Source organism: Fundulus heteroclitus, chromosome 7, assembly GCF_011125445.2.
Source record: "Fundulus heteroclitus isolate FHET01 chromosome 7, MU-UCD_Fhet_4.1, whole genome shotgun sequence".
NCBI lineage: Eukaryota > Metazoa > Chordata > Actinopteri > Cyprinodontiformes > Fundulidae > Fundulus > Fundulus heteroclitus.
Genome location: NC_046367.1, coordinates 4,042,142 through 4,114,230, shown reverse-complemented (window position 1 = coordinate 4,114,230; position 72,089 = coordinate 4,042,142). Strand labels below are relative to the sequence as shown.

At 42.6% G+C, this 72,089-nt stretch overlaps 3 protein-coding genes and 2 long non-coding RNA genes across 5 annotated transcripts; all 5 read right to left on the bottom strand.

Moving 5' to 3' along the window:
• Nucleotides 1-1,130: 1,130 nt before the first annotated feature.
• On the bottom strand, nucleotides 1,131-2,236 carry LOC105919648 (trace amine-associated receptor 13c-like). Its single transcript, XM_021312016.1, has 2 exons — nucleotides 2,064-2,236; nucleotides 1,131-1,941 (listed from the first exon to the last, which is right to left on the bottom strand). The coding sequence occupies exons 1-2, from the start codon at nucleotides 2,234-2,236 to the stop codon at nucleotides 1,131-1,133; spliced, it is 984 nt and encodes a 327-aa protein (XP_021167691.1).
• A 2,410-nt stretch (nucleotides 2,237-4,646) lies between these two features.
• Nucleotides 4,647-7,508, bottom strand: LOC110367162. The gene is made up of 3 exons (XR_002427268.2): nucleotides 7,455-7,508; nucleotides 6,546-6,678; nucleotides 4,647-4,674 (listed from the first exon to the last, which is right to left on the bottom strand). It is a non-coding gene; the product is annotated as an uncharacterized LOC110367162 (long non-coding RNA).
• A 6,552-nt stretch (nucleotides 7,509-14,060) lies between these two features.
• Nucleotides 14,061-15,052, bottom strand: LOC105919656 (trace amine-associated receptor 13c-like). Its single transcript, XM_036138679.1, has one exon. The coding sequence runs from the start codon at nucleotides 14,892-14,894 to the stop codon at nucleotides 14,061-14,063; it is 834 nt and encodes a 277-aa protein (XP_035994572.1). The 5' UTR covers nucleotides 14,895-15,052.
• Nucleotides 15,053-29,395: 14,343 nt separating this feature from the next.
• On the bottom strand, nucleotides 29,396-30,235 carry LOC105919649 (trace amine-associated receptor 13c-like; the record flags this gene model as incomplete). The annotated part of the gene is made up of 1 exon (XM_021312013.2): nucleotides 29,396-30,235. A coding segment is annotated over one exon (840 nt), but the record flags the coding sequence as incomplete, so codon positions are not given.
• An 18,670-nt stretch (nucleotides 30,236-48,905) lies between these two features.
• On the bottom strand, nucleotides 48,906-52,784 carry LOC118563652. Its single transcript, XR_004931324.1, has 4 exons — nucleotides 51,798-52,784; nucleotides 50,750-50,831; nucleotides 50,348-50,445; nucleotides 48,906-49,609 (listed from the first exon to the last, which is right to left on the bottom strand). It is a non-coding gene; the product is annotated as an uncharacterized LOC118563652 (long non-coding RNA).
• Nucleotides 52,785-72,089: the final 19,305 nt, after the last annotated feature.

Below are 72,089 nucleotides of genomic sequence, written 5' to 3'. Positions count from 1 at the left end.
AATCATTGTGACGCAGTCAAGTAACATCGATGTATTCATGTTCCTTGTTCGTTTCCCTTTGCTGGCTGTGCATACACACTTGTAGTGTTTATGTATGCAGTTAGCTTTGGTGTTAGCCATTCATTGTAGCTCTGCTGCTCTGCCCGTATAATTTGAAAATGGCTGAGAGTCACAAGAAGCAAGCCGCATACAAGATTATGATAGGAAGAAGAAGGCCTCAGTGGAAAAAAATAAGACCAGAGTACATTTGGGAGATTTTTTCCACGCAATCCCCCTGACGAGTAGGTAAGATGGTCTTGCACATGCGCAGTTATTCAAAGAGGGACTTATCTACACTTTTACTAAACTCGCTGCTCCTACCTTTAACACTGTAGGTTCCAATCTAGTAGAACCTAACCACATCTTCAACCTAGCATGTATTGCCAAATAAAAAAATGTCAACCTCCATAAGTTAAAAATGTAACAAAGGATATACGTAACTATGAGTTTTTACATATCAGACTCATTTCTTATTTAAGTTTATAAGAAAATTACAACATTTTTAGGCCAATATATCCAACTAATCATGGATCCCTTTAACATTTAATAATAGCTTTTTTCAGGCCACTCTTTCATAAAGCCTACCTCTAAGTATGTTACGGCTCTTATAGACAGACACTCCAATCTTTTTGTAATGCACTCAAATTCCTTTCAGGTTACCTTTGGTCTCTGTGCTGCCTCTCTTATATATGCCCTCCTGGCTCAGTATGTGAATTCTGGTGGGCAGCTATCTCTTGACAGGTCTGTTACTGTACCACATGCTTTCCATTGAAGAGGATGGATCTCATCATAATTTGTTGCACACAAATGTTATAGGGGCTTCATACCAAAGGGACTGGATACATATGCACATACCAATTTTCAGTTTTTTACTTTTTAAACTTTTTTATTTATGTTTTTTATTTATTTTTTATGTTTTTCTTATTCTGCTAGGATGATGCTATGATCTGTAACAAGACAGGAAAATATCATTACATCCCTATAACAATTAGGACAACAAAGTTCAATCAGACGCAATGTTTTGACTATTAAAGGATGTATTTACATCCAGAAGTGGCTCTTTATAAACTATGAAGAAAACTGAACTTTCTTTAAACTATGATGGTGTTGCACGAGTCTGGCTTCAGAATCTGCAGTGTAAGAATTAGTTTAACAGCTTTCCTAAACCAGGGGTAAAATATTGCATAGATCAGTGGGTTCAGGGTGGAATTAAAATAAAAAAGAATAAACGTCACAGATGAAGTACTGACTGCTGCATTTTCTGTAATTTGTGTAATACAGAAATATGGACAGGTGCATATGAGAAACACAACTAAAACTACACCCAGTGTTAATGCTGCCTTAATTTCAGATTTCTTAGCTGTGACTTTCACAGAATCCTGAAATGAGATAGCTGCAACATGAGACTGCATGGCTTGAGCCTGAGAAACGACCACTATAAACACTCTCATGTACAGAATGCTGATAATAGTGACAGGGAAAATAAAACACGATAAAAGGTCAAACACTCCCTCAATATAATCTAGAAAAACTAGACACTCTCCTGAGCAGGAATTATACCTGCCTGGGTGTTGTAGGTTGTCCCTCAGTAAAACACAATGATAGAGAATTGAGCACATCCAAAACACAGAAACACACATCTTTGCTCGTTCTGCAGTGACTTTGCTGGAGTAATACAGGGGATAACAAATGGCAATGTAACGATCAACAGAAATAAGCACCATTGTTCCTGTTGAGACAGAAGTGATAACATAGTCCAGATTAACATACAGTACACAAATAATATCCCCAAGATACCAGCAGCCATCTATCAGAACTATTTGAAATAAAATGAGGAATCCCACCATGCAATCTGAGACAGCCAGAGAGAGCAGGAGGATATTGGTGGGGCTATGGAGCTTCCTAAAGAAATGATAAAACAACAGCATCTTATTAGTGGTTGTAAGGTTTACCAAACAAGCTGTTCCAAAAACATTTTTTACAAATTGTTTGTGTATTTTTCAAAAGAGGAAAAAACTGTTTACTTGAAGTGGCAGATGGAGATGATGACCAGTAGGTTAAGAAATACAGTAAGTAAAGAGATGGAAGAAAATGTTAAGTGAATAACGAGGGATACAGATGAAGGCAGCATAGTCTTTCTGCAGGATGAATTAGGCAGGAGTGGGAAGCAAAGTTCAGCGTCTTCAACAGTTTTCATAATTAGATAGAGAAGGTGAACAGAAGCTGTTCAGTTTGCTTTAATGCCTCATTCTCTTTGCCATACAACTGTCCTATATATATAACACTCCTCCCTGTGTTTATGTAGAGGCGGGGCATAATAAGTTGGCGCACACCTGTGGTGTTTTGGTCACCAAAGAAGATGACTCTTGTAATGAAGCTATTATTATTATTAATATTATGAATAATACTAATAATACTTGAGTTTTATACTATACAAATTATTGGTGTGTACTGTGTGTATTGCTTCTATGTAGCTATATATACACTTATTCATGTCAGGATCCCCAGGGATGTCACTGTCTACACTAGCTCTCTGGGGATCCTGCAATATAGATATTTTGTGATGCTTATCCTAAGATCCTTGTGTTTGTCTTTGGTTTAGTTTTCTGTTTAGCATTTATGTTTATTATAAATTCTGGTAGTTGTTAGTTTCAGTTTCTGTCTGGTTGTTCATTATTATTCTAGCAGTCATATTAGATCCTTATTTTATGCTTGCCTTTCCTTAGTTTAGTTTCTTTTGAGTTAGCTTTTTTATTTTTGTAGTTCTGTTAGAGCTGTTCCTTATTAATTTAATTATGTTTCCCCCCATCCCTCCTGTAATGCCATGTTATGACGTGACAGACTCCAGCTCCCAGCATGCAATATGGTCAACAGACACCAGCTCAACAGCATGCAACATGGTCAACGTGACCACCAGCCCTGGCAACGAGATAACGTTGCTATGATATGACATAAAAAGCGCCTGGCGCACTCAACTCATCCTTCTTCGCTGGCACCACGCTAACTGGGAAGACATACAGCTGTTTTCCCCCGTGGGATTCCCCCAGGTGGCACGTGTTCGATTTCTCGCACGGCCGAGAGCTTCTGAATCAAACTTATCCCTGTTTTCCTATGCAGGAGGTCGACTTTAAAAGGACTTTGAATTAATTTTGATCCTACTGGAAGCCACTTTCTCCCAGTGATCGTCACAAGCTCCCCTTTTTTTTTGGCCAAACAAAAGGCAGACAGAGCCCAGAGACTTCGGGGTTCCCCCTTTTCTTGCTGCCTGACGGACCTGAAATCGCCGAAGCGCTGCAGAAGTCACGATTCGGAGCCGGGATATCCCCTGAGACACCACAAGTAAATGGGACTTCCCCCTTTTTATTTCTCTTTTTCACCCATAAGGTGAGATATTTTGTGCCTGGGCAGAACCTATTAAGAATTAGTTTAATGCTTAATTACTCCAAGACGGAGTTTGCTTTTTACTGTGCTGGATATTTCTGATGTGTGTGCATGCATTTCATAAAAGATTTTGGCTGTGTTGTTTTTGGTTTGACTATAAGCAGACTCCGCCAAGAGTAAGGCGACCAGATTTCTGAAATCAAATCTGGGGACATTTCTTACTCATGGATTACAATCAATACATCTCATCAAGATGAAATTAGGAAATGGGGACAGTAATGGTTTCATTTACAGACATTAACAAATTTATTAATATTTAAACAACAAAAATGATGTGTAAAAGCCTCTCCACACTTTTAGTATATCCTAAGTGTCATGTTTGGTAGGAGTCTGACCCACACGCAGAACACAGATAGAAGGCAGGTAGTTTGGGCGATATTTATTTACACAGCTTGACAGATCATATGAAACGTGGCAGAGCTTGAGGAGGCCTCGGACGGACCCGAACGGGATCGGATCTGCGAGACGGAGAAGAAGAGATTTTAACTGAGAAACGGAGCAGGAAAGTAAGAGGGGAAAGTGATGCTTACCACCAGGTTCGTAAGACCTATCCGGGGGGAGCGGAGCGTGAAGAGGAACCCAGTGGTGGGATTACACTACCGGCAGATGACTGAGCGACAGGAGGGCGGCTGATGGCGGAGGGGAGCTAGAGCAGCCACCGAGGGAGGGAACGAGGGATGTTGTCTGCCAGAAGTTTCAGGTAACGGTTTTCAGGGTAGTGGTAGTGGCCTGAACGAGGACACACTCTGAGTGGAATCAGAGGCTGGCACCTGGAGCACAAAAAGGAGCAATAAGAAGCAAAAAATGAGAGGCTGTCATCTGACAGTGGCCACAGAAGCATACCACGGGAGGTACGTTAACACACTGGCGACTTCTGGCTTTCAGATCGCTCCCTTTAACTCCCAGCCCTCAGCGCTGCAACGAGCTGCAGGTGTGAGGCACGCCCACCTGTCAGCTGCAAGTCATCTGTGGAAGGAGAGGGGAAAACACAACAAAAAAAAGGACAGATCTGCTTACCGCACCGCTGAGCCCTGACACTAAGATTAATAAAATTAATACATTGATAGTGTTATTAATAGAAAACTAGAACCGTGTCTCTGGGTTGGGGCAAAGTGGTGGGGGTGGGAGTGGAGGGGTCAAGGGTGGTTAGCAGGGCTTTCCAATTTTGTGGGGCCCAAAGAGCTCTGACGCCTCCTAAGGGGAGAGTGACATGAGGAAAAGAAAAACCAGTAAATACAAACATTTAGCCTGTGGCTGTCTGTGGAGACAGTGTTCCCCCACCTTTTAAAAAAGTGCAATAAATACTTATTCTGTTCACATCTACATACCCATGAGCAATAGGTTTTTCTGTATTAACATCAAAAAGAAGTAGCGGTCAAGCCCGCAGGTAAAGGATGATATATGTTTCTTACTGTCAACTGGCCGCATCAGAGGCCTGTGCATCTCAAAGAAGCAGATTAATTTATTTCAGTAATGGGTTATAAGCACAGCTCCACTACTGCCTGAACTTCAGCAGCTCCCTTTTTTCCTGATTAATCCAGGTGTGTCTGGCTGGTTACTGAGGTCAGACACACCTGGATTAATCACTCTGTCCAGTACTGAAAGGCAGGAAGCAAAGGAGCTGCTGAGGTTCAGGAAGATGTGGAGCTGTGCATAGAGCCTGGGAATCGTAGATAGAATTCTAAACAATAATAACTGAGTTCCCATCTTTACTAAATGAGGAGACGGTGGTAATGACGTTCCAGCACTTTTATTGAGAAACAGAGCAGAGATCACATAGATAGAAAGTAATCGCACCCCACGGTTCCACTGCAGTCTGCATTTGCCCTGTCTCTGCCTTTCTCGCTTTTCGGCTCCCCCTAATACTGCACAGTGGCCTTGGCTTGAGACATAACAAAGACAGTCTATCCTAGGCAAACACCATGCTGCACAGTATCTACGCAGCATTCAGCCTTGCACTCAGCAACAGTGGATCTTATACACAGACATCTTGTCTCCAGGCCTCCTCTGTCTGAGTGGTGTGAGGCCATAATGACTTTAGAATAATAATTCATATAACATATAGCTACCATTTGAGTTTGAATAATCTATTATTAAGATTATAATGGCAAATTAAAATTATTAATAATACTCATAATCAAACAGGTTTCTGGCATAACACTCCTTTCCTTCAGCTTAATTGTATCCCTCAGTTCACCTGTTTCTAATTACCCCCCCCCCCCCCCCTGTTGCTTTCCTTCGCCTCTCCTCCTTTAAATTCAGCCCACTTTGTCAAGACCCCTAAAGCCTATCTCTTCAATCGAGTAACGGATACAGGAATCATTTTGTGATGAGCAGATTGTTGGAATGAAGGACATATGACTCACTTGACTTAAAAATAGTAAACCAAAGTGGGCCCGTAATAACTCATTTATTTTATCCATTATGAATTTGCTGTATTTTGGCAAATACAGTACTACAAGATTCCATACTTAAGGTGACTTTATTATTTTAAATATGTCCACCATAACCATTACCCAGTAATGCTCATCCCTTTATTCTCAACTGCAGAATATTTCTTAGATGTTGGAAACTTGTTGCTGTGCTCCTCCTGTCATTTTACACAAGGAAACGCCCCAGGGGACCCCAAAAGCATCCTAAATGTAATAACAGTGATCAAGTATGCTGGTAAAGATTCTCAGTCATCCAGGTCATGGTCATGGTCATGGTCATGGAGTCGTTACTGGTCCATTCTGCTGGTTTAATGGCTTTAACGACCGCCCATTACTAAGGGGTGGACCTGTTTCGATGGAATTTGCATGTTATCTAAGGCCTTTGTTGGGCAATGGTATAAAGCTTGTTACTCCACATTACTCCAGACTTTTTGAATTGAGAAAGATTCCGTGAGAGGAAGCGAAACGTCTTCAACTACGGAAAACAAGTCCAGTTGCTTTGTTTTTTCCTTTTTTGGAATAACAGTGATCAGCAAATGCTGCAACAAGAAATGCATCAAATGAACGCAGAATGGTACATTGCACAGGAGGTCAGATCTGTATCAAATGTTGCACGCTTTCTCCAATGCCTACCTAAGCCAATGCAGGTCACACAAGGCACCAAGTCAGTGCTGTGTCTGGCCAGACGAGCTGGCACTAGTGGTCCTTCAATTGTGCCGCCAGTGAATGAAGAGGAGGAGAGCGCACGAGTGACCACCAGTACAACCTGCGAAAATCCAAAGCCCCAGATAGGAATATTGTTTCAAAGAACAGAAAGTAGAGACCTGGTAAATGTCACAGTGATCATGTTTTACATTCATCTTTTTTTTCTCATGTCGCTGTTACAATTCTATCTGGTTTGTTTCCAAATATGCCACAATATTTAATCATGGTGTTTATCATCTCTCTTCAGTTGTATAAATTATTTCAATAAAATGCACACTTCAAATGGCTCATGAGTAGAGGCTTTAAATCAGATTGCCCTGTGTCTGCATGCCTGATGCATCAGGCTAGCCCATATATGGCCAGACTTTAGTGTCCTCCATAGTCAGCGGAGCATCTTCCAACCTGTGGCAGTGGGCAATGCTGTGAAACATGTAGCAGACAACTATGACCTGCTAAACCATTTCTGGGCTATGTACGAGCGCAACTCCAGGCAATGAAACCGACTTGTCAGCACTGCGTAGGTGCTCACTACAATGTTCATGGTTCTGATGTGCGCCACATTGTAGTGTTGTTCTGCCCGAGTGGCTGTGTTGAACTCAAGTGTAAGAAGGAAAAAGGGTGCAAACGGTGGCCCCGAAGTGCAAACTGCAACTACAAATTTTAAAGCACTACTGCATATTGAAAAATACAACTACATTAAGAAAAACACAACAACATTATGAAAAACACAACATTGAACCGGTTATGAAGCATTAATCGTTGAAGCGGCAGATTTTTCTCACAGATGATGTCCACATAGCTATTTATTGCTTCTGATAATTCTTTTCGGTCTCCTACCCGCATCTCTCGTTTTTTGCGTTCGCAAAATCCATGGTATCAAAACGATCTCGCTAGGCGGACTCTCCCAGTGACGTCACATCTTGAGTCGCAAACATGGAAGCCGGCACCCACTATACTGTCTGAGTACTAAATCGATAACGTTGTTTTGCTTTCACAGCTTTTTTACAAGATGCCTCGTCGTGTGTCGCTATGTACTGTTCCCATGAAGATGGAAGATTGCATGAGTGAACAAAAGACACACTTAGAGCCCGTTTGTGGATCATCATTTTAAAGACGGCTGCCTCTGTGCTCCGGGGAGGGAGTCTTTGGCTCTTCACAACCGCTATTCTTCTTCTTCTTTAGATTTTAATGGCAGCTTGCATCCATTATTGTTGCACTACTGCCATCTTTTGGATACTAATATCTATTCTTCAAATTCTCTGATTCCAGTATTTTTTTTAAACCGAAAAATCTTCTTTTTCCCCTCAATACTATTTAGCTTATAAACCACATTCTCAAATTTAAATTCTTATTAAAATCTAATTCTGTTTTTAATAATCTTTGATTTACATATCTTATACAATTAATAAAACATGTGCTATTGTTTCTACATCATGACACCATCTACAAAAACCAGTAAGATGTTTCCCCATTTTACAAAGAGTTCCATTTAAAAAATACTGTGACTGGTTCTTATTCTATTTAGAATGATCTCCTTCCTCCTGTTTATTCCTCTAATCCTTACTACATCAACTGTATTTTGTATCCTATATAAGTGCCTTCCATTTATTTCATTATCCCACCTACTTTTCCAGAACTTCTTGCTTTCTCTCCAAACTATACTTTTGCCTTCAGATTTGGATAACTTTACTAGCGTATCAATATATTATTTTTTAATAGCCTCCTTAGCCAACCTATCTGCTCTTTCATTACCCAAAATACCTACATGAGCAGGAGTCCAAAATAATTTTACATTTTTATTTTGTTCACATATTCTATGATGAACAGCCATAACCTCATAATATATTTTGATGATTATTTGTACATCCTTTTTTGAATACTCAACAATGCAGATATTCACTACAAATTATTATTTTATTTATATTAGTATCTTCCACCCATCCTCAAGCTAATGATATAGCACATAATTCTACTGCATATATACTGAGATAATTAGATGTTCTTTTTGAAATTATCTTTAAGTCAGAATTCACCACTGCTATACTAGTTGCTTCAATCTTTGTCTTTTAATTTTCATGTATCTATATCTACATGTGTGTTGTCTTTTACTTTCCTGTATCTGCTTATTCACTTGTGTGTAAAAGGCACTTTTTGACTTTTAAACCGGAAGTAATTCTGATTATCGCTTATTCAAAGGAGGGAAGCCACACAAACTTACTGAAATTTAGTTATTAGTGTTGAGCATATCCAGTAGTGATGGGTAGATGAGGCGTCATTAAGTGTTTCGACACGTTACAAAACTGCATTGATACTGTGTCACTGAATACTGACACCTGTTGGACCTTAAAAATCCATACAGGCAACCTAGTTGACAGTTAACTGACACTGATTTGATGACCTAGTATACACAATATATAATTTAAGTCATTGTTGCATTGTATTATTTCATATTTTCATTTAAATGTAAAATATCAGATTCTTTTTAGATACAGTCAAATAATGTGAACCTGTATCATAACATAATAACCTCTTAGTAAACATGTTGTGAATGAGGATGCTTGTGGACTAGCATTTTTTTACAATTTTTTTTTACAAATTTTTATTAAAAATAAAAAAAAGTTGTTCCAACGTTTTGAAATTGAAATTGTTACACTTTTTTGATATCACATCTCCAGTTGTAGAAAACAGCCGCTCACACGGCACAGATGGTGCTGGAGTGCAGATAAATTGTAATGACAGGCGGAAGAGGTCTGGATAGACTGTCTTTTGGTTTTTCCAGTATATCATAGGATCCTGGGACCTAGCAATATTGCACTCTGACAGGTTTCTGTGCACCTCCTGGATGGCTTCAGCTGTGGACTTTTGGTCTGCCTGCCCACTTCGATGTCAAGATGTTGCCATCGAAGTGGCAAACAACAAACAAATTATTTTCAGCAGTGCGACTTTGTGAAAAGTATAGCACACCCATTCCAAAAAATTAAAAAAACAAAAACAACTGGACTTTGTTTCCGAAGTTTGAAGACGTTTCGCAGCAATTTATATGAAAAACATTTCTCAGGATTGATTAAACCAGGCCTGTCCAACGTGTGGTGCGGGGGGCATTTGTGGCCCTTGTACTGATATTGGGTGCTGATGAAAACTTTTTTTTTTTAATTAGGGCAAAAATTATTACAGAAAAAGTTTAAATCTTTGAAAATATTAAGTACAACAGAAAGTATTTTATTTAATAACCACACTTTTCACATTCTCTTTAATTACATAATAAATATGACCCAAATCAAATGTAACCACTGACTTTTTAGAGGAATGGAAGCCAAAACAGGAGAAACTGGGGGCCAAAATCCTGGGGGACATTTTGGCAGCCACTGGTGTCCCCTGAACCCCACCACCACCACCACCAGCAACCTGGATCAAAACACCTCCCCTGGGAACTACCGCACCCCCTTCCTTTTATGCTATGGCTCGGTCCCCCTCTGAACAGAGCCGAGGAGGAGGCACACCACCAGGCCCCATCCTGTGTCTAATATTTCCACTAACCCATATCTAATAGTTTTAAGCAACATAACTTCAAACTAATCACCTGATACTCTCATTTCTCCTTTCGCTAATGCCGATTATATATGGAGGACCAAGTCTTCCATAATTAAAAATAAATACAGAAATAAATAAATGCTCAATAAATAAATATGCATACAATTATGTGCCACCAAAAACATAATAAACAAATAAATGTAGGTAGAAAATACATTATACAGTGAGACAAAATGTATATATCTCCTTTAATTAGCCACTTTATTTATTAATTACTTATTTTTTAAGTATTTATTTATGTGCATGTTATAATATTTTTGTCTGTTTTATTCTTTCTTTGTATTTTTTTGCCCTATTTATTTCTCCGATGCTATTTATTTCTGCCTGTCCTTTTTACATTTCTGTTTGTCTTTTTTACATTTCTGTCTGTCCTTTTTACATTTCTGTTTCTCGTTTTTACATTTCTGTCTGTCCTTTTTACATTTCTGTTTGCCGTTTTTACATTTCTGTCTGTCCTTTTTACATTTCTGTTTCTCGTTTTTACATTTCTGTCTGTCCTTTTTACATTTCTGTTTCTCGTTTTTACATTTCTGTCTCTCGTTTTTACATTTCTGCCTGTCCTTTTTACATTTCTGTATGCATTTCTGCCTCATTATGCAAATGAGGAGGGGCTGTGTCTTAAGGGCTCAACTTCTTCCCATTGGTTGGTTAGCATTTTACTGCATCGGTCAATCTACATGGCTTATCCCCGCACTAAAGAATTGTTTAGTAATGTCAAACTCAGCAGGCAGACGTTCAGTGTCCGACCTCTTACGGGAAGCTGCTAATAGACTGGAAGAATTAGAACGCTGTACATTTGGGATCTGAAATGTTTTTCGGTGGTTTCAGATTCGGCTTTCCAGATCAATAACTCATCGGCGGATGATTTATTCTACAAAACAGACACCTCTCCGCAACCACCGCAAGGCAGACGCTGAGCTACAACCGTAGTTTCCTCAAAACGAGTCTTAGTCCATGGGCCAGAATCTGTGGGACGTCTCCTTAAAAAGTTTTGTATGAACTGTCAGACGGCAACTTTCTTCCACCGGGAAAAGTTGCTACACATAGCAGTGATCTCAAAACACCAATGTTCCCACGTTTTCACTTGCACATTAATAAGTTATTGCTGATAAAAAATCTAAGTGGTTGCGCTCCGGTCCGAGAGGTCACGTGATTCGATTTTTGCTGCTCAGCCAATCAGATCGCTGTATTGTCAGCTGAGTGCGTTCAATCTGTAAGCTGTTGTGAAAATTTGTTTCCAGACGAAAAAAGCCCAATAATAGTATTTTCTGGCGCCAGTTGGAAAGATCTTGATGGCAAGGAAAAAGAAATAGCCCAGACCATCCATCATCCATTTTCTAACACGCTTATCCCTGCTGGGTTCGGACCGGTGCCGATCTCCGGCTGTCAATGGGCGAGAGGCGGGGTATAAACTGGACAGGTCGCCAGTCCATCGCAGGGCAGAAATAGCCCAGACTTTTGCTCATTTTACTGTGATATCACCAAGACCTGCTGCGCTAGGATAGCACAGCCAAACGACTTATCCCCGGCAGAATTTGGATCCCCTGCGTCGGGAGAATGTTTGAAATCAATAAAAGTTTAAAAATATTTAGACTTCACAAAGCTGAAGGTTAAAACTTTTATTGATTTCAAACATTCTCCCGACGCAGGGGATCCAAATTCTGCCGGGGATAAGTCGTTTGGCTGTGCTATCCTAGCGCAGCAGGTCTTGGTGATATCACAGTAAAATGAGCAAAAGTCTGGGCTATTTCTGCCCTGCGATGGACTGCCGACCTGTCCAGTTTATACCCCGCCTCTCGCCCATTGACAGCTGGAGATCGGCACTGGTCCGAACCCAGCAGGGATAAGCGTGTTAGAAAATGGATTATGGATGGTCTGGGCTATTTCTTTTTCCTTGCCATCAAGATCTTTCCAACTGGCGCCAGAAAATACTATTATTGGACTTTTTTCGTCTGGAAACAAATTTTCACAACAGCTTACAGATTGAACGCACTCGGCTGACAAAACAGCGATCTGATTGGCTGAGCAGCAAAAATCGAATCACGTGACCTCTCGGACCGGAGCGCAACCGTTTAGATTTTTTATCAGCAATAACTTATTAATGTGCAAGTGAAAACGTGGGAACATTGGTGTTTTGAGATCACTGCTATGTGTAGCAACTTTTCCCGGTGGAAGAAAGTTGCCGTCTGACAGTTCATACAAAACTTTTTAAGGAGACGTCCCACAGATTCTGGCCCACGGACTAAGACTCGTTTTGAGGAAACTACGGTTGTAGCTCAGCGTCTGCCTTGCGGTGGTTGCGGAGAGGTGTCTGTTTTGTAGAATAAATCATCCGCCGATGAGTTATTGATCTGGAAAGCCGAATCTGAAACCACCGAAAAACATTTCAGATCCCAAATGTACAGCGTTCTAATTCTTCCAGTCTATTAGCAGCTTCCCGTAAGAGGTCGGACACTGAACGTCTGCCTGCTGAGTTTGACATTACTAAACAATTCTTTAGTGCGGGGGAAAGCCATGTAGATTGACCGATGCAGTAAAATGCTAACCAACCAATGGGAAGAAGTTGAGCCCTTAAGACACAGCCCCTCCTCATTTGCATAATGAGGCAGAAATACATACAGAAATGTAAAAAGGACAGGCAGAAATGTAAAAACGAGAGACAGAAATGTAAAAACGAGAAACAGAAATGTAAAAAGGACAGACAGAAATGTAAAAACGAGAAACAGAAATGTAAAAAGGACAGACAGAAATGTAAAAACGGCAAACAGAAATGTAAAAAGGACAGACAGAAATGTAAAAACGAGAAACAGAAATGTAAAAAGGACAGACAGAAATGTAAAAAAGACAAACAGAAATGTAAAAAGGACAGGCAGAAATAATTAGCATCGGAGAAATAAATAGGGCAAAAAAATACAAAGAAAGAATAAAACAGACAAAAATATTATAACATGCACATAAATAAATACTTAAAAAAAATAAGTAATTAATAAATAAAGTGGCTAATTAAAGGAGATATATACATTTTGTCTCACTGTATAATTTATTTTCTACCTACATTTATTTGTTTATTATATTTTTGGTGGCACATAATTGTATGCATATTTATTTATTGAGCATTTATTTATTTCTGTATTTATTTTTAATTATGGAAGACTTGGTCCTCCATAATTATAATCAAAAGTACCGGATAAAATAGATTTTATTTACATCAATTGTTATATTATTATTTTGCGTATTTACATGGTCATAGACATGAATATAAACCAGATACCATCCACTTATTGACTCCTATATGCAGTAATTAGATGCCACCTGGTTAGCGCTAATAATGCTGTTTTTAGCTTTAGATTACGTCAAATATTAAGAAAAAAACTCATTAGCATGTCAAGTGCCACTATCCCAGAAAATTTTGCATAGTTTCTCACTTAAGCCATTTAAGCTTTTAAATGCAGATAACCCAATCTTTTTATCAACCATAGTTGATGTGTTTTTGCTCACACTTTTTTGTTGTTTGTTTGTTTTTTTACAAAGCAATGGATGGGACTTTAAATGTAACTGAGCAAAAAGCTTAAACAGAATCAAAATAAAGTCCAAGAATTTAAAAATTTTTTTTGTAAACTACTTAAAAAGTACAAAGTACAAAGAAACTGTACTACAGTAACACAAATAAATGCAACTCGTTACTTTCCACCCCTGCTTCTGACAAAAACAGCAGGAAAATGTATTTACATCTCTGTAATGTTTTCTTATGTTCTGTTCATCACAAGACAAGAATAAATGCAATTTATCTTGATGGGTGTATATACATCCAGAGTTTATTAATTTTAACAAGTTTTGTTAGTTGAACTTTCTTCACACCATGACAATGTCACAAGACTCTGGCTTCAGGATCTGTAGTGTAAGAATTAGTTTAACAGATTTCCTAAACCAGGGGTAAAACAGTGCGTAGATCAGAGGGTTCAGGGTGGAATTAAAATAAAACAGAAGAAAGACCACAGATGAAGAACTGACTGCAGCATCTTCTGCTATTAATGTAGCACAGAAGTATGGACAGGTACATATCAGAAACACAACTACAACAACCCCTAGTATAATGGCTGCTTTCATTTCAGATTTTTTAGCTGTGATTTTCACTGAACCCTGAAGAGCTGCAGCTGCAACACGAGATTGCATGGCTCGAGCCTGAGACACAACAACTACAAACACTCTCACATACAGAAGGATAATCAGAGTGACAGGGCAAATAAAGGATGACAAAAGGTCAAAAACGCCCCCAATATAATCTAGAAAAACTAGACACTCTCCTGAGCAGGAATTATACCTGCCTGGGTGTTGTAGGTTGTCCCTCAGTAGAACACAATGATAGAGAATTGAGCACATCCAAAACACAGAAACACACATCTTTGCTCGTTCTTCAGTGACTTTGCTGGGGTAATGCAGGGGATAACAAATGGCAATGTAACGATCAACAGAGATAAGCACCATGGTTCCTATTGAAACAGTAGTGATAACATAGTCCAAAATAAAGTAGACAGCACACATGATGTCCCCAAGATACCAGCAGCCATCTATCAGCACTATTTGAAATGAAATGAGGAATCCCACCATGCAATCTGAGACGGCCAGAGAGAGCAGGAGGATGTTGGTGGGGCTATGGAGCTTCCTGAAGAAATGATAAAACAACATGTTATTAATGGTTTTAAGTTTTACCGCACAAGTTCTTTCAAAACAACTTACACAAACTATTCGTTTTCAAACGAGGAATTAGTTGTTTACTTGAAGTGGCAGATGGAGATGATGACCAGCAGATTAAGAAATACAGTAAGAAGAGAAATGGAAGATAATGTTAAGTGAAAAACCAGGGAAACAGATGGAAGCAGCCTAGTCTTTTTGCAGGATGAATTAAGCAGCTGTGGGAAGCAAAGTTCAGCCTCTTCAGCAGTTTTCATCATTAGCCAGAGAAGGGAAACAGCAGCTGTTCAATTTGCTTAATGCATCAAGGTCTTTGCCATACAACTGTCCTATATATTTAGCTCACTTCCCTGTGTTTGTTTAGAGGTGGAGCATAATAAGTTGGAATGCATCTACATGGTTTTGGTCACCAATAGATAAGACTGCTGTTTTGTTTTGAACAATTTATCTTATATATTCTCTTTTTCTTGAAAAACTAAATATGTGATAAATTATCAAATAAATATTACACTAGCAAGAATATTTATGATTTTGTCACAGGCCATGACCTTGGAGCTCATTTAAAACATTTTATTTGATGTGCAACTTTTGTGAAACAATGAAAAACTGGAAAAGGAAGTATTTACAATTTATTATAAAGTGCGCTTGATGTACAAGATTCACCATTTTGTTATCTCACTCACAAACTTCAAGGCAATTTCTTTTAAGTTTGACCAAATTTAAGGATGTTAGACATTTATTCAGTGGGAGGACAATACCTGCTGGTGAACCAAATATTCAGACAAACACAGAATTACGTTTTTTATGAGGTTTATTCAGAGGGATGAGTTGTAGCAGCTGAGAAAGGAAAGCAGAACCAGATTCGACAGATGAGTAATGGCTGATGGTGCAGGCAGGCACGGATGAGCAGGGGACCAGAAGACGCAGGTGGTGACAGACTTTGACTGAATGATAAAGACAGGAGCTGATCAGATGTAGAAGGTGCAGACTTATGTAAAACCGAGGAACCACCGGAACGGGAGAGCGAGCAGGTGGAACTCATGGGGAAACAGGCAGGATTGTGCAGCACAATCCTGCCCCAATTTGTGCAGCAAATTTTATCACAAAAGGGAAGCAGAAGAGTCCAGCTGGCAGAGCACACAATAACTAGTAGAGTCTGTCATGATGCAGCCTGAAGGCTGCATACTGAACATTTCTCGCTCCGTCTCCAGTGCAGTCCTGATTAGGAACACCTGTCAGGCTGCAATCACCATAGACTCATTCCACCTGCTCACTCCACCATATAGACTCACCTCAGTCTGTCTATGGTTACCGGTTCGTCTCCAGTCCTCTGAACATCATGCCTGTCCTGTTCCTGCTTGTGTCCTGGTCCTGTTCCTGTCTGTTCCCGTCTGCCAGCTCCTGCATCCCTGCAACCTCTGTCTGGTAAATGACTCTGGCTTTCGTCATCCACTTCTTGCTGCTTCAATAAACTCTGGAAACTAGCTATGTGTGTGTGTGTGTGTGTGTGTGTGTGTGTGTGTGTGCTGTGTTCTGGGTTTAACCAAGACAAATCATGACAGAACGAACTGGTCAAAGGATGATCTCAGTCACACACAGAGCTTGGTGCAGGAGCTGGCAGGACTCTGGATTTGTCTCCCCGGGGTTGCTGTTGCGAAGCCAGCCTTTGGTTCGTCTTGCCTGGGTCGCTGTCCCAAGACGCCTCGCCTCTGGTTCGTCTCGCCGGGATCGCTGTTTGCGATGCCCCGCCTCTGGTTTGTCTCGCCTGGGTTGCTGTCCTAAGACACCTCGCCTCTGGTTCGTCTCGCCGGGATCGCTGTTCGCGATGCCCCTCCTCTGGTTCGTCTCGCTGGGGTTGCTGTTGCGACGCCCCCCTCTGGTTCTTCTCTCCTGGGTCACTGTCCTAAGACGCCTCGCCTCTGGTTCGTCTCGCCGGGATCGCTGTTCACGATGTCCCGTCTCTGGTTCGTCTCCCCGGGGTCGCTGTTGCGACGCCCACCTCTGGTTTGTCTCGACTAGGTCACTGTTTCTGCGACGCCTCACTTCTGGTTCGTCTCGCCTGGGCTCTCAAAGGTTCCGGCGCTCTCAAGGGTTCTGCGCTTAGAGGGTGCTGTGCTCATGGGTTCCGACGCCTTCCCTGCAACCACTTGGTTCCTGCGCCGACAAGGGATCTTGCACTCCTGAGTTTCTGCGCCCGTGAGGTTCCTGCATCTGTGGTAGAGGGAGCATGTAGATATTGAATAGGAGGGAGACCCAGAATGGACCCTTGGGGGTGATTTTTGTGGTCTCTGATGTATAGTTGCCTACTGACACAAAAACGTCCCTGTTCTTAAAGTAGAATTTAAACCAGTATCAGTATCAATCAGTATAGAGATCTTTTGTTGGATCATATTAATCTTGAGACAGCATCTGTATCCACATCTGATCGATCTCTATGGGCTCCTTTGATCAGCACCATCACTTAGTGGAATGGGGTCGGTGGGTTGCGTCCTGCAGGGTGCAGTGGCTTTATAGGGGGTCCCTGGGGGTCTGGGGGGCACTTGGAGTGGGGTGCCTGGTGGGTCTGACCCCGGGGTCTGTTGCCCCCATCTGGGAGGGTCTTGGGAGGCCTATGCGTGGCTTGCGGCGCTCCTAAGGAGTTCAGCGGTGACGGACATGGGTTACTGACCAGTTAGCTGTGCTGCCGCTGGGTGGGTCCGGTGTGAGTCAGTAGGGGAGCTGGCTCCCTGGGACTGCTGTAGGCTCCCCAGTCCTTTTCTTCCCATCTCCGGACTCCTTCACGCTGCCACACATGTAGGACCTTGGGGAGGGGGGCGTTACTGGAGATTGCCACTTTCTAATGACGCCCCTGACCCCAATTTTCTCATGCATTTTAGACACTGGGTGAAGACAACTGGGGGGGGGAGTTATGTTGTGTGAGCCTCGCCTCGGATGGCTCCCTTCACCCCCTCTCGCATTTAGACATAGAGGGTTCTGGGCAGTTGCTTGGAGGGGGTGCGCCGGCACCAGCTATATTCCGGAGGGGGGGTGGACTGTGCCGGGCACCCCTTTCGGTGCTCCCAGTTTTAAACACACTTGAGAGCAACATGCAACATCACACCTGAGCGGGCGTAGGGAGGATCGGGGTCTTGGCGGGGGGTTGATGTGGGGCCCGGGTGGCTTGCCGGGACTGGGGCTGATGCCTCTGCTCTCCCCAAAAACGGGTGGGGGGAGGGGTGGCGAGGGTAAGGTGGAGGAGGGAGTGGGTTTATTAGGTATTTAGGGGGTGAGGGGGGTTCTGGTTGCACCAGAACCCCCCTGGGGGGCCTGGGCCGGGGGGCGTCTTGTCCGGGGGCAGGATCGGGGGTCAGGCACAGGCAGCCGGATAGTTGGATTGTGGTGCCCCCCCCCCCCACACTTGGGATTGTTGGATGTGAGTATTATGTGGTAATGTGTGTACAGTGTCGTCCCTTTTTTTTTGAAAGTCCGTGTGTGGTGAGTGGGGCACTAGGGTGGGATGGTGTTAATGAGATTTATTTATTTATTATTTATTTTTATTTTTTTGCCAGGGTCGGGTCCGAACCGCTCCCTCTCCAAAGAACACCTCAATTCCCTGCTATAGGTGCGGAGCCCATCCCCCCACGTCCTGCCCCTCTCTGCCTTTGTCAGCTGGTGCACTGGCGGCCCTCGGGTTAGGGGCGGGTCCCTGGGTGGGTGCCGGCCCATTCCTGGTGGCTGCTTCGTGTGGCCTGGTCCCCCGGGGCTTGGCCGAGGCTCCCGCCGTGGAGCCGTGGGGGCGGGCCAGCTATGCCGGTGCCACTTCAGCATAGCTGGCTGCTGGCGGAGTCCACGGGCTTGCCCCCGTTGCTCCTTGGGGCTTCGGCATTGCAGTGGCTGGGGGATTTCCTCGGGGTCATCTCTCCTCTTTCCTTGGAGGGGGGGGGGGGGCAGATTTCCTGTGTTGGTCCCTCTTGGGCGCCCTGCTTTGGGGGCCCATTTGGGAGTCCGGGGTTATGGGTCCCCTGGCGCCTTCCTCGGTGCTCGCAGAAGGCGGGCCTTTGGTTCTTCAGAACCACTATTGAACATTTTTCTTCTAGATAAATTTCACATACACAAGTGCACTCTCACAAACACCAACTGGTGCTGGGTTCCAGGTACTAAGTGTTCACTTCTATACAGAAAGCCCGTAATTTATTTATTTATGTTTTTATTTTTTTTTTACTTTCTTTTCTCAGGTATCACATTATACATGTCAGTTTAAATAATAAAACACATGATTTAGCAATTGTATCAAGGTGTTACTCTACTGTATCTGTTACACTACGTCCATTGGTTGTGCTGTTCTTTTTACATCTCTCTTTCCAGGTAATGAAGCAGACGGAAGACGTTTTATCATTCTTTCCCTTTTATCTCTTCTTTCTTTCACCTCTTCTCTTTCTTTTTTTTTCTCTGTTTGTTCTTCCTTTACTCTCCTACTTTCCTATTGTAGTGTCCACATAATTTGAAATTCTCCCCGCAGGAATCAAAAAACCTATTTACATGCATATATCAAGCGGAGCACTATGGGGAAAGCTGATTCCTCACTTGTGAAAGTAAATTCTGTCGAGCTCTATTTGGCATGAAGACATCAATTCTTATTGCCACATTGCTAGACAGGACACTGGGTAAAGAAAAAAAAAATAATTTAAATCAGTAAAGTGCTGAACCAGAAAGGCCGATCCCATTTTAGGTCATTTAAGTAAAATTAAACTTTACTTACCTTACAGTGGCCTTGAAAGTTTGATACACACTTTTATCACTTCTAGACTGGATTACTGTAATTCTCTTCATGCAGTGTTGTGCAGCTTCCTTCTGTGTTGACTGTGGCTGCTGCCTGTCTGCTTATGGGTGTCAAACAATTTAAGTACATGTGCTTATTCGAAAATTAATGAAAATACCATTTATCTCTTAATTGATCACTTATGGTGAATTCCTTGAACTCTTTATGCAAACAAAAGTGACGAAAATTGAGCTAGGAAGCTTTAGAACTTCAGACATGGCAAAAGTACCTGTATTCACAATGAATCCCAAGACTAAGACCCCATTCCCACTGAAGACAAATGTGGCCAAAATCAGTGATCAGGGGATGTTTTAGAACCAGTAGGGACATTCAGATCTGGCCCAAATCTGATATTTTCAAGTCACATTTGAGCCACTTCCACATGTGGTCCTGAATCAGATTTGTATCAAATCTTTTGGAATGTGAATCCAGTGGCAATCATGAAGACTGATTTAATTTGTCCCTTTTAAAAGATGTGTCTCACAACTTTGTACAAGCAGCAGTTGAAGGTAGTAGTAGTTAGCATTAGCAATACAGATGGTACACTGCACTGCTCAGTGGGGGGACAGCGAGATGTTAGACCTCACAAAGGTTTCTACTTAAGATGGCTCATATAGGAACCATTTAGATGAGGGACACAATGCACGGCTGTGCAAAATTTGAGTACAATCCTGCCTAATTTCCAGAGGTTTACAGAAGAGCATATCCTCATTAACTGTCTCTCCATGAATCTATTGCATGATCCTAAAGATATGTGCCAGTCCAGCCACATCAGTTGACTCATCCAATTGTAGTGCTTAAAATGTGCTTGCTCGTATGCGCTGTAGTACCTGTTTTATTATTATTACACATCTATTTTTACAAGTCATTAAGAACAAGTTCTTATTTACAGTGGTGGCCTGACAAGTGGTGTAACCACTAAAATAAATACATTAGTAATACATACATAAAATACAATTTAAAACACAACAGACAACCCCAAAATGACTATGTAGAAAAGCAGCTGCATGTGTCTGTGAACAAGGATGACATAATTGTTTTGAAGGATGAAATTGAAATTAGTCTATCCAGTTTAAAAATATTCTGCAGAGCGTTCCAGTCACAAGCGGCAGCAGATTGAAAAGAAGCAAGACCAAAGGTAGTGTTGGTTTTGGGAATACGTAATTGTAGATGAATTGAAGACCGGGTGTTGTATGTGACAGGCTTTGGCTGCAGCAGGTGACCTAAATAAGGTGGTGAGCGGCCGAGAAGGGTCTTTTAAATGAAGATGAACCAGTGAATTTTGCGTTGACTGTGAAGGGAGGGCCAGTTCACAGATGGATATAGAGCGCAGTAGTGTGTATTGAAAGGAGCATTTATGGCAAACCTGACAGCGGAATAGTGAAGACTGTCAAGTTTTGATAGAGTGGACTTGCAAGCAACCGTATATATAGTGTCTCCATAGTCTAAAATGGTTAGAATGGTCATTTGGATAACAGTAAGTTTTGCAGAAGTGGTGAAGGAATAGTGGTTTCTGTAAAGGAAGCCAAGCTTAGTCTTGACTTTAGATTGCAGCTTTGAAATGTGGATAGAGAAGGAAAGTAATATTTCCAACCAGATGCCCAAGTATTTATATGCAGTGACTTGTTCTAAAAAAAAAACTTGCAGATGGAGATGTTAAGGGCAGGAGGAAGCTTAGTACCCTTACGGTAAAACCAAATGATTTTTGTTTTGGGGGTATTAAGAGTGAGTTTGAGTTGTGTAAGGGATTGCTGTATTTGGAAAAGGCTTTCTTGCAGGGTAGCCTGAACAGCATCAGGGGAGGACCCCATGGCATAAAGGATTGTATCATCAGCATATACAGGGGTTGGACAATGAAACTGAAACACCTCTCATTTTAGTGTGGGAGGTTTCATGGCTAAATTGGACCAGCCTGGTGGCCAATCTTCATTAATTCCACACTGAACCAATAAGAGCAGAGTGTGAAGGTCCAATTAGCAGGGTAAGAGCAGTTTTGCTCAAAATATTGCAATGCACACAACATTATGGGTGAAATACCAGAGTTCAAAAGAGGACAACTTGTTGGTGCACATCTTGCTGGCGCATCTGTGACCAAGACAGCAAGTCTTTGTGATGTATCAAGAGCCACGGTATCAAGGGTAATTTCAGCATACCTCCAAGAAGAACGAACCACATCCAACAGGATTAACTGTGGATGCAAGAGGAAGCTGTCTGAAAGGGATGTTCGGGTGCTAACCCGGATTGTATCCAAAAAACATAAAACCACGGCTCCCCGAATCACGGCAGAATTAAACGTGCACCTTAACTCTCCTGTTTCCACCAAAACTGTCCATCGGGAGTTCCACAGGGTCAATATCCATGGCCGGGCTGCTATAGCCAAACCTTTGGTCACTCGTGCCAATGCCAAATGTCCGTTTCAATGGTGCAAGGAGCGCAAATCTTGGGCAGTGGACAATTTGAAACATGTATTGTTCTCTGATGAGTCCACCTTTACTGTTTTCCCCACATCCGTGAGAGTTACGGTGTGGAGAAGCCCCAAAGAAGCGTACCACCCAGACTGTTGCATGACCAGAGTGAAGCATGGGGGTGGATCAGTGATGGTTTGGGCTGCCATATCATGGCATTCCCTTGGCCCCATACTTGTGCTAGATGGGCACATCACTGCCAAGGACTGCCGAACCATTCTGGAGGACCATGTGCATCCAATGGTTCAAACATTGTATCCTGAAGGAGGTGCCGTGTATCACATATGCATATGACAATGCACCAATACACACAGCAAGACTGGTGAAAGATTGGTTTGATGAACATGAAAGTGAAGTTGAAAATCTCCCATGGCCTGCACAGTCACCAGATCTAAATATTATTGAGCCACTTTGGGGTGTTTTGGAGGAGCGAGTCAGGAAACATTTTCCTCCACCAGCATCACGTCGTTACCTGGCCACTGTCCTGCAAGAAGAATGGCTTAAAATCCCTCTGACCACTGTGCAGGACTTGTATATGTCATTCCCAAGACGAATTGACGCTGTATTGGCCGCAAAAGGAGGCCCTACACCAGGGGTCACGAATTAAAAATCAGCGGGGTCCGAATAAAGAAAATCAACAACCAGTAAAGGTCCGGACACATTTGTAATTACAATCCGTTACTTCAAACAGTATTTAACACTGAAATAAAATGTTTATGCATCCACAAAAAATAACATAAAAATAGAACGTTTTTCTATTTTAAAATCCAAAGTGCTTTTTGAAATAGAGAACCACAATCTTTCACAGTTTGGTATATAGACAATTTCCTGACTTTCACATCTTTTATAAAACAACTGAACTTTTTTTAATTTCTTTTTTATGGCTTAATGAGACAAGTGAGCTTTAGGCTGCCCTGCAAGGGTTTTAAACCTTAGTTTGATTGGCAACAAAGCCAACCGCAAGCACATATCAAGGTGCTCCCTGTCAAATTCAATATAAACCAATTTTATGATCATACAAGGCCAAACACAACCTTGGAAATGCAGGACACATCACCAACACTATCATGACATCATACATTTTAATTTGACACAGATTGCTTTGCCCGTTATTGTTCACCAATTAATAATTACAGTTTATAAAAAGGCATGATTTAACTTTTTTGAAGTTTATTAAAATGGTTATATTTTAGCCCAGTGACTGGAGACCTGTCCAGGATGAACCCTGTGTCCACGCTCCACTTTAACTTCATTAAAAAAACTCTCTGAGAATTGCCTTTCTCTGGCCTCACCCAGGTAGAACCCGTTCTCCAGTCCATGTTGTAGCTGCAGTTTATTTGTTTTATCTTTTTGATGTAGTTTTCTTAACAATCTGTAAGCATCAAAATCCTTGTCATTTTATTTAGTGTCCTGGTTCAGCTGCTCCTCAGGTGAACACTGCTGCATACCGACAGCAGATACAGCTCTGCCTTCTTTGTTTCAGAACAGCGCAGGGTTTTTTTTTTTTTACTTTTTCCGAATCGGACCCAGTCAAATGAGGCACATTGTTTCACAGTCCGACTCTTGTTCTTCAAGGGTCACGCTAAATTAGCCTGAGCTAGCGCGTTACTCTTCTTTGTGTTTTAAATAAAACATAATAGCGAATCGCAAGGAGATCCCTGGTTGGTCGCCGCGTTTATCAGCGAGGGAATAAACGGTGACAGACGACATGGCCACAGGTGGAAATAATTCATTAATTAACTGCTGGAGCAGATTGACGCTTACCGAGGGAAGTTGTTGTCAGCTGCTGAACTTTCTGACCTGCTGGTTTGCATAAATCCAAAGAAAACCTTTGACCACCGCTACTTTCATTCATACCGTCTGTGGCCAGTTTAAAATGCTCTCCCAAAGGTTAAAATGATGAACACCGATAAACCACAGACTGGTCATGTCCGCTTTGGAAAGACCCGCCCTGCTCTCATTCTGATTGGCTAATGTCTCGCCTCTGCCAGGTTTGATTGGTTGAGAGCAGCTTCAGTGCAAAACCTTGAATAAAAAGTCTAGACGGGACTTTTTAAGATCAATTTCCAAATGACGGAAATCTGTTGCAGCGACGGAGAACTTTAACCCCCGAGTTAGACACTGTCGTCGGACAACATGCAGTAATATATAGATGTTTTAAATCAGGTTGGGTCCGGATTAGGTAGCAGCTGGGTCCGGATCCGGACCGTGGTCCGCTAATCCGTGACCTCTGCCCTACACCATACTAATAAATTATTGTGGTCTAAAACCAGGTGTTTCAGTTTCATTGTCCAACCCCTGTAAGTAAATTAGTGAATTGCCAACTGCCTGGGGAATGTTATTAATATAAATAAAAAGAGTAGGGCCAAGAATTGAGCCTTTGAGGGATACCCCTAGTGACCGTGAGAGGATGGGAGAAAAGGTTTTCAAATCTTATACGTTGAACCCTGTGAGAGGGATAATTTGAGAACCAAACCAGTGAGTGATCAGTGACACCAGTGCTGTTAAGTCTGTCGATGAGTGTATTGTAGTCCACAGAGTCAAAGGCTTTTACAAGGTCAATGAAAATAGCAGCGCAGTGTTGTTTGGTATCTAACAAGGATGTAATGTCACTGAGCACTTTAGTGGTAGCTGTAACACAACCATAACCTGATCGGAAGCCAGACTACGCCCCGGAGATGATACCGTTATCATTAAGGTAATTAATTAATTGTTGAATTTTTGACATACAAGGCAGAATGGAGATTGGCCTATAATTGTTTAGATCAGCCTGATCACCGCTCTTATACAGAGGGAGCACAACCGCTTCTTTCCAAGCAGTTAGAATCTCAGCTGTATGGAAGGATAGAGGAGCCGCAAGGGGCAGCAATTTTAATTAACAAAGCGGCCACATCATCTGACCCAGCTGCTTTATTTGGGTCCAGAGCGGTCAATTCCTTCAGGACGTCCCCCACTGAAACAGGCCGAATGGAATAACTGTGAGGTGATGCTAAAAGGCTGCAAGTATTAAAGGTAGCAGAGGTTGAACCAATCGGGCTTAACGTCTTAGAAGCACAGACAGAATTTGTGAAGTGATAATTGAGCCATAGAGTTTTTATTTGTAACAACTATGTCATCCACTTTTAGGGATGGTATGGATCGGGGTTTGTTTTCAAGTTTTTTTACCGTATTCAAAAAAGCTTTTGGATACGCACCACAAAGTGTGAACTGTTCTTTAAAGAAGCCAGCTTTAACCTTCCTCACCGCTTGTGTGGCCTTGTTCCTTATTTGACGAAAGAGAAGGTTATCTTTGGCACAATGTGACTTGTGTGCTCTGTGCCAGGCTGTATTTCTTTTGCCAAAGCAGAAGAGCTAAATCACGATTAATCCATTGGCTATTGCGTTTTTTTATGCGTATCTTTTTATTTGGGGCATATTTGGTAATCAGAGCAGTAAGAAGATCCTTATCAACCATGCATCATTCACAGTGGGAATCAGGCTAACTCTATACCAATTCACATGGACCAGGTCATGTAAAAAAGCCTGAGCATCAAAATGTGTCATAATATGTTTAGTAGTGATTACAACAGGCTGTTTGACAGAGAGGTGTTTTTTAACACAAGCAGTGAAACAGTGGTCGCTGAGATCATTGCAAAAGACACCCGATAGGTACATGAGTGGGCCGTTTGTAAACACATCTATCAATGTGGCCTTGTCACAATTTTTGGATTATATCTGGTCGGTAGGTTTATGATTAGTTGAAGGTTTAGGCAGTCAAATTGATGAACAACTTTCTCAGGGGGTTTAAGCATGTCCCAGTTAAGGGACATGCTTATGATTAACTCACCAAGTAAGATTAACTCAGACCTGGTGAAAGGTGCAAGGGCACGACTTAAGGCCTCTAGGGTACATGCTGGTGCAGATGGAGGGCGGTAAGCAGCCAGCCACGAATATACAAAAGCTGTTTGATAGTTTCATATTAAGAACAAGAAGATCATACTGTTTGGGTATAGACTTTGCAAGGGCTATACTACATTGAAGATGTTCTTTGGTGAAATCCCCCCCTCCACCACCACCCTTAGATGACCTATCCTGCTGAAACAGGTTGTAACCAGATAAATACAGGTCAGGGTAGGATATAGAGTTGCGCCACCACGTCTCAGTGATCACTAAAACATCAGGGTAGAACTCTCAATCCATACTTTAAGCTGGTCCAGTTTAGGTAAAATACTTCTTGCGTTTACATGCAAAAACCCAAGGTTATTTCAGTTACAAAAGTAATCAAAACATATGTTATTTGAGGCCACATGATCCATGGAAAAACCACCAGACAAAACATCATAAAAAGTAGAAGGGCCAGGGTGGACATGAACATTACCAGAGATCATAAGCAGTAATATAATCAAGGTCCGACACAGCACAGCTGAGGCACCACAGTAATGTTTTTTAACAATACAGTTGAATGCAGTTTGTTAGGTACAGCAATAATTTTAATGAGCATTCTCATAATATAACGTGACTGTAGAGCCAGAGTGACTGATAATCTGTGAGGCATTAACCCACAAATCTGTAATATCATTGAAGAGGCAGAGTCTCTATCATATGAGCAGACTGTGTCTGTTTTACTGCCTAAACGAGTAAGGTCATGTTGACTGATTTGTACATGGAATAACACAAGGTGCTTATACATATGAGAGAAGTGCGGAGAAAATGCAAAATAATTTGAGTGTATCCATGGTTCAACAGAAAACAGAGAAAGTCAAAAAGTCAGCGAAAGGACCTTGTTCCAGAATGGCTTGCACTTACTTCAATGCAATGTACTGTCCAGGTTAAGACTACGAGCAACAGATTAGCAGCAGGGCATCCAGGTGGTGGCTAGTAAGCAGAGTACCAGCAGCAGGCTAGGAAGCCGGGTTATCTACAGCAAGCTAGCAGCAAAGCTACCACTAGCAGGGTAGTAGCAGGACATCCAGGAGATGGCTAGTAATCAGGGCTACTGGCAGCAGGGATACCAGTAGCAGGCTTGCAGCAGGACATGCAGATGGTGGCTGTAGCAGGCTGCTAGCAGGGCATCAGGGTGGTGGCTAGTAAGCAGAGCTACCAGCAGCAGGCTAGGAAGCAAGGCTACAGACAGCATGCTTGCAGTAAAACTACCTCTGGCAGGGTAGGAATCAGGACTACCGACAGCTACATTTCAAAAAATTTCTGCCATTTCAGAAATGCACCGAGAGATAGTGTTAGTTGATGATAGGATTGTTTGTGTAGTTTTTTTCCGCCTTTTCCCCTAATATTGTCCCAACTATATCATACCAAGTCCTCATATGAAGTCCTCCACTATAGTGCATGGCTTGCTGGTCTGAGCCACTCTGTAACTCACCATAAAATATGCTTTTAGTCCGTTCTTGCAGTCTGTATCGGCCTCCCTTAAGCAGCTCTTGCTTGTACAAAGTAATCTCAGTTGTTTTTCAAAATACTCCTTTGGCTTGTTTGAAACAAATCTAAATGATTTGCTTCTAAATGTCCTCTCAGCAAGGCTTCATTGAATTATGAGATTATACTTTTGCACAAACAACACACTGCCGCCGATTATATCCACCAGTGAATCTACTGTACAGAAAACGTAGTTATGCAGAATGTTTTTTGAAGTTATTGGTTTCACTCTCCTGCCACTATGAAACAGAGATATTCAATGTTTTCTAATTGAAATCATCAACTGATAGGAATCAATAAATTTGCTGTTCTTTTCAAATTTAGATTAATCCCAGAAACAACTATTTGTCTTTACTTAAATTATATGAAAAGAAAAACAAATTAGGTTAATGTAAATCTCAACTAATCAGGGGGCGGCAAACAATTTAACAAGTTTCTACTTTCTTCATGGCAAAGCCTTAAATTATCACAGTTTGTCATAGAACCTGTTGATGATCTATTCTGAATCCCAAGCACTACATTCTCATTCCATGGGTGCTTCCATGATTCAAACATCCCCTGAAATCATTTACATTTCTTGACTGAATTTCTTCATATTTCACTGTTGCATGTTGCTAATTATAGCACTCGTTAGCTAAGACAGAGGATTAACAGGTTAATTTGTGCTACATCCAACATGGTCTCAGTGTGACTGACACTCAAAATCAATCCAAATCCACGTACATTTGTTTTTAACATCTTGAACAAAAAGTTTAAATGTTGAATATTCTGCTAAATTATTGGTCAAACATTCTTCATTAGTATAACAGCTGTCAAGCCCGTCTTTTAAAAAGCCATCTGCATTTCTTTGCTGCAAGCTTTATTTGTTTTGCGACAAGCTACTTAAAGAACTAACCCCCAAAGAATTGTTTTGCTAATAAACTGTATACATGTCTAATAGTACTGTTTACATGTCATTATTTTGACAATCTGCTGCACATTTGTAGAAATCCTGCTTTTGTGTCTAAAAATTCCAATACAATGGATGACCACTGAGAGGCAAATTAGAGTATGAATAAAGTGCAACAGAAACTTCATGTCAGGGACTCTCACTCAATCAGTGCATAGCATTCAAACAATTTGCTAAATAATGGGTTTTCAGGATTATCAACTGGTGAAGCAAACTGCGCTGTTCTGAAGAGGACCTTCATCCACCTTTGTTTTAAAAAGTTAATAAGATTCCAAAGCAGAAGTCCTAGTTACAGACATTTACGGGGTATTGCAATCATTATACAGAAATGTAAACAGTTTCAACTTGGCTTTAATCAAAGGCATCTGGCAGCATAACTGCTAGCAGACTTCTCATTGAACTGTTAGATACGAGTTTGACCATGTAAATATTAACAAAAAAACAGGTTCATCAGGATTTCATTTCAAAACTGCATCCAGTCACAGCTGCTTTACCAGTAAGCTTAGATGTGCATGTCCATGAACAAGATTGATCTGTACATCTCCATATTAAATATTGTACAGGTTAACTGGTGGGTGAACTAGTAATGCATAAGATGGGTTTTGTAGAAGCTTGGGATATGTTGGCATTTGAACATCGGCTTTTTATAGTTAGCTATGGAAATGAGTTTATAGAGTTCAGTCTGAAATTGGTTATTTTATGTTCAGTTAGTTGGTAAAAGGCAAAATCTGCAGCTGGTGTATCAGTGGTAGCACACACTTTTAGTAAAAATGTAATTGTTAATATCTTTAGTAGCCATTTACAATGGAATATCAATATCAAGAGGTGTTTTTAAAAATCTGGATCAAATTTCTTTTTAGTGTCTCAATGTTATTCAAAATAGGTTGGTGTCACATGAACCATGCTTTAGGATCTGCAGTGTAAGTATTAGTTTAACAGATTTCCTAAACCAGGGGTAAAATACTGCATAGATTAGAGGGTTTAGGGTGGAATTAAAATAGAACAGAAGAAAGGCCAGAGATGAAGCACTGACCCCATCATCTTCAGCCATTAGGGTAACACAATAATATGGGCAGGTGCATATTAGAAACACAACTACAACAATCCCAAGGACAACAGCTGCCTTCATTTCAGATTTCCTAGCTGTGGCTCTCCCTGAATCCTGAAGTGAAACTACTGCAACATGTGACTGCATGGCTCGAGCCTGAGACACAACTACTCCAAACACTCTCACATAAAGAATAATGATCACAGTGACAGGACCAATGAAGGATAACAAAAGATCAAATATTCCTCCAATATAATCAACACCAACTACACACTCTCCAGAGCAGGAGTTGTATCTGCCTGGTTGTTGCAGATTTTTTTTCAGCAGTAGACTGTGAAAAAGAACAGAGGAAATCCAACAAATCATGGCAAAAAGCTTAGTTCTTTCTGCAGTGACTTTGCTGGGGTAACTTAAGGGGTAACAAATGGCCATGTAACGATCAACAGAAATAAGCACCATGGTTCCAACTGAGGCAGAAGTAATTGCATAATCTGAAACAAAGTAGAGGGCACACATGATGTCCCCAAGATACCAGCAGCCTTCTATCAGCATGATTTGAAATAAAATGAGGAATCCCACCATGCAATCAGAAACAGCCAGAGAAAGCAAGAGGATGTTGGTGGGGCTGTGGAGCTTCCTACACAAATTAGAAAACAAAACATTTACATTAATAAAATGTGTAATTTAAGGGGTTACATTAATTACAAGTCAATAGTTGGATCTTTGATTACCTAAAGTGGCAAACAGAGATGATTACCAGTAAGTTAAAAATCACAGTAAGAAAAGAAATCAAGGATAGCGTAACATAATTAAGCATAGACACTGAGGGAGGAAGTATAGTCTTCCTGCAGGATGAGTTGAGGTATGGATAGCAGAGTTCATTTTCTTCAACAGTTTGCATTTTAGAAAGCTATAAAGGGATGTAATAAGCTATTGAACTCTGCAAGGTTTCTGTCAGAAACTAATTTGTGTCCCTCTTCATGGAGTGATATGGAGGCTGGACTTGAGTAATTGGTCTATACCCATAAGGAGTGATAATGAAATTTGAACTTGGTTGCAACAGTAAGCAACAGGTTCTGATTTGAAGTTTTCTTGATGATAATTTACAGCATTTTATAATGTATTATTCAAAACAGTAATCTTGCAAGACATACAGCACTATATCACATAGAAGTTTAAAGATAAAAGGACAAGTGAGAACTCTGGGGAAATTGATATAAGAATTAAAGAGTCAAACTGAATCATTCAGAAAGACAACACTTTCAAAGTGTGAAAAAACTAAGAGAAAGCTAAAATAAATGTCACCCATGTTGCCTATGCCTCACCTTCACATTTAACTACCCCACATGATATCGAAATAAAGATTTGGATGTTAAAGTCCGTTATGTCAGGGATTGTCCTGTGAATATCAGCCCAATTTGGCTTAGGACAGTAGGGGAAACAGCGATTTGAGCTCCAGTATTCTCTAACTGCAAACTCTGTGCACATCTGGAATAAATAAGTGATAACTTCCCTAAAAGTATAAGGATTTATTAACAGAAATAATCCAACTGCAATTCAAACATTTCAATGAGCATGTCTTCTTTATTAAGCAAGTGACACTTAACCAAAACTATTAAGCAAAACTAAAATGAAAGAAACCGAGAAACTAAGGACACACAAAAATAACAAAAGGACATATAAAAATGGTTGAAATCCATCACTATAAAAATGATTTAATGATTTTAAAATTCAGCCTGGATCTATAATTTGGAGTACCAAAGTTCATCTTAAATAATTTGAAATAAGGTTAAATTAGTTTAACTAAATTAGAACATTTGGCATGTGTTCTACCCATTCACAATGCAATTCAGAGTTAGATAAAAGAGTATTTGAGAATATAATGTATTTAATAATAATTTGCTAAATTAAAAATCAATAACCTCAATAACCACACTTTATTCTTAATAATGTAATTATTTCACCAGAAATAGTTAGATTTGAATCAGTAATTCAAGATGATGGAGGAAAACATAAAAAATGTTTAACTTGGCTCCTAGCAAGCCGTTAGCATTTGCACATCAGAGAGTGTGTTTTAAATGTACTCTTTAGTCATATTTCAGTGTAATGAGGGAATCAGAAAACAAAAATGTTACTGCCCCATTGGTGTTTAAAACAATCATGGAAATAAAGTTTGTCATAACCATATATCCATCTTGTTCTGCTTATTCGGGACGCGGGGGTAGCAGCCTTAGTAAGGGGCCCCAGGCTTCCCTCTGCCCAGCCACTTGGGCCACCTCCGGAGGAGGAAGCCCAGGGCGTTCCCAGAGCAGCCAAGAACCATAGTCCCTCCAGCATGTCCTGGATCTCCTCCCGGTGGTACGTGCCCTGAATACCTCACCAGGGAGGCGTCCAGGAGGCATCTTAACCAGATGCCCAATCCACCTCAACTGGCTCCTCTCAATGTGGAGAAGGAGCACCTCTACTCTGAGTCCTCTCCGCATTACAGAGCTTCTCACCCTATCTCTATGGGAGAGCCCAGACACCCTATAGAGAAAACTCAATAATTTCGGCCGCAATCTCGTTCTTTTGGTCATGACCTAAATCTCATGAACGTAGATCGACCGGTAGTTCGATCTAGCAGCTTCACTGCAGACGCAGCACCAACCGGCTTTCAATTTCCTGATCCATCTTTCCCTCATAAGTGAACAAGACCCTGAGATACTTAAACTCCTCCACTTGGACCAGGACATCCTCCCCTACCTGGAGAAGGCACACTCAAGACCATGGCCTCAGATTTAGAGGCACCTTAAAACACAACCCAAAACACATTAGCATCAGGCTCAAAAGAGGGCTAGCGGATAGTTAGTGTTAGTTTCAGGTTTTTACCTCAGCAAAGCACAGTGAAAACACATCACAAGTAATGAATTCCAAATAGTTCCAACCCAAACTAACTTTTCCTGTTATCTCTGCCAATCTCATTCTTTCACGTGCCCCGTGTAGGTGACTGGGGGACATTCATTGGCGATTTGTAAGGATCAGGCTGGCTACTATTAGTAACATCATAATGTGTTCAATGTCCTTCACACATAATATAATCACAATAGGTCTGTGGTTCTAGTTGTAACCAACTGTTACTATAATGTTCCATAGTTGTCTCCATTCGTGAAAATTTCCTGTAGTAACCACACGCTTAAACCGTTCTTGTTGCATGTGCGCGTGTATCTTTTGTACGTTACATACCATCTAGTTCAAAGCTATAGAAATGTTCATCAACACTTCTGCTGTTGCGTTCCACATTTTTAATTGCCAGCGCAGTCCGTTAAGGAGGACCTTTGCAGTCTCTTTTTGTGACCTTACAACCGTAGGCATCCACATTCCAACCTGATGAACAGCTCTTGATGCATGCTGTTCAGTGTATGATTACATAGTTCTAGTTACTTCATTGTCAATAGTGTTAGAAACACCTAACACAGTTCCTGTTCCACCAAGCAACATGTCCCACCATGCACATTTCATTCTAGTGCATGTTGGCAGAGAAGGAAAGACCATTCTCTAGTGGACTTTATTTGTTATCGTCGATTGTGCCATTTGTTGACAAGTGTGTGCAGCAGGTGCAATTTGAGTGTGTGTCACTTTAATAGAATTTGGCAATACAAATCCTGGATTCTATTGTGCATGCTGCTTTTCCATCCTAGTCGAAAAGGCTGAACCACACATTTAGGATCCAGCCTGGTGTTTCTGTCCAACAGAGGTGGGCCAGTAGGACCATGGCAGCTGTTATGGATATTAATAATTATCAATTAAGTGAGCACACCACTCATGAAAACAAATGATGAATCGTTTGTCTTTAAGTTATTTAATTCAAAGGCATGAGCGTTTGAATGTCTCTGTCCCCTAATGCAGTCAGGAAACAGAGCAATGAGAAAAAGAACACACTAACTTTTATACATTCTGGGTTAACGAAGAAAGGTGGGGTGCACCCACTGGTACAATCCTGTTCTTATCTAACTCAACTCCTCTCTGTGTCCTTGAGAGTGGAAACACAATAGTGGATCTGTAGCATGAGAGCTTCTTTCACACGGGAATGTTATGCAGGTGCACCCAGAGAAGATATGATCAGAGTTACATACATCAATAAAAATGTTCACAACAATCCTTTCTTCTGATTCTGAAATCATCACATAATAAAGAAAAATGTCAAATACTGTGAGCCTGTAACAGTTAAAAAAATAGGAAATTGAGTAAAAAAAATACATAAGCAAAGTGAAAACATTAAAAAATAATTAGAAAGAAAATGTTAAAACATACATCTTACTGAATTTAAAATACTAGAATGCTGAACATCAGTATCAACTCCCTATCTGGCTTAGAGGTATTACACCATCATAGCATTATAGGTAATGTAAAATCCATCTTCATCAGTACTGTCGTCTTTTTTTAAACATCATACTTGTCCATATCATGGTCAGTGTGGGGAAGAGAGTGACTTGCCGCTCGGCCAATGAGAGAAGACGTCAGGTTTGGAGGGAAAACAGGGAGGCGGGGAATGAGGAGAAGAAAAGAGAGAATGAAAAACATGGCAGCGGGTACCGGCAACCAGAGGAGTTTGGCGCAGTAAAGTTCCATGTTTGACAGGCAACCTTGTCCTAAGCAAGTTCGGATGTTGAAACCGTGCGAGTGGTGACAGCTGGCGAGTCTCGGCGAGAAGACGGCGCCGGGGTCCATGAACATTGGTCTGCTCCGATCCGAACAGGTCGAACATTTCCTCCTCCCTCCTCCCCTCTCCCCTCTTCACCGGACTGTGAGTATACCCTGCCACCTGACTTCACGGAAGGCAGCATTGCGTTAAGGAGTTTTTTAACACCTTAAAGACAGAACTTTTGTGCGCCTACTGAGCAGAGCCTCACAGAACGGAGGAAGGATATTTGATTTAAAGGAACTGTGCTTACTGTTGCGTTAATGGACAGTCGGGACACCGTGACGTTATTGCCTGTATTGTTTTATTGTATGGTGGTGATGCATGTGTATGCCTAGACTAATGGTAACATTCATGTTATTTCATTTATGTGGTGGTAGTTTCCTCTTTGGTAGTTCTAGTGAGTAAATTGGGGTTGGCTTACCAAGGTTTACACATTTCCAACCGGGGTGAACTGTTAAATGATTCATCATTTCAGTTAGTACGGTCGCAGGACATATTTGATGGCTTGGAGTTTCTAATGTTGATTTCAAAATAAGAGTTTGGTTCACCCGGAACAGGGTGTGTTCAGGTGCCTCTGAACGCTATTTGGTAACATAATTTTATGTTAATTACTGGAGACAATTTTCTTTATTTTTATTTTTTTTACTGTCCTATTGTTTCAATGAAAACAAACTATTTTATTATTTCATTTACATTTACCAGTCTCTGAGCTTAGAGCTCTAATAAAACATAATTGTTTATTTAAACTGTTTTTTTTATTCTAAGTCGTGGGGTGGGAACATACACATCACACTACCACACACACTCCCATAATCACATACCTCGATTAACTCCTTCTCCCCTTGGCAGTATTAAGTAATACAAGATAGTGATTCTCATGTAAGTTCAGGCTCTTACATTTGGCGTACACGAACAGCACGAATATCTGTGTTACTTATTAGCAAGCCCAGTTAAAATGTCAGACTCAGAAGAAATGAATCAGCTGCGGGCGCAGTTTGAAGAACTCCAAGCAAGGTTTCATGAACAATCCTCGCATATGAGAGAACAAACGGCACTACTTGAACAGGCCAGAAAAGAACAAAGAGAGGCTATGGCGATGGCAAAAGTGGTACTTGAACAGAAAAACCAACCTACTGTCTACATACAGAGAGATAGAAAGTGCACAGATTTCACAGGCAGTAAAGGAAGTGATGAGCAATGTATAGAAGAATGGATAGCTTCAATTAAGTCATACTTTAAAGTATGTAAAATCCCTGAAGAGGATAAAGTGGAACTCATAAAGCAACACCTGAAGGGAGAAGCCAAACTAACTGTTAAGCTCATGCTGGAGAGTAGCTCAACAAATGCTGAGGCTGTGTTCAAAATCCTTGAGGAGGTGTATGGTGACAAAGTCCCTGTAGGCACAAGGCTAAGAGAGTTCTACGACCGCAAGCAAGTAGCTGGCGAAAAAATTAGGGCTTTTGCGTATGACCTCCAGGAGAAACTTTGTCGATTAATAAGACGGGACGAAAAGCGCTTCCAAGACCCAGATTCAATGCTCATGGAGCAGTTTGTGTTAGGATTGCATGACGATTCCTTACGCAGAGAGATGAAGAGGCAGATCAAGGGGAAGGAACCTAAAAAATTCAGTGAGCTCATGCAGGCCGCCATCGACTGGTCAGAGGAGGAAGAAGGTCTGTCAGCTGGTCCAGCAAAGAACCCCAACCGGGGCACGGTAAGCGCTGCTTCTGCGGAAAGTAACTCCTGTGCCGGGCTGTCACTGCAGTCGCTTCATGAATCCATACAAAAACTTGCAGCAAGACAGGATGAGCTTTTTACTGCACTGCAAAGAGCTGCGCAGCACAATAGCCCTCAAGGGGAAGGGAAAAAGCCACCTCTACGAGACCAAGAGGGCAGACTGATCTGCTATACCTGTGGTCAACCGGGACATACAAGCCGTAACTGCCCACAGAGAAAGGGGGTCCTGCCCCAAGCTAATGCTTTAGTTACTGAGCCAAAGCAGACTGAGCAGGCGCAAGCAAAAATGAGCACAGCCACTGCAAAACCCAACACACTCCCTGCTGATCAGTCCGGGGTAGAACAGATTGGGGACCCGCAAAATGCTTTCGGCAATTGCTTTACAATAGATGTACTGATAGATGGAGTGAGGACATGCTGCTTGTTAGATACTGGCTCAGAAGTGACTACTATTTCCGAGGCTCACTTTAAAAGGCAGTTTGAGGGAAAGACCCTGTCGCCTGCAAAATGGATTAAACTAACTGCTGCCAACGGCTTGGACATCCCCATAATTGGGTGTCTGTATGCTGATATCGAGTGCCTGGGAAAGAAGCTTCCAGGAAAGTGTGTGTTTGTGCTTCGAGACCAGACTGACAGCACAGGGGGAGCCTTAGGCATACTGGGCATGAATGTGCTCGGCGAGCTTCGTAGCCTATTTGCTAGCTTAGATGGGGTGCAGCAGATGGAGAGGCATGGCCAGCGGAGTGGGGGTGCGAGCCTTCATCGTGTCTTTGTGGAAATGGGCAAGGAGGACCAACTAGTGGACTGTAATGGGAGGATTGGCTTTGTCAAAGTAGGAGGTAGGCGGGCTGTTGTCGTTCCCCCCCGCAGTGAAACAGTCATTGAAGGGCGATGTCGGGTGTCCCCTAAAATAAAATGCAGAGTCTTGGTGGAGGCTTCACCCACTGTGAACACGCCTCCTGGGCTGTTAGTAGCCAACGTTTTAGCAAACTCAGTGGGTGGGAAGGTTCCAGTCCGAATAATGAACCCAAGCCCCAAGCCTATTATTTTGCCTCCAAGAGCTAGAGTGGCTGAGCTGTATAAGCCACATAAAGTGCTGCCCAAAGAAATGGTGGCGTTTGAAGAGGTAGCAGGTGAACTTCGGGTCAAAGCCATTGTGAGCCAGCTGCAACCTAAGCTGGAAGAGCCAGGGCCATTGGCCGTCCCTGTGCAAGCAGACCTGCAGGGCCTCACCCTAGACCAGGTTCATCAGCTTAATCACCTGTTGGAGAAGCACCATGCTGTGTTTTCTCAAAACGATAGGGACTATGGCTACACCACTACCGTTACTCACTGTATCCCCACAGGCAGCGCTCACCCCATTAAACAAAGACATCGTCGGGTGCCACCTCACGTGTTCCAAGAAGTGAAGCAGCATGTACAGGATCTAGTTTCACAGGGAGTGCTTAGGGAGAGCTGCAGTCCATGGGCGTCTCCAGCAGTGGTGGTCATGAAGAAAGACGGGTCAGTGCGGTTCTGTTGTGATTACAGAAGACTCAATAATGTAACTCACAGAGATGCGTACCCCCTCCCTAGAGTGGAGGAGTCGTTGGATGCCCTGGGCCAGGCGCAGCTCTTCTCGTCTCTGGACCTCACTGCCGGGTACTTTCAAGTAGCTGTAGCTGCCCAGGATCAGGAGAAAACTGCGGTGACAACACCATTCGGGCTGTATGAATGGACCCGCATGCCATTTGGGCTCTGTAACGCCCCCGCAACATTTCAGCGCCTAATGGAAGTTGTGTTGGGGGACATGGCTTTTGAAATGCTTCTGGTTTACTTGGACGATATTCTCGTGTTCTCGAGGGACTTCCAAAGCCACTTGCAGCGCTTAGATCTCGTGCTTGGTCGGCTGCAGGAACATGGGCTCAAACTCAAGCCTAAGAAATGTTTCTTGTTCCGAAAGGAGGTCAAGTTCCTTGGCCATGTGGTCTCGGCAGAAGGGGTTCAAGTAGATATGGAAAAAGTGAAGGTCCTGGAAGACTGGCCCACCCCACAATCGGTGAAAGAAGTCCGTCAAGTAGTGGGCTTTATGTCTTACTACAGGCGGTTTGTTCCCCGTTTTGCTCAATTAGCAAGGCCCCTACATGCTCTGATGGGCAAACAGAAAAAGGGTGAACTAAATGCCAGGTCACAGCTATTTGAGTGGGATGAGGAGTGCCAGGCTTCCTTTGATAGTCTCAGAAAGTGTCTCATGACCCCACCTATACTTGCCTACCCTGATCTTGGTCTCCCCTTCATCGTAACCACAGACGCAAGTTGTCTAGGCCTGGGAGCGGTCTTGAGTCAGAAACAGGAAGGCATCGAGCGGGTCATTGCTTTCGCTAGTCGGGGTCTGCGGGGCTCAGAGAGAAATGACCGAAACTACAGTGCATTTAAGCTAGAGCTACTTGCTCTTAAGTGGGCAATAACTGAAAAGTTTCGGGACCTACTGCTCTTCTCTAAGTTCACAGTCATTACTGACCATAACCCGCTAAGATACTTAGAGACTGCCAACCTCAGCGCAGTTGAGCAAAGGTGGGTGGCCCAGTTAGCTGAATTTAACTTTGAAGTTCACTATAAACCAGGCAGGATGAACCAAAATACAGATGTGCTCTCCCGTATCCAGGTGGGTACGGAGCCAGAGGTTGAAGACAGAGAGAAGGATTTCCTGGTCATAAAAGAAGATGAGGTGCGTGCCTGTCTGTGGCCAACTAGTGGCGCTGAAGCGAAGGAAGTACCGGTTCACTCAGCAGCCCAGTCAAAGGTGAGAGGCCAGATATGTGGAGGTAGCTGGGAGGAGATGCGAGAACTACAGATGCAAGACCCTGGCATTCGCCCGGTCCTGCTTGCGCTGAAAGCATGTCAGAAGCCAATGAAAGAGGCTTTGCGGGCAATGAACTGGTCACAGCGGCGGCTTGTAGGACAGTGGGACCGTCTGAAAACTCAGCATGGCGTCCTTTTCCGGTGTCTGCGGGACCCCAGGGATGGGGAAGACGTGTGTCAGCTGGTTGTCCCAGAGTCTCTGCAGAGAGCAGTGTTTGAGACCCAACATGACCATGGGGGACACTTCAGTGACAAGGGGACGTTAGAGGCCCTTAGGCGGGGCTACTATTGGCCCGCTATGTCTAAAGACGTCAAGTGCTGGGCACAGCAATGCAAGCGCTGTACACTCGCAAGAGACGTGTTCCCCAAGGCTCAGGCGCCAATGACTTGTACCAATGTTGTCGCCCCTTTGGAAGTGCTGGCAATGGACTATACCCTTTTGGAGCCGTCGGTCGGGGGGTATGAAAATGTCCTTGTGCTTACTGATATGTTCACAAGGTTCACCATTGCGGTTCCTACCAAAGATCAAACGGCAAGGACAACTGCCAATGCAATTGTCCAGAATTGGTTTGTTTATTATGGCTGTCCCGCCAGGTTACATTCCGACCAGGGCCGGAACTTTGAAGCCAGTGTCATTAAAGATCTCTGTCGGGTATATGGAATTGCCAAGAGCCGGACGACTCCCTACCACCCCCAGGGAAATGCCCAGTGTGAACGTTTTAACAGAACGATGCACGACATGCTCAGGTCCCTCCCCACTGAAAAGAAAAGAAACTGGAGAGAACATCTCCCAGAGTTGACCCTGGCTTATAATAGTCATGTGCATCGCTCAACTGGGTATTCCCCTTTCTATCTGCTCTTTGGGAGGGATGCACGGCTACCTCGGGACATATTGGGAGGCAAGGACCTGGAAGTGAGCGATGCGGAAAACCTTGATGAATGGGTCCTGGGTCATCACCAGCGACTGCAGACAGCTGCAGACGCAGCTCGGCGAGCTGGGCAGGATGCCTCCATAAGACGGAAAAGGATGTATGATCGCAAAGCGCGCGGAGCACTCCTCAGGCCTGGAGACAGGGTCCTTCTGCGGAACCATCGCCCAAGAGGGAGAAATAAAATTCAGGATAGATGGGAATCAGAGCCCTTCCTTGTGGTGGCACAAAACCACCCTGATATGCCAGTTTTTACCATCAAGCCAGAGGCTGGCGGCCCTACGCGGGTAGTGCACAGGGATCAATTGAAGCCCAGCACTTTCGAGTGCCCCAGGTTGCAGAAAAGTCCCCGACCCTGTCATTCACGTAGGGCCCCAGATGAGTTCATGTCTGATGATGCTGACATGATTTATGTGCCACATAGCCCGGTCCCTACCCCTCCTAACCAACAACTGCCTGACACTCACCCGAAGCCTCAAATGCTGCACTCACCCACCCACAGTACATCCAGCAGTACACCACACAGAGACGCTGACACAAGTGGGAGGGAAGACAATAGTGAACATTCGGGTATAATGGGAGACCACTGTACTGAAGTGGAGTCAGATGCGTCTTTTGACGATGCAGATGAGTCAAGTATTGATGGTGAAAATCAGCCTCTACCTACTAGGCCCCAGAGAAGTTCTAGGGGTCAGCTTCCCCTTAGATTCAAAGACTATATCTTGAATTAAGTGTATGTTCCGTTTTGCTGTTACATGTTCATGTTCTTGCCCTGTATGCTACTTTTGTGTATGTTTGATGAAGAAAAGAAGAGAAAGCTCTCCGGTGGCACACCTGGACTATAATGTACGAGTGGACATTGATCAACATGGTTCAGTGCTGCCGGGAAGTCTTGGTGGTGGCAGGGTTTGAAAAGGGGGAATGTGGGGAAGAGAGTGACTTGCCGCTCGGCCAATGAGAGAAGACGTCAGGTTTGGAGGGAAAACAGGGAGGCGGGGAATGAGGAGAAGAAAAGAGAGAATGAAAAACATGGCAGCGGGTACCGGCAACCAGAGGAGTTTGGCGCAGTAAAGTTCCATGTTTGACAGGCAACCTTGTCCTAAGCAAGTTCGGATGTTGAAACCGTGCGAGTGGTGACAGCTGGCGAGTCTCGGCGAGAAGACGGCGCCGGGGTCCATGAACATTGGTCTGCTCCGATCCGAACAGGTCGAACATTTCCTCCTCCCTCCTCCCCTCTCCCCTCTTCACCGGACTGTGAGTATACCCTGCCACCTGACTTCACGGAAGGCAGCATTGCGTTAAGGAGTTTTTTAACACCTTAAAGACAGAACTTTTGTGCGCCTACTGAGCAGAGCCTCACAGAACGGAGGAAGGATATTTGATTTAAAGGAACTGTGCTTACTGTTGCGTTAATGGACAGTCGGGACACCGTGACGTTATTGCCTGTATTGTTTTATTGTATGGTGGTGATGCATGTGTATGCCTAGACTAATGGTAACATTCATGTTATTTCATTTATGTGGTGGTAGTTTCCTCTTTGGTAGTTCTAGTGAGTAAATTGGGGTTGGCTTACCAAGGTTTACACATTTCCAACCGGGGTGAACTGTTAAATGATTCATCATTTCAGTTAGTACGGTCGCAGGACATATTTGATGGCTTGGAGTTTCTAATGTTGATTTCAAAATAAGAGTTTGGTTCACCCGGAACAGGGTGTGTTCAGGTGCCTCTGAACGCTATTTGGTAACATAATTTTATGTTAATTACTGGAGACAATTTTCTTTATTTTTATTTTTTTTACTGTCCTATTGTTTCAATGAAAACAAACTATTTTATTATTTCATTTACATTTACCAGTCTCTGAGCTTAGAGCTCTAATAAAACATAATTGTTTATTTAAACTGTTTTTTTTATTCTAAGTCGTGGGGTGGGAACATACACATCACACTACCACACACACTCCCATAATCACATACCTCGATTAACTCCTTCTCCCCTTGGCAGTATTAAGTAATACAAGATAGTGATTCTCATGTAAGTTCAGGCTCTTACATCAGCATACACAGAAAGCAAGTCTGCATCATTACTGATCTGCAGCATAGTGGTATCAATTATTTTCATTAACAGTTTCTTAACCATTGGAATAATACAGCATGAAAGAAAAATCAAAATTAAAAAAGAAAATAAAAATAATTTATCCAATCTTTATTAACCAGGAGGTCCAACCATCAGAAATTAACCAAGACACAGGATTCCAGGATTAACCACTAATTTTTCTTCCTGGATTGCCAGCAACTGTTGTAATTTATCATGGATATTGGTCATGTTGTTAGACACATCAGGGATACAAATGCAGCATTGTTCCTCAATTATGTGGCAAACACCTCCTTTATGACCTACCCTCTTGTAGGTAATCTAGGACCAGTCTGTTTTGCAAGGTCATAGTTTTGATAGCCTGTTGTTCCTTTGTCAGAGAGGAAAAACCTTTTCAGTTAAAGCAGTGAGATTTTCTAATTCAACAGACAAGTCATTGGTTCTATGTGCTGCATAAGTAACACCATAATGAGGAAATAAGGTACCCAAGATCCCTTTTGCTGTTTAAGCCTTGCCTTCTGTTCCAGTAACGGGTAAATTGAATCATACGTAGTAATGGCAGGTAGTAAATGAGCTAAAAAGTACACTCCAGACCAATCAGCAGGCAGATACAAATATGATCTAATTCCACACATCCAAACCATGTTCTTAAGACATGAAAACCCATCTGTGCTGGGAAAATGTACCACAACTGCGGTTAAGTTACCTGTACCATGCAGTTTACTTCCATCTGGCAAGCTGTAAGATTAAGGGTTAAAACATAGCGTGCTGAAAATGAAGATCCTGGAATTGTATAAGGGTGCAGATTCTTGCTACGCTAAACAGATGTCTACTCTGTTGATAATGTTAATAAAGTTAAAAATCTTGGTGTTGTTTTCGACCAAGACATGTCATTTAAATCCCATATTAAACAGATTTCCAGAGTTTCCTTTTTTCACCTCCGGAATATCGCCAAAATTAGAAACATTCTGTCCAGGAGTGATGCTGAAAAACTAGTCCATGCATTTGGTACTTCAAGGCTGGACTATTGTAATTCTTTACTATCAGGAAGTCCACAAAATGCAGTTCGAAGTCTTCAGCTGATTCAAAATGCTGCGGCAAGAGTTCTGATGAAAATCAACAAGAGGGATCATATTTCTCCAATTTTAGCTTCCCTTCATTGGCTTCCTGTTAAATCAAGAATAGAATTTAAAATTCTCCTTCTAACGTATAAAGCCCTTAATAATCAAGCTCCATCATATATCAGAGCTCTGATTACCCCGTATGTTCCTAACAGAGCACTTCGCTCTCAGACTGCAGGTCTGCTGGTGGTTCCTAGAGTCTCTAAAAGTAGAATGGGAGGCAGATCCTTTAGCTATCAGGCTCCTCTCCTGTGGAACCAACTCCCAGTTTTGGTCCGTGAGGCAGACACCCTATCTATTTTTAAGACTAATGTTAAAACTTTCCTTTTTGACAAAGCTTATAGTTAGAGTGGCTCATACCCTGAGCTATCTCTATTGTTGTGCTGTGATAGGCCTAGGCTGCTGGAGGACATCAGGGTCTAATTTTCTCACTCTACTGATTTCTACTGTTCTTCAGTCTACTGTTCTCCAGTTTTGCATTGTATTACATTGAAATGACTGTCGTCATTTCAGCTTTTAACTTTTTGCTCTCTCTCTTTTTCTTCATAGTAGGTACACCTGGTCTGGCGTTCTGTTAACTGTGACATCATCCAGAGAAGACGGCTCACCCGCTACTACCATCTAATGTAGAACAGATTACTAGATCAATGTGTGCTTCTGTGCTTTTTTGTCTCTCTTGTTGTGTCTCTGCTCTGTCTTCCGTAACCCCAGTCGGTCGAGGCAGATGACCGTTCATACTGAGCCCGGTTCTGCCGGAGGTTTTCTTTCCCGTTAATGGGGAGTTTTTCTTCCCACTGTCGCTTCATGCTTGCTCAGTATGAGGGATTGCACCAAAGCCATGTACAATGCAGACGACTCTCCCTGTGGCTCTACGGTTCCCCAGGAGTGAATGCTGCTTGTCGGGACTTTGATGCAATCAACTGGTTTCCTTATATAGGACATTTTTGACCAATCTGTATAATCTGACCCAATCTGTATAATATGATTGAACTTGATTTTGTAAAGTGCCTTGAGATGACATGTTTCATGATTTGGCGCTATATAAATAAAATTTTATTGAATTGAATACTACCTCGAAACCAGTAAAGAGTTTCTGTTATGGCAAGTTAAATTAGTCACATCAAAACCTACGTATCCTTTCGGTCTTATGGTGTAAAATGGTCTCCACTAACCTGTTAGACTAATGACTAGGGAAAAAAGCTGCTAGAATATAGGCAATGTCAATAGAAACAGGTACTAACAATGGTTGGTTATCAAAAGCATGTGGAATCAAAGAACACACATAACTCATGTCATTTCTCGTTTTCCGTACAGTCTGATGCATTAGTTGTCACTAGATGTTATGAGCATGTTCATGAAAGTCACTGAAGTGATGGGCTCTCTTCGAGTCAGCCGATGGGTGTGATTTGTGTGATTGGTGTGATTTCTCAGTTTAGCCATAAATTGTTTGTGTTGTACCTTTTCTCCAGTGAGCACAGGAGTGATAAAAATGAATGTGATGCCAATCAACAGTTCTAAAAACTTTAGTCTTCCATACTGCTGCATGTTGATCTTGGCTGCGGAGTCGATTGTCCTTTCTTCTGGTACTCAGTACTTTTTTTTATTTTTAAACAGAAACGAAAAACTAAATAAAAATCCCGCTGCCTCTCACGTCACGCTGCCCTGTTACCGGCCTGGTACAGGTGGGCGGTCGCTGGAAACCTCTGTAGGCAGAGGGTTCGGATCCGGATACTGCTCAGGTGGTGTTCCCTTGAACAATTTGTACTGTGTGGCATGGATCCAGGTGTTCCTTCCTTGGACCATTACAGCAGTGTGGATCACCAGCAGGATCTGGAACGGACCAGTCCAACGCTTTTCTCTCCAGTGGCTTCTTCTGGTGTCTCGGATCAGCACCCACTGTCCTGGCTGGAACTGGTGCAGGATTTTATCAGCCACTGGGGATAACGCAGCTCTCACGGCCTGATGGGAAAGAGCAAAAGAACGTGACAGAACCTTAAAATATTCTAACATTGAATATTTAAAAATTAGCAGTTATTAATGTGGATAAGTTAGTATTGGGTCCTCCTCCCCTGTGCTCGCAAAAATAATTTCAAAGGACTTAGATTAGCTCTGGATTTATTTCTCATCTGCATGTACAGGAGAACCAGGGGGAGAGCTTTTGGTTAAGATAAACCTGTTTCTTCACAACATTTAGCCAGTTTGCTTTTTATTGTGAACCTTTCCTTTTCTACAGCTACTCCTGATTTGGATGATAAGCACAATATGTTTTTAATTAAGGACGAGTGGTGGCCTAATGGTTAGAGCAGTGAGCTTGCACTCAGAGAAGGATGCAAGTACCTGGTTTAATCCCCAGTGCCTGCACTCTGGGTCCCTGAGCAAGACCCTTAATCCCCGATTGTTCCCCAAGCACCGCACAGTGGCAGCCCACTGCTCCCCAAGGGGATGGGTTAAGATGCAGAAGTGAATTTATCCACTGTGAGATCAATAAAGTTCAATTATTATTATTATTATTATTATTATTATTATTACTATTATTATTATTATTATTATTATTATTAGAAACTCAGAAGTTTGCTGATTTCCTGCAGAGATTTGTTTACTAAATGTGTCCCATTATCACTGGAAATTAACTCCTGGACCCCCCAGCGTGGAAAAGATCTCCATTAATAAGGCTTTAGCGACAGCACTGATTTCTGCGTGTTTCATTGGAAAAGCTTCAACATACATGGAAAACATGCCCACGACCACTAGACAATATTTATTTCATTCAACAGGTGTCAGCTTAATGAAATCCATTATCAGATGTTGGAATGGAATATACGCAGTTTATGGCTGTGCAGGAACCCTAGACGGGTTGTAAGAAGCACAGATCAAATAGTTTTTGCAGTAATCTTCAGATATCACTGAAAACCCATTTGTGTACCAATATGTTTTAACCATATCCAGCATCGCCCCTCTGGACGTGTGATCCAATTCATGTGTCCACACCACAGTTTTTTCTTCCACCAACTTACAAGCCTCAGTTAAAGCGATGAGTTGAGCTGTTTGAGCAGAATAGGAGTGTTGTAAAAGACCTGAGCGTAAAACACCTGAGTCAGACCACAGCAAACCCATCTCAGTTTAAACCTGGAGTAGAACGGGAGGAGGAGCCGTCAACATACAATATGAAGTTGGTGTAAGACAAAGGGATGTCTTGTAAGTCTGGACGAGGGGTACAAACAACATTTAAGACAGCTGCGCAGTCATGACTTTACTCATCCTCCTGTGTGGCTGTAAGTGTCGCTGTGTTTAAAATACTGCATCGTTTTACAGTGATGTCAGGCATGTCCAACAAAATTTAGGAAAATTTAAGCAAACTTGCTGCTAATAAATAAGAAGTCTTTTGTTCCAGGAGGATGATAGAAACAGAATGTGGAACAAAAACTGTCAGAGAGTTGTAGCCAACAATGTCACATGACGCTAAAACTGCTTTCTTAGCAATAGCAATAGCAACAGCGCGCAAACAAACAGGTAAACCAGCTGCAACAGCGTGAAGTTTACTGGAATAATAGGCCACAGGTCGCAATTTGTCACCATGAGATTGCAACAAAACAGATGACATGAAATCAGATTTTTTATCCATCATTTAAATAAATGGTTTGTCAGAGTTTGGCAAAGCCAGCACCGGTGCAGAGGACAAGGCTGCTTTCAAAGCAGAGAAAGCCAGTTCTGCCTCAGACGTCCATTTGATTTTACCAACAGTTGCCAGTCCCCGTCCGTGTATTAAAGCACCCAACAGAGATTCAAGCTTGGAGTAGTTTGGAATGTGAGCTCTGCAGTAACCTGTCATACCCAGAAATGACATAATTTGTTTCTTTGTGATTTGTTTTAGGGTTTTTAGAGCCGCTTTGATCCGCTGAGGTGACAACTTTTTGCTTTTATGTTAAAGAACATGGCCCAAAAATGTGACTGCACAAACTGCATTTAGATTTTGAGACTTTATGGCCTTTTTTATAGAGATGTTAAAGCTATTTCAACATGTCTGTCCTGCATTGATTAGCTGATTCGGTACAGATTAACAAATCATCAATGTATTAAATGAGAAAGTTTTCCACAAGTCAAAGTCAAGTCCGTCAGACACAAGGGAAATACTATGTAAGTCATCTGAATCATTATGTCACTGTCAGGTGTCACAGCATTTACTGCTGAGACAAAATGTAAGGCACAGGAGCAGCTGGAAGCTTCCATTCGTATGCATACAAAGATTTATCTAGGGCCCAATGTACTGCAGTAAAGTCAGCGTCCTGAGTGTGAACCGTCAGTCCGTCAGAGATTGAAATGATAATGTCCAATCTACACATCAAAGCTCTATCCATAAGATTTAAAGGACATAGAGGAGACACCAAAAGAAAAATGCTTCAGCTTCACTCCCTGCGGAGTGAAACACTTTAAAAGAAACAGAAAAACTTTCCCTAACTGAAGCTGAGACAGAATAAACATAACAGCCACTGAGCTTTGGCTGTTCCTTGATACATTTAGCACATAAGAGTGAGTTGCACCCGAGTCAACAACAAAATAAATTTCTTCACCTATTACTAGCGTAGAAAACATTTTTGAAGGCATTTCTTTTTTTTTTAAAGGACAGGGGTTTTTATGTGGAGATATGTGCCTGTTGTAGCAGCTGTGGCACATTCTAAGTGTATGATGGCCTCTGTGAGCAAACTATGTGGATCAGTAGAAGCAGGTACCATTTCAGCATTCAAACACAGGTGTAGCGGTGTGTGTGTGTGTGAAGCCTCACGCCCCTTGGCAGGTCCCTTCTCAACAAGGTTGGCCTCTGGATCAAGGGTCCGATCCCCCACCTGTCAGTTGCCGACACCAGGCTGCTTCAGTTCCAGCGGGCAGTCATTCTTCCAATGTCCCAAGTGTCCACATTTGTGACATGCATTAGAATGAGACCACTGTCCACAACTACAGCCTCTGCCCTTGTGTGCATGGCCACATCCACGATGGTTAGATCTTCCTTGTTGAGATCCATCAGAAAACAGGATTAGAGCAACCTTGTGCAGATCAGTGTTTCTTCTTTTTCTTTCCTCCACTGATGACATTACTGCTGAGCAGAGCACGTCTCTTTGAATCCACCAGACGCAAAACTTGACTCCAGTCTCCAGACAAAGTTTACTTTCTGCAGCAAACCTTTCTCCTTCCTCTCTGGGATTAGAGAGGAGGGCAGCGCTGGGTTGGATGTTAGCTGTAGTCCTTGGTCTAAACATGGGCTTCATTCGCTCCTGTCACCTCCAGCATGGGGAATTGATAAATCTGTCCTTCCTTTGTTTACTCGCTGTTTCCCATTTCTCTGGCATGTGAAAAACAGAGAGGTGTGAATAAAGTCCAGTTCTGGCTTTGAGATGACTCTTGTGTCTGCTCTGCCTTGGGCGTGACTGGGTCTGATGAGGGAGGGATCCTCCCGTAGTTTTCCACCCGCTGCTTCGTCAGAGCCGCCCTGCTTGCTGAGCCCGCCTCGCTCTGCAGCCTTGCCTCGGTCCGCATACTGTTGAACAGGTTGATGTCTTCTCGGAGGGGGACAGGAGTCCAGATCCGGGTCAGCCACCTGGAGGGCCTGCAGCTCCACCTGCAATGGAGCGTATGGAAAGGAGGGTGAAGCATCACATGTCTATATGTAATTTTAAACAAGGGGTCATTAGCAGCACAACCAGTATTGTCATGTCTGTTACCATGTCACCAGAAAAAAAATTTTCCCCAGCCCTCTGTTTCAGTTCAGAATTTAGTTTTAGCATTCATTGCAGCACTTTATTCATTTTTCCCGTAGATCTAAATCCCTGTTTTATATATATATATATATATATATATATATATATATATATATATATATATATATATATATATATAGATAGATAGATAGATAGATAGATAGATAGAGATATATATATATAGAGATAGATATATAGATATATATTATTTTTACTTTTTTTCCTAGTCTCTCTCCATCAACTGTTTAACCTTATTTGACTGATTTATAACTTATAAACTTATAAACTGACTTATAAACCTATTATACTTATAAACTTATAATAACTTATTATAACTTATCTTACCAAATGAAAGCACATTCAACACAATCATCTCCACTTTTTCCCCCATAATTTTATATATTGGAGAGTCTGGAGGAGGGGGAGACACCCCCGAGGCCTTTGAGGTTCCGGAACCCATTTTTTTTTACCACAGGCGGCACGTCTGCCCGTCCTGGCTTTCTCCTTTATGAGGTGTAGAAATGCTAAGACCACCCGCAAAACCCTTTGTCTTGCTTGGTCCTATTGTTACCAATAGACCGGGTCCTATTGTTGCCAATAGACCAGCCCTGTTCTCCAGACAGGGTCAGGCCCTCACGCTGATGTTCCCACTCCACCAACTCTGCAAAATTAAACAAGTATTAGGAGATGATGGTTAATGTACAATAAAATGGTTTAGAGTAGTGTCTCACTCAGAAATCATCACAGAATTTTCTTTGATTCGGATCCGATCAGCCAGGAGCAGGTTCTAGGACTCCCCTTTTTTTCAATGTAGGTGGACTGAAGATAGGTCTTCAGGCTGGCCAAGCGTCCTTATCCCTCACCACGCAGTCCTCCTAGCATGCCGGATCCTGCCGACAACGCCAGAATTGTTATGGATATTAATAATTATCAATTAAGTGAGCACACCACTCATGAAAACAAATGATGCACCGTTTGTCTTTAAGTTATTTTAATTCAAAGGCATGAGTGTTTGAATGTCTCTGTCCCCCAACGCAGTGAGGAAACAGAGCAATGAGAAAAAGAACACACTAACTTTTATACATTCTGGGTTAACAAAGAAAGTGGGAGTTATCGTCAGAGGAGTGCAGCCACTGGTACGATCCAGTTCCTATCTAACTCAACTCCTCTCTGTGTCCTTGGATGTGGAAACACAATAGTGAATCTGTGAGCATTAGAGCTTCTTTCACACGGAAATATGCAGGTGCATCCAGACAAGATATGATCAGAGTTACATACATCAATAAAATTTTCACAACACTACATTCCAGAAAAAGATTCAAATACTTATATTTGTAACATTTCCCTTTTGTCTTCTGTGTTTACTTATAGCCTTGCAACAAAATTTCACTCATATGTACATTGTGAATGTGCAGTTGAATGACAATAAAGTCTGTCTTGGTCTAAGTCTTTATTTTAAATTTCCTAAGAGACCACTGCTATATTTTGTGCTGTTTTGCCTAGCCAAACAGCACTCATGTCTGTTTGTGGAGTTACACTGGATGAGTCTGCCGGCTTTATCAATTCTCTTCTGTGACTTTTCAGAAACTTCTAGTTCCAGGTCATCAAATTAAATAAGTATCACTCACAAATACTTTCTCGTATTTCTTGCCAAAGTAGGTGATGGGGCATGAAGAAATATTCATCTCTGCAGAACTGGTAAAAGCCTGGTGTGTTCCAGCTGCACCTAATAACACAAACACAACCTTTTACACAATATTCATGTTCACTTTAGAGGAATCAGAGAAAAAATATTTTACCTATTACTGTTTTCCTCTTCATTTTGTGTAACTTTTTTCATAAATTGCCACATCCTACTATGTTACACGTTTTACAAAAACACTTTTTATGCAATGCTAAAATAAAATAAACAGTAAACTAAACAACAACATATTTGCTTTTTGAAATACATTATTTTAATTTTGCTTTACTGGCTGGCTGGGAATGTAAACTTCATAAAGATGATAAAGATATTTTGAAAGCCTTCTTACTTGTCAGCATGCAGAATCCAATCAGGCACAGTTGGAAGCCAAACATGTCTATGGATCTGAAGCTCATTCTCTGTCAACACACCTGAAAATTTTCATGTCAGCATACTGTATTTACAAAGTATTTAAATATATTTAACTTTTTCAGATATTGTCACGGTACACATCAATCTATTTTATTGGGAGTTTATGTGACAGAGCAACACAGCATACTTGATAATTGTGAAGAGGGAGAAGAATTATATGTGGTTTTCTTTAGTTTTCTTTTTTTTATGAATAAAACTTTCAAAAGTTTGGCGTGCATTTCCATTCAGCCTCAGTGAGTCTTTTCGGGTATGTCTCCACAATCTCCACATATGTTGAGACTAAAATCTTTCTCTATTATTTTTTTGTAAAATGACTCATGCTGAGAATCTGTAACCAGTAAGTTTAAATTCATACCATAGATTATCTGTTGGATTTTGTTCTGGGTAATTCTTATACAGGAATATATTTTCAATCTGACAAATATCCCAACAGCATGAGCCTGCCACCACTATGTTTGACCGAGAGGCAGAGCATGTTCACGGTAAAGTGCGACAATAGTTTTTGTCCCAAGATAGCACTTTATATGCCAAAAAGTAAAATTCTTACAATCTAACAAGAGCACCTTCTTTCAAACATTTAATGTTTGCCCGGAGCACCTGCATCACTTCTAATGCTTTTCTTTCCACAATTATTTTCTTACTGCAACTCTTACATTATTTCTAAAAGTTGTTTCCAGAAAAAGAAAAAAAATTAATTGAGTAAGCCGATAAAAGACAAGCCACACTGATGCTAATAAAAACATATATAACATATATATATATATATATATATAAATATTTTGTTTGCATATAAAATGCAAACAAAATATTTCACTTGCCATACACACAGATTCAGTTCATTGTTGTTTTACTTGATTGTCTGTGATAAGCAAGTTTTAGGTTAGAGAGAATAAAGGTGAAATGATGAACAAATAAATAAAGTCAACCTGACACAATTTGCAGCCAAAAGTTTTTCTATTTCTCACCTTGTGGCAGGAAAGTAGAGGTGCAGCAAAGTCAACCAGCTCAGGGTCTGAGCCGAAATATCTCTGGATTCTCAGGGACTGTTCTGTATGCCTTGTCCTACAGTGTGGAGAACACACAACACTGTGCCTGCCGTATATACATGCAGACACTTGTTTACATGTGGCAGTGTGAAAACACCCTTGCTATTCATCTTGGAGCTTTTTGTCTTCTTTGACTGGCATTTGGCAGGGAACATTCCACTTTCAAAACCCTGCAATTAAGAGAAACTTTTTGGTGGGGCCGAGGGGAGGAAAATGATGCTGTGAAAATGTTAGGTGTCAAGTTTAACAATGCTTTATTGTATGCAAAGGTATGCAGTTTGTGTACCTTTCAGCTGGATTAGCAGGGATATGCTTTAAAATATTTTTTTACTTGACTTTTGGTGATGAAGCGTAGCATGCACTAAGCAATGTGTTTTTAGGTTATTGTGGATTCAGATCACATTTTAATTGTGAGCATCAACTTTGAACTTATAAAATCTATGTATGTATAGAGTACCTTCTCCTATTGGGCAGACTTATTTTGATATATGATCGTATAGTTTAGCAATGATACTTATGTTTCATTATGGTCTATACAAAATAACAACATCTCAAAGGCTCAAACTAATTTTAAAATATATGTGGTCTGGAACGCTGTAGGACAGGACTGTGTTAGACAGACTAATTGTCTGTGATAGTGTTTACCTGCCATTAAGAACAGTTGAATAGCTCAGGTGTGGTCAAATCATTCATGCAGAGCACCACAAAGCTTGCAATGATAACAAAGCAAAACATTAGGAAACATGCCAGACAAACACGCACGAGGTTCAGCTACACAGTAAGGCGGTTCGCAGGCTGTGTCTGTATGTGTGCCAAGATACTTTTGTTATCATTGTCCTTAATGGAAATTTTTGTAATATTTTGAGTTCTGTCTAGTCTGGATTCTTGTTTAGGTTCGTGTTTACTGTTTTAGTTATGTCTTCAGATGCTTCTTAGTTTTGGTTTGAATTTTTGATCTGTTCCTGTTTTGAGCCTCAGCACTGATGTCTGGTCTAATTACTTACTCTGCACACCTGCCTAACTCCACCCGTGCTGCAATTACCTCTCACCGGTTTCACCTGATTCCACCTCCATATAAACTGCTGAGACCAGACATCAGTGCCAGGTTGTCCTGTTGAGTATGGGTGAGTCTCCTCCTGCGAATTCTGTATGTTGGTTTGCTTTTTGGATTTTTGACCCCTGTTTCTCCAGAAACCTGAGCCACTCCGTCCTGTCTGTTCCTGCCTTGTCTGCCCTGCTCATCTGTTTATTTTTTGTGCCATCTTTTTGTTCAACAGTCTGTTTGGATGTTTCCCCTGTTTTTTGAGTTGGTGATTAAAGAGCTTTTTTTTTAAAAGAAACCTCTGCTGGTCTGGCTGAATTCTGGGTCCTTTTCCTCTGATCATTACAATTTTATTTGACAGTTATGAACTCAAGTAAACAATGGGTTCGAACATGGGGGTGGGTGACTGCTGCAATGGCATTTAAAGCTATAGTTGGTAATCCTTTTCAGAAGCACGTTATGTTATTCTGGGTAAAATCGTCTTTCCATCCTAAAAGTATGCTGGTGAAGATTCTCCGTCATCCAGGTCATGACTGGGAGAGGGGTGAAGGAAGCCATTTACGTAAAGCGAGAAAAAAGACCTGTAAAAACTTTAACCAATCTCTGCCATTCAGTCAGAAGGGCATGGATTTGTCAAAGTTTTATTCCTGCTCTCACCCATTGACGTTGGGTGAGAGCAGGTCACCACCTCTGTCCCTCAAGTTCTGAGGGTATCGCCTCATCTATTGATTGTCCCACATCATTCTGACGCGCTTGTGTAGCAGCAGTGAGTTTCTTTTTGCTGGCTGCACATGCATACTTGTAGTGTTTAGGCAGACCTCTCAACTTTTACCGAAAGTAAAGATTGAGGTTGTTAATTCTCACCGGAGGTGGGGGCTAACGCTGGAGCGGGTCCTGTCAACTCCGTCTCATTATTTATCTGACTAGACATGGAAGAGAAGTGTCAACACTTAACTCAGTGGATTAAAACAGAAAAAACACACAACTGTTCAAATGTACAAATAATACTGAATAAAGTAATAAAGTAGTTTTAAGTTATTGACCGTATTCTTACACTCCTTTTTTTAAGAATAGAGAACTGCTGTTTTTATTTTTATTTTATTACAGAGTACCACTCATGCAGAGTGCCGCAAGGCTCCATGCTTGGCCTCCTCCTTTTCTCTCGTTATCCAATCCCTTTGAAGTCAGTTATAAGAAATCAGTGTTTAGCCTTCTTTTTAAGGCAGAAGATAGTCTGACTTTTATGAAAATATTTGCTCTAAAAATAAACTTCTCAAAAGTTAATGTTGTTTGGCCTCCTTGATGTCTCTAACATCAGTGTTGACCTAGGACCTTAAAGTCAGTATCTGACACTGACTGCAACAGACCTGAGTGTAAGACTAGATAATATGGTAATCTTTTAATGTTCTCTTAAAACACACGTTGAGATGTTAGCTTTTGTAGTTTTTAATGTTTGTTTTTGTGGATCTGCACTTTATTTTAACTTTTGCTGGCTTAAACTTTTTATTCTGCTTTCAATTACTAGTTTTTAGATTTTATAAATAATATGGAGCTGAGAATATTATCAGTTTTTAAAAAAATATGGTTGTTTTCCAAACAGAAGTTCTTCAAAAGCAGCTCAACAACATAACACAATATTTTTTTTCCTGACTTTAACAAGAAAATATTGTAGTTGATTATAAAAGCCACATTATGAATTATCAGATTCACATCCAGGCAATGGAAACACTACAGTTTATCATTAATCTATGGGTTTGTTTATCAATGTAGGTCTATAACCTCATTGGTGACTAAGGCTGAGTTTCACCAAGCCTGTATGGTCCGACATGTTCTCCTCAGCTGCAACACTTGAAGCACAAAGGGGTTCACGCTACGTCTTTATGTATGACCCAGTTGCTGATGTTTCCCCTCTTTTCAGCTCCATGCACTTCTAGCCTGTTACATTTTCTGACCTTTGTCGTCACCTTTCACAGCGTCAGGTTTCTCATCTCAGTCTCCGCCCTAACCAGATATTATATCTCCTCCATGGCTCAAGGCGCTCTAGTGCGTAATTACGCAAGTCAAGGCTGAGTTTGAAGTGGTTCTCCAAACACATTTTGTTTATGGTCGGAGCGTACGGAAGGATTTCTTTCTGCTTCACTTTTAGCCCACTAATAGTCTTAAATGGGGAATCCTATATATAGCATATAGCAATATATATAGCATATATATATATATATAGCACTTTCTTATGAATTGCAACCTCAGATTTGATGAGTATAGGTGGCGCTTTTCAAGCTCTGAGCCTCACTGGTTCCAAAGAGACTAGAAAAAAACACTTTTTTTGGTAACGTTTGGTACCAGCATAATTTATAGTAGATGATACCGGATTGAGGCGGTGGGGTGGGCGGATTCATTCCCCCGTTGGTGTGCTGTGCATGCTGAATAAACAGTGGGAAAAAATCCATAAAAAAAGACTGTAAAGTGCTCCTTTAGGGGGAAGAGGAGGAATGATGGGTCTGAGCTGAAGCCTGTGATGTTATAAGCAGTGTTGTATAATAACGAAGTAAAACTACTTCACTACTGTACTTAAGTATATTTTGAAATACTTTATACTTTCCTCGAGTATAATATTTTTTGATTAATTTCACTTTTACTTCACTATATTTCCGAACTTAATTGCATACTTTTACTCCGATACATTTTCAATGTTTGGTTTAGTTACTCGTTACAAAAAAAAGCGAGACAGAGAGAGAGAGAGAGACGCAGGTGTTTTGACCCCACCTACTGACTGACTGCAACAAAGTCAGGACTTGCCTGGGCTTGTTCATCACCACCAATAGCATACGCCTGTTTCACCTCTCCATTAAACACAAAGCCAGCCTCGCAATCAACAGCAGCCACATGGAAGAGGAGACGGAGACAACAATAGCGACTGCAACAACGTTGGACTCGGCTACAGGGGAACCACCAGTTGGTGATGAGAACCGGTAGCCATGGCTTTATTTAAACACAATGTACTCTTTCGTGCGTGTTAAAGATTTGTTGTACCGCAAGTGTCTTTTATGCTTGCCCAAAGACGTGGACATTCTATCTTACAAAAACTCCCCATCCAACTTGAAGAAACACATCAAGGTAAGTTCTTATGAAATGGTTATAATCCTCCTGTTCCAGTAACTATAGCTTGGTAACTAGGCACTATTGTGAAATCTTTAGATAGTTTGTGAAGTACAGTAATTGTAACTGTTTTTGTCCTTCATGTTGGCCGCATTTTCTGTACTGACTATTTATTTTTAGAAAGGTTTACAAAAGAGGTTTGAAACTGAACTCCCTCTTCAGATGCCAGATAAGCTTCCGTTTATTTTTATTTTTTGTAATGATGGCAATAACAGTAGCAACCTTTTTTGTTTCATTTTTCTCTAAGTGGTGTAATGTACTTATGACCTTACTTGAAGGAAAAACTGAAGGCTTACAAAAACTACGTATTTTCTGTCTAAACCTGGGGGGTATACTAAGAAGCTGGTTCAGTAGTAAAGCAGGTACCTTGTGGTATAGGTAAAGCGTCTAATAGCTGAGACAGGAGTCCTATTTTTTTTAACTAAATGATACCTGCAGGTGCATCTATTAGCAGGTTTACCACTTCCTGTACGTTAACTAAGCCTGGTTTATCACTTAACCATGTTCTTAGTCTACACCCCCTGATCTAAATTTTGCCTGCGCTTGGTTGTGTACAATTTTAAAGTGTATAGCACTGACAATACTTGAAGAAGGAAAACTAAAAGGCTTCCAAAAAGGTTGTATTTTCTGTCTAAACTTGGTCCAAATTCCTCCTGTACTTGATTGTGAGTATTATTTTAAGTGAATTTGACCTTCAAAGTTTACCAAAATATAAAAAATGTCATTCAAACAGCATTTGCCTTTTTTTTACTTTTTACTTATACGTTTCATTACATTACTTGAGTAAATCTATTTTTACAGTAATTTTCATACTTAAGTACAAGACATTTCAGATACTTTAAGACTTTAACTCAAGTAACATATTAGTCAATGACTTGGACTTTTACGAAAGTCATATTTTGGAGAGGTACCTATACTTTTACTTGACTCTGAGATTTCAGTATTTTATACAGCACTGGTAAGTCTGTTAAAATAACCCTTAAAAGTGTCTAAATTACATATAACTTAACTTTGCGCACCTGAATTCAAGCTAGCCGCTGATAAAAGCCCCTGGCAGTGAGGGAAGAGAGGGAAGAAGAGTGCTAGGTGCGTTGAGGCACAAACACACGCATGTAGTTAAAAAATGCAGAATTAATAAAGGAAACTTATAAACAGACTAAGTGGCATTTTAGACTGCTTCTGGTTGGCTGATCTGTTTTCTGATCCAGAGTGCAGCCATAACTGGTTCAGAATGAAGGCTTTATCTGGTAGCCGGTCTCCCCTCTTGCCTCCTGCGTACGCAATACCGGATCGTTGCAGCTTACTTTCACCACTGGTTAAGACCAATAATTATTTATAACTCTGATCACTCTTCCTGCTCCTCTGTTAACAGGAACTGCAGCAGGAATTATTGATGGCCATAAACTGTGAAAGAAGCCAAAATAGCTCAGCAGCAGGCGGGGTTTAGACTGATGTCTGGCTTGTCAGTGCTGTGAACGGATTATCCGTAGCCCATATGGCTCATTGTTATTTTTATGCGTGAGAAATGCCATGTGTGGTATGTGTACGTATGCAGTCAGTGAAATGCGTGTGTCACACGTTCATTGCATGAGAGTTGAGAGCTTTGTTTTTAGGTATTTGGTTAGCTTAGCGGCTAGGTTAGCGTTTAGCTCTTCATTGCAGCTCCACTGCTCTCCCCATAGACTTTGAACTTGGCTGAGAGAAGTGAACCACATTCATGTTTATGGGTAGAAGAGGAAGGCCTCACCAGTAAGAAATAAAACCAGAGTAGATTTGGGAGATTCTTTTTCATGCGAATCCCCTGTAGAGCAGAAGAGCAAGATAAGATGGTCTTGCACATGCACATTTATTCATAAAGGAACTTGGGAAAACTTCTGGAAAAATAGCCAACTCTAGCTGTAAACACAAAAATCAGACGCACAACTTTTAATCTATTGTGGATTTTTTTTTCAAATGCACAATTAGTAATTTCACCCCAAAAGGTTTCTTTATTTCTTTCTTTCTTTTGCCAAGCTTAGTTTTTGATCATCAAACAACATTTCATATTGGGCAAAGATATCTTGAGTGAATACAAGATGCAGTTGTCATGGTTTAGTTTTGACTCTGCTTTTGTTTACTATTAGCTTTCAGTTTTTCCTCTTTGTTAGGGTTCTAGTTATGACTTGACCTTATTTATTGTTAGTTTTAGTTTCCTCCTCCCCTTCTCACTCAGCCTTCACTTCACTCCCCTTGCAGTCAGTCACATCTGTTGGTAGTTAGTCAATCAATCAATCAGACTCATTTCACCTGCCAGCTTCCTTATTTAAGCCTCCCTTTGTTTCACTCTAGTGCCGGTCCATCATCATTCAACACCTACTCCTCGCCTGTCTGCCTGATTTGCATTCTGACCATTTGTTTTCTACCTTAGTGTTTTGATTTGTATCTCTGCAGCTTCTGGATCCACCTGTCTCCCCTCTGCATCTCAGGCTGAGTTTCTGGACCGTGGTAATTCAATCTGCAAGTATTCACCTGGATTAGCTGTTATCCTGCTATGGTTCCGGTCTTTAAGTATCCACCCTGTCCTGCTGCTAATCCTGCTGTTATTCTGGCCTTCAAGAACTCATTCCCTGCTGTGCTGACGGGCCTACTCCTGAGCTCTGGTTAGCTCTCTGCCGAGCTGTGAATTCTCTGCCATGCTGAAGGGCCTGCTGCTGAGCTCTGGTTAGCTCTCTGCCGAGCTGTGGATTCTCTGCTGTGCTGAAGGGCCTGCTGCTGTGCTCTGGCTAACTCTTTGACGAGTTGCGGACTCTGTTGCCTAACTCTTTTATGGACTATTAATCCGCTCTGTACCTGCCAGTCAGCTCTTGCATCTTTCATCTCTGCCTGGTTACAGACTCTGGTTCATCATGTCATCAGTATATACTGCTTGCAATAAACTCTCGTGCTGTGTCCGGCTTCATCCAAAGACAAATTGTGACAGCAGTATTAATTTATTCTTTTTAGGAAACCATAACATCCAAACCGACAAGGAACGAATTTCCCCTCTTGTTCAGTCATGTATTATCTCTGATCAATCAAATTTTTTGCTTAATTTTTTTTCTATCCACGCCTAGACTTCATCTCTGCTAAACCTTCAGAATGAAAAAAGCTCTTGAATAGATCATATATGACATGAAGTACGCTAAATGATACATCTATTCATCAAGGAGATCAGAAAAAAAAAATATGTCAGGATTCCGTGTTTCCATGCTCTACTAACTGTCCTCCACAGGTGGCTGCAAGTTGACGGGTAGGCGTGGCCCGCACCTGTGGCTCATTTTGGACTGCTCTCCTCTGGCTTAAAAGGAGTGCTCAGTCAGCTGGAAGACACCAGAGTGTTACTCCGTTGTGGTATGCCTAGGGCATAGACCTGTCACCTGAGCTCCGTACCTGTGAGTTTTGAAATCCCTGTTTTTGGATCTAACTTTAGCTCCTGTCTTCTCCAGTTCATGGTGTTTTTGGATTTACTCACCTGTGTTGGCTCCGAGCATCGAAGACCAGTTTCCCGAATCCCCGCTGCTCATATTTTGCTCTGACATTTCCCCCCTAGACACCCTTGGTATTACCAAGCCGGACAAGAGACCCCCCCCCCCCTTCCTGGATTCACCCTGGTTCTTCTGGACTCACCCTGGTTCTTTCAGCTGCTCCTCCTGCCTGCCGCTACAGTGGTGCTGCTCGGGCTCCCCACATCTGCCAGCCCTCCCGTCACTCAGCCATCCCCTTCCATCAGAAAGTATACGGTCACAGACCTCCTTTTCCACTCATCCTCCCTGGATAGGTCCTCCCAACCAAGCAGTAAGCTAAGCAGCATCTGGAGAATTTCCCCTGGTTCGACTAGTGTTAATATAATCCTTTTTCTTCCCGCCTCCGTTACCTCCGTTCTGACGTTCCGACCTCGCCTGTTGCTCACATTGTGTGCAAATACTCGTTGACCCTTTAATAAACATCTTGAAACTGTGGCTGTAGTCCGACTGTGTCTGCATGTGGGCCAAACATATTAAAACCATAACAGAAGAACACTCTGGACAATCTGACCCAGCAGACACTTTCGGTCGGCAGCTTGCTGCCCAACAGGAACAGTTGCAGGCTCTTGGTGTAGCACTTAACTCGGCGCAAGAACAGCTGCAGTTTGTGACAGCTCAGCTTAGCCAGCTGACTGCCGCGTTGACTTTCACGTCCAGTCAGCCAGGTTGCGCGACTCCCAGCGCTCCGCCTCCTAGCAATCCGTCAGCTGAATCCACCGACCAGTCCTCCCCTGTCTCAGAGGGTTTGTTTCCGAGCCCTGAGAAGTTCTCCGGAGACAGTGGTGATTGCAGAGGATTTCTTTTTCAGTGTGCTTTAGAATTTAATCGTTCACCTCGCTCCTTTGCTGCAGATCATGCCAAGATTTCTTTTGTGTTACAGTTATTAACTGGCAGAGCCATGAGAAGGGCTGAGGCTCGCTTCCCCGACTGCAGATCTTTCGGCTGTACCTTTGAAGAATTCATAAGTGAATTCAAAACAGTTTTTTCCGCTGAATTAGATCCTGTGCAGCAGTCCCGCCTGTTACTGGGGCTAAAGACCCATTGGGCCAACAGTTCCACCTGCACAGGGGTTTAATTCATCTCGACCCGCTGTAGCACCGCCATCACCCCCCGAGCCGATGCAGATTGTTCGAGTACACCTTACCCAGGAAGAACGTCAGCAGTGTTTTGCTGCAAATCAGTGTCTTTATTGTGGAGCTGCAGGACACTTTGTCAGTTCTTGTCCAGTGCGGCCAAAAGATCAGGTCCGTCACCTGTAGTGGGGAAGACGGTGGACCGAAATAGAGTTTTTTTTCCACCAAATCTTCTGGTGAGCTGTCACTGTCACTACCTGATCCGTACCGGTAGCACGATCAATTCCATCAGCTCATTTGCGCATGCGCAAACAGAATAACTTCAAAGTAGGCAATAGTTAATTTTTATTACTTTTTTATTCTGTGGTCTTTTTTTGGGTCGGGGGTTTCTTTTTGTATATCTTTGTATTTGCGTAAATGTTGCATATTCTAAAAATTAAAAAAAACACAAATACATAAAAAAATTGTTAAATCGCCTTTCGTTCATTACTTTGATTGCTCTAAGCATGAACAAAAACCTCACACAGTGTATACGCCGACTCCTGACTCTAGGAAGCAGGTGCAGCGCTTTTTAGGTTTCGCTAACTTCTACAGAAGATTCATTAGGAATTACAGCCAAATCGCGTCCCCTCTTCATGCCCTAACATCTCCCAAGACTACGTTTATTTGAAACCCAGAGGCAGAGGCCTCTTTTAAGGAGTTAAAAACTAGATTTTCACAGGTTCCTATTTTGGTACACCCCGATCCTTCCAAACAATTTACTTTAGAGATCGATGCCTCTGACACAGGAGTCGGGGCTGTTCTGTCCCAGCAAGCAGAGTCTGATCATAAACTCCACCCCTGTGCTTTTTTTCCCCTTTTTTTCTCAAGGTTCGACCTATCCATAATTTACCTCCCTGGTTCCAGAAACGTCAAACCTCATGCCCTATCCAGACTGTATGCTTCCCAGGAACATGACAAGGAACCAGCACGCATCCTTCTTCCCATATGTACCTTTGGGCCCTCCGGTGGGACCTAGAAGATCGAATTAACCAGGCTTTGGAGTTGGACCTAGACCCAGGCACCGGGCCAACTGGACTTACCTATGTTGGTGAAGAAGGTCACTTCTGTCCTGGGCTGCACTCTGGACTCGGTGGAGGAAGTGGCTGAGAGGAGGGTGTTGTCCAAGCTCACATCCATCATGGACAACACCTTCCACCCACTGCACCAGACTGTAGAGGAGCTGAGCAGCTCCTTTAGTGACAGACTTAGACATTCTGTCTGTAAAAAGGAGCGCTACCGCAGGTTTGACACCCCTGGTTTAAACATTATTTTACTGGTTGAAATGCAGTTAAAAGTCTTCAGCTGAAAGGTTGTACACAAAAAAGGTGTTGCACACAAATAAAACTTGTTTTGCACACAAAAAGATATGTTTCACACAAAAAAAATTGTTTTGCAAACTGTCCGCCTACCTTGCCCTCAAAATATCATTTATAAGTTTTCCTCGAGTACAAAATGGTCTCTGCTCGCACAAAACAGCCTCTGCTCGCACAAAACAGCCTCTGCTCGACTACGATACAATCCCACCCACGCTGCGGTAAATTTGTGCCAAAAGTCACGTGATGCATTAAGAGTTGTTGTTGTTCAGACTTCCCGACATTGAGAAGAATTCAGTTATCTCTAAACTAATGGGCTAATTTACAGGGTCATAGTGAAGATCATCCAGCACAGAGCACTTTAACATCTTGTTGGGAAATGGAGAAGAGGGAGAGAAAAAGCTTTGGGTAGACAGTTAGACAAAATGGAATTAGAATTAACTGATTTAATGTTCAGTTCAACAGTACCACTGACAGCAGTACAACATTAGATACTACCTGAAGCTAAAGTAGATCTAACACTATTACGAAACGGAAATAAGGTCAGGGTTTTTTTTTTTATTCAAATACAATACAGGAATATATTAATATTTACTAGTTTCATTCAGATCTACACAGATGCATCAAAAAAGTTTAGATTAACAAGACCGGGACGACCTTCTTCCCCGTGGGCCTGCAGCCACCCCTCTGACAGACTCTGTCTCCCCGTCTGGCTCCTCCCGGCTAAGACGTCGGGCACTCCGACGCGTTAAGGCCTCCGAGGACCCGCTGCCGCTCAAGTCCCGTGAGGGGGTTCGGGAGGACCCGGCCTCTGAAGCCTGTAACCCGGCAGCGCCCGAGGTAGCCGAGGAGATGGTTCCGCCTCCACCCGAAAGCCCCGCTCTGCCAGCCGCCAGAGAACCCCGTCAGGCCCTGCCGGCCGCCGAAAGCTCCGCTCTGCCGGCCGCCGAGAAAATAAATCCGCCGGCCGACGAGCCTCAGCCCGAGGCCTCCGAGGGAGCCGCCCTGCCTCAGGCCGAGGCCTCAGAGGGAGCAGTTTTGCCCCAGGCCGAGGCCTCCATGGGAGCAGTTTTGCCTCAGGCCGAGGCCTCCGAGGGAGCAGTTTTGCCTCAGGCCGAGGCCTCCGAGGGAGCAGTTTTGCCTCAGGCCGAGGCCTCCGAGGGAGCAGTTTTGCCTCAGGCCGAGGCCTTAGTTGGTGCTACTCCTGTTTCTGGTTCGTCATGCCGGGGTCGTCCTCAGTTTTGGAATTAGTTAGGGGGTTCTTCGTTTTCTTAGAGTTCTTAGTCTTTGTTTGCTTTTGTTTTCCCTGCTCTGTTTTAGGATTCTAGATTTTGCCTTAGTTTTCTAGGTTTGCTTAGCTTTGTCATTTTAGCTTTAGCTCTCTGGTTGTCACGTTAGTGTACTTGTTCAAGTCCTAGTTTTTCTTGTTTTTTCCTTTATTTGTAGTTAGTTTTAGTTTCATTTTCTGCTTTAGTGTTTTGATTTAATGTTTTGCCTTAGTTTTTCTTTTGTGGTGTTATCCCTGCTCTAGTTTTGCCTTATTTTCTAGTTCTTGGTTTGATTCTTTATTTTTGTCCTGCGCTCTTAGTTTCCAGCGCTCCTTAGGTCTTAGCGCTCGCTTAGATTTCTGACCCCTGGCCCTGAGCTGTTTCATGCTCCTTAGCTTTGGCTGGTTCGAGCTTCCTTGGTTTTTGTTTTGGCCTCTTAGTTCCTTAGTCCCCTGGCGTGTTTGGACGCCCTCCGTTCCCTAGTATTCTGGATTTATTTGTTCCCTGGCGTGTTAGAACGCCTCCTTGTTCCTGGCGTTTAGACTTCTTGATTCTTTGGCGTGTTAGGACGCCCACTGATGCTCGGCTCTCTGGCGTGTTAGGACGCCCTCTGATTCTCGGTTCCCCGGCGTGTTAGGACGCCCTCTGATTCTCGGTTCCCCGGCGTGTTGGGACGCCCTCTGATTCTTGGTTCCCCGGCATGTTAGGATGCCCTCTGATTTGTGGTTCCCCAGCGTCTTAGGACGCCCTCGGTTCCCCGGCGTGTTAGTACGCCCTCCGTTCTTGTTCCTTGGCGTTTTAGATGTTCCTGCTTCCCTTGTGCCCCAGCGTTTCCCTCACGCCCCGGCGTTCTCTTCCCCAAGCCCCGGCGTTTCCCTCACGCCCCGGCGTGTTCTTCCCCAAGCCCCGGCGTTTCCCGCACGCCCCGACGGGTTCCCCTCGCGTTTCTGTATGCCAGTCGTGCTCCAGCGTGTGTTTTGAGCCCTGGTGTTTTCAGTACGCCTGTTCTTCCCTCTGGCGTTGTCGTACGCCTGTTCTTCCCTCTGGCATTGTCGTACGCCTGCTCTTCCCTCTGGCGTTGTTGTACGCCTGTTCTTCCCTCTGGCGTTGCTGTACGCCTGTTCTTCCCTCTGGCGTTGTCGTACGCCTGTTCTTCCCTCTGGCATTGTCGTACGCCCGTTCTTCCCTCTGGCGTTGTTGTACGCCTATTCTTCCCTCTGGCGTTGTTGTACTCCTATTCTTCCCTCTGGCGTTGTTGTACGCCTATTCTTCCCTCTGGCGTTGTTGTACGCCCGTTCTTCCCTCTGGCGTTGTCGTACACCCGTTCTTCCCTTTGGCGCTGTGGTGCGCCCGTTCCTTCCCCTTGGCGTTAAGTACGCCCGTTCCTTCCCCTTGGCGCTATGTACGTCCGTTCCTTCCCCTTGGCGTCAAGTACGCCCGTTCCTTCCCCTTGGCGTCAAGTACGCCCGTTCCTTCCTTTTGGCGCTGTCGTGCGCCCGTTCCTTCCCTTTGGCGCTTTCGTGCGCCCGTTCCTTCCCTCTGCCGTTTCCGTGCGCCCGTTCCTTCCCTCTAGCATTTGTGCGTCTAGTCTTACCCGTTAGCCTGGTGGCGATGCTCGCTTGTCAGCATCTGTTAGACGCGTTGTTTTTGCCTACCAGGGGTTGTTAGAAACCCCTTTAGTCCGCTTTTGTTTTTACTTTGTCTTGGATCGCCCTGAGTGGGTAGTTTTTGTTTGATTTTTAGCCCGCCATCCGTACCACCCTCCACCCACCCTGGTCCGATCAGTGATCACCGGCCTTGAGGGGGGGGGGGGGGGGGGGGGGTAATGTCATGGTTTAGTTTTGATTCGGCTTTGGTTTACTATTATTCTCAGTTTTTCCACCTTGTTTGGGTTTAATTTGTTAAATTTTAGTTTCCTCCTTCCCTTCCACTCAGCCTTCACTCCACTCTCCTTGCAGTCAGTCACACCTGTTAGTAATTATTCAGTCAGATGCATTTCACCTGTTAGTCTTTCTATTTAAACCTCCCTCTGCCTCACTTTAGTGCTGGTCCATCATCATTCCACACCTCTCCATGCCAGTCCCCGTTTTGCCTTGGAAGCTTTGTTTGCTCCTGTTGTTAAGGTTAGTCCTGCCAGTCACTCTAAAGACTGTTTGTTCACTGTTTGATCCTGGAAAGGCTCTGCTCTGTGCCCTGGTGTCTCTCAAGTTCTGCTAACCTGACTAGCCGCCCTGGAGAAGCTCAGCTCTATGCCCTGGTGTCTCTCAAGTTCTGCTAACCTGACTAGCCGCCCTGGAGAAGCTCAGCTCTGTGCCCTGGTGTCTCTCAAGTTCTGCTAACCTGACTAGCCGCCCTGGTGAAGCTCAGCTCGGTGCCCTGGTGTCTCCAATGAACTGCTAGCCTGAGTGCTATGAGGCCTGCTAGCCGAGCAGTACCTAGCAAGTGTGGACTCTCTGTCTCCGGGCCGTCAGCTCCTGCCTTCACCTGCACCCCTGAGCCCCTGTATTACTGCACCTCTGGTTACTTCATCCATCAATCATTCACCTTTCAATAAACCTCTCAAACTTTTGTCCTGTGTGTGTGTGTTCTGAGTTCATCGATAAACAAACCTGACAAAGATAGGAGTATCTTTTATTGTTCCAGAGTTTCATATTACAGTAGGAAAGAGGACAAGTAATAATATATCAGTATACACAAGAGAAATGTTAGCAATTTTGTTTGCAATGCAATGGGTAGAAGAAATAAGACCTCTGAGAGTGATTATTTGTTCAGATTCATCTTCATCACTAATCAGTTTACAGATAAAACACTCAGACAGTAGACCAGATATTTTGATAGAAATCCAGCAAACATTATACAGAATTCAAATGATGGACATTACAGTCATATTTTTGTGGGTACCAGCACACATGGGAGTTAAAGGAAATGAAATGGCAGATAAGGCTGCAAAGGAGGCTACAACAAGAAAAGACAGTGATGTGTCAGTTAAAATTAGTAAGATGGAAATAAAGAGCATAATTAAACAGAAGATGAAGGAAAGGTGGCAAAAGCAATGGGAGGAAGAGAGGAACAGAAGATGGTTTCACATGATCCAGAGGAGAGTGGGGAAAATGAGATGGCCAGGGAAGAACATAGGAGAAGAAACAATTATATCAGGACTTAGATTTGGGCACACAGGATTAAATAATACATTATTCTAAATAGGTAAACATAACAATGGCAGATGTGAATATTGTGAGCAACAAGAGACAGTTGAACACGTTATGGTATACTGTAGGAAGTATGAAAGAGAAAGGAGAGAAATGGTCCAAAATCTAAAAAGGAAAAGAATACAATTTGATTTAATAGAAATACTTAGAAAAACTCCAGAGATAATTGTTATGTGATTATTTTTCATTATCTTAGATTAATAAATGTAATTGAGAGGATTTGAAATCTTTTTTTGGTTTTGTTTATATTGTTTTGTTAATTTGATTGTGACTTGTTTTGTTTAGTATGAATAAGAAGTGGCCATTCTGATCCACACTCCACACCAGTTGGTGGCGGTAATGCACCATTTGGTTGTGTGTCAACCGCCAAAAAAAATCCATAAAGAAAAAGAAGAAGCAGAAGACTTCCCGACAGCAGGGGGCGCACCTGAAAAAAACTGAAAGGCGCCGGTTTGGCTGAGGAAGAAAGACGTGATATCACAGCTAACAGCAGGGACGTGCAGAGGGGGGCGGGGGCTTGGTCACCTGCCCCTTTGCCCCTTGATGCCCAAAGTGCCCTTTTGTCAGTGTTTTTTTTATGTGTGTGTGTGTGCATGTCCAAAATAAAAATAATTTAGATCTAAATTGCCACAGTTACCGTGGCACGGTTACATGATCCACATAACGTGCCTCACTTTTCCCTTCTTCTCCTCTCGCAGCTCCGCGGCTGCTGCTGCCGCTGTCTGACTGCCTGCCCCTTTAAATCGGCAGCACACGTGACTGTGCTCTGTGCATTTTTTTAAACTTAACTCTCATTGGTATTACTGCCTTAAATCCCGCCTTTCCTCTTTCTGATTTCTAGCACGTGTGTGCATGCTTATTTGCTTGGAGCGCAAGATTTAAATTTCAATTCATACAGGTATACTGCCGTTACCTCAATTAATACTTGACAACAAACTAGTCCCAGTTAAAGGTATACTATGCAACCGGGGTTGATTTTCCAGCGAGGCTCCCCCCAGAGGGCGAAAGTAAAAGTGCATTGTCGTAAAGATGCTCAGCTGTTCTCCTGATTTCTCCATCAAGCCAGGTGCGGTTGTTTGTAGGTGGGGTTGTATTTCCCCTAACCCTAACCCTAACATACATAAATTTCCCTCGACAGACACAAATATCCTAAAGTTAGTATATTACAGTTATTATCCATTATGCACTTACCAAATATGACTTCAAACAGATTTAAAGTCCTGAATTCCTACTTTCAATTCCAGCTCACAAAGTTGTACTGCCTTGACAGGCCATAGTCCATGATGAAGAACATCATACGTCTCGTGGCCTCATCCACAGTCCTCCCACCAATGTCTGACACTGCTGTGACCTAAGGGGGAACAAAAACAGTTCAAAGCTAATTCATTTTTATAGCTCACAGGAGTAAACACGATGCAAAGACAAACTCTGGGTCTAGATTATTTTCATTGTTGATTAATCTATTGATTATTTTAAACAATTAATTGATTGGTTGCTATAATAATAAAATGTTACAAAATTTTGAAAAATGTCAGTGTTTCCCAAATCTCTTGTTCTGTCAACAAAACATGGAGATACTCAGTTTATTGCCATAAATGAGCAAAGAAAACAGAAATATTCACATTTATGAAGCTGAAATCAGAGACGTAGGCCTCTTTTGTTGGGTGTTCACGTCAATAATAAGCTGGACTGGACTCATAACACCGACGCTCTGCATAAGAAGGGCCAGAGCCGCCTCCACCTCCTGAGGAGGCTGAGTTCCTTTGGAGTGAGCAGGCCCCTGGTTAAGACTTTTTATGACTCTGTGGTGGCCTCAGCCCTTCTCTACGCTGTCCTCTGCTGGGCTCCAGGCAGCGCAGAACGGGACAGAATGAGGCTGAATAAGCTGGTGAGGAAGGCCACTTCTGTCCTGAGCTGCACTCTGGACTCAGTGGAGGAAGTAGCTGAGAGGAGGGTGTTGTCCAAGTTCACATCCATCATGGACAACACCTTCCACCCCCTGCACCAGACTGTAGAGGAGCTGAGCAGCTCCTTTAGTGCCAGACTTAGACACCCTGTCTGTAAAAAGGAGCGCTACCGCAAGTCATTCATTCCTGCTGCAATCAGATTATACAGTGCTGCACTGTAACTGTAACCAATGTGCGATAACCTAATTCACTGTGCGATAACCTGTGCAATGATCCGAAGAACTTCTGCTGCTATCACCAGGTGAATATATGTCATTACATGTGCATGTAGGCATATGTATGTGTGCATTTATGTATGTATTTATATATATATATATATATATATATATATATATATATATATATATATATATATATATATACAGGGGTTGGACAATGAAACTGAAACAACTCTCATTTTAGTGTGGGAGGTTTCATGGCTAAATTGGACCAGCCTGGTGGCCAATCTTCATTAATTGCACATTGAACCAATAAAAGCAGAGTGTGAAGGTCCAATTAGCAGGGTAAGAGCACAGTTTTGCTCAAAATATTGCAATGCACACAACATTATGGGTGACATACCAGAGTTCAAAAGAGGACAAATTGTTGGTGCATGTCTTGCTGGCGCATCTGTGACCAAGACAGCAAGTTTTTGTGATGTATCAAGAGCCACGGTGTCCAGGGTAATGTCAGCATACCACCAAGAAGGACGAACCACATCCAACAGGATTAACTGTGGACGCAAGAGGAAGCTGTCTGAAAGGGATGTTGGGGTGCTAACCCGGATTGTATCCAAAAAACATAAAACCACGGCTCCCCAAACCACGGCAGAACTAAATGTGCACCTCAACTCTCCTGTTTCTACCAAAACTGTCCGTCGGGAGCTCTACAGGGTCAATATACACGGCTGGATTCAGAGTGTCTGAAAACATAAAGTACATTTTGCTGCATTGACGTGTATTCTCTCTGAGCGCAGCTTGGTCTGACCTAAGATGGCCGCTCTGTCGGCACGCCTCTCACCCGACGACGGGGCGTCTACGTCATGGGTTAAAGCAAAAATAATCAGTTTGACTGAAAAAAATTTCTAGTCAGCCCATATATTCCCGGGACCGTGGAAATAATGCCACATTAGTTACCTCACTTGCTTATTGTGCAGAGTCAACTTTAACCAAATCTGGTAGGTTTACAATATCCACTGACCATTCATGTCTCTGTCCCACCTTTCAGTTTCAGAGCCTTGGTGTCTTCCTGGACAGCCTCCCATCCTCTCCTCCACTGTCCACATCCATAACATCACCTGGTTAAATTTCATATCGGCAGCATCAAGTTCTTCCTTAACACTTTAACCAAGCTGGTCCACAGTCCACTTTACACTGTCAGCTCCCTTCCCTCCCTGTCCTCCAGAAAACCTGCATAAATTACAACTAGTACAGAAGACAGCAATTTACATCTTTACATCATCTACTTCACATCTGAACATTACCTCCACTGGCTCCCTGTCACCTTCAGTATAAATTAATCATATGAACAAACAAGGCCAACCACAACCTGGACAATGCAGGACATATAACCAACACTATGATGTCATACATTTTAGTTTAACACAGATCGCACATTACAATAATCACTTTCTGCTTTGCCCGTTATTGCACAGCAATTAATTATCACAACTCATGAGTTTATAAAAAGGCATTAACTTTTTTGAATTTTAATAAAACAGATATATTTTAGCCCTGTGACTGGCAACCTGTCCAGGATGGCCGAACCTCCACCCCCCACGACCCTGTGTGACGCCGAGCTGCGTTTCCCCATCAGATACGGCTTGACGTCACACCTGTAGGGAAAAGCCGGTATAAATCGATGAAGGATGGATTGTTAATTTTTTAAAAAGTTTAATAAAATTGCTCAAAGTTTATCAGAAAAAAACATAACTTGCTTTTAAATATGGACATTTTTAATAAGCAAAATGTTAATGTATTTCGTAAAGTTATTGTTGCAGGTAATCTTGGCTGCAGTACTGTCTGTTTGGCAGGTGTTTTGGGGTTGGAGTAAAATGAGTCCATAGATCCACAGACAGGAGGCTTGTTCAGCGGTTTCTAGTACGACTTGCTTCTACAGTGTTGCTCCACTGCGTGTAAAAATAAAAAATAAAATAACTTCATAAAAGCTCTCTGAGAATCACCTCTGGCCTCACCCAGTTAGAGCCCGCTCTCCAGTCCATGTTGTAGCTGCAGTTTTTCTACACGTTGTTTCCTTAATAATCTGTACAAATCAAAATCCTTGTCATTTTATTAAGAGTGTCGTGGTGCGTAGCGGCTCATCAGGTGGAGCTGCTGCATATTGACTGATAGCTGCTCTGACTGCAGCTCTGCCTTCTTTTGTTCAGAAAAGCGCAGGTGAAATTATTTAATTTATTATTTTACTTTTTCCAAATCGGACCCTGTCAAATGCGGGACAAATGCGCGTCATGGTAAATTAGCCTTTACTCTTCGAATTTTAAATAAAGCGTTACAGCGAATAATGAGGAGGTCCCTGATTGGTTTATCAGCTAAGTTGCTGGAAGCCAGTGAATACACGCTGAAAGGTGACATGGCCACAGGTGGAAATAATTCATTAATTAACTGGAGCAGCGACAGTGTGTCTGTCGACAGACACGCTTACCGAGGGAAGTTGTTGTCAGATGGTCAATCCGCTCCACTTCCTGACTTGCTGGACCCAAAGAAAACCTTTGACCACCACTGCTTTCATTCATGCATCTGTGGCCAGTTTGAGATGTTCTTCCAAAAGTTATGATTGAACACCGATCATAACTTTTGGTCTACGTATACATGTCTGTGCTGGTAGCCAGCGCAGAGCCATAGAGAGAAAGGCTCTGAGCCAGCGGAACCCGGATGTAAACAAGAGCCTTGCTCGGTAGCCTTAGGGCGCTAGCATTAGCGCTAATAGTAGCGCCTTAAAGGCATACTATGCAACATTTTTCAGTTAATTAATATGTTCCATACCGTTTTGGATGATTAAATGATTAATTTCAGGTTGAACAAAGGTTTTCTCGGCCGCCCTGGTGGTCTGTGGGGGAAATACCGCACTTGCAATTGCAGGAGCAGTCGGCCCGCATTCACAGGCTCAGAAGTCTGTGCATCGCGAGAGTCGGTCTTGCTTTACGGCGAGAACTGCTACACGCCCGCAGTGAAAGGTGTGCTCGTTGGTAGCGCAGTGGCGATATTTGTGCAGTTATCATGGCGGAACCAGCGAGAAAACAGCGAAAGCCCATGTTGGAGCAGGCAAGAAAGAGGAAAAGGGCTCTGGACAGAGAAAGGAGTCGTACACGGGTGAACATAGAAGGCTGCAAGGCTGACGCGGACCTCGCGTTTCTGCTGATGCGATTGTAAGTGACATTGTAGGGTTTCCCTCACGCTACCGCCTCGCCGACATTCCAAAAAAATAATAATAAAAAAATAAAACTAACTCGATATGCGCGCCGCTCGGCTCAGCCGGTCAGCGGTGCATTTGTCTCCCCCCCGCTCCGCTCAGCCGGTCAGCGGTGCATTTGTCTCCCCCCCGCTCCGCTCAGCCGGTCAGCGGTGCAAAGTTTGTCTCCCCCCCGCTCCGCTCCGCCGGTC

What these genes read in the sequence shown, in the direction of transcription:
- LOC105919656 (XM_036138679.1), bottom strand. Translation starts at nt 14,894, where the DNA reads ATGTTGTTTTATCATTTCTTCAGGAAGCTCCATAGCCCCACCAACATC.
- LOC105919648 (XM_021312016.1), bottom strand. Translation starts at nt 2,236, where the DNA reads ATGAAAACTGTTGAAGACGCTGAACTTTGCTTCCCACTCCTGCCTAAT. An exon ending in ATCTCCATCTGCCACTTCAA is followed by an intron (nt 1,942 to 2,063) that starts GTAAACAGTTTT and finishes TCATTTCTTTAG; the next exon opens with GAAGCTCCATAGCCCCACCA.